The sequence below is a fragment of the Natrix helvetica genome (genome assembly GCF_964273705.1).
Source record: "Natrix helvetica genome assembly, chromosome: 1".
Taxonomy (NCBI): Eukaryota; Metazoa; Chordata; class Lepidosauria; order Squamata; family Natricidae; genus Natrix; species Natrix helvetica.
The window spans coordinates 208,426,504-208,498,592 of NC_138548.1; the positions used below are offsets into that span (position 1 = coordinate 208,426,504).

A 72,089-nucleotide genomic window follows, 5' to 3' on the forward strand; every position below is an offset into this window, starting at 1 on the left:
CCAGAAACCAGGTCGCACAGTCAAGCAAAGCCCCATCCACAGGATGCAGGTCACATGTGAAACTATGCCCCCTCCGGTCCGTGGAAAAACCTCCCGCCATGGTCTCTGGTGCCCAAAAGGCTGGGGGCCACTCCCCTAATGTACATATTAAGTTCCACAAGTTTCTTTCTAATTTCAGAGTAATACTTGGGATAGGGAGGAGTCTATAGGATAATCATTCCAGACAATAAATGTATTGCTCAAAAATAAGATATGAGAAGTGGGATGATGCTGTTTAAAATATACAACAGCTGGCAATTGAAATAATTGATAAAATCAGCCTTCACCGCTGTTACTACTTCTCACAATTGTTTGATGGGATTTTAATACTATTTTTCAAGATAGGCTGATAACTAATTTTGATTTTGCAGACCTCTGAGAAGGGTTTGGGGGTTTTATGGCCATACTTTAAGAAACACTGTCTTTAAATAATGACACATTTCTAGTATTTGTTAAGATACAGAACATTTTTTCAGGGGTTATCTGCTGTTCCAATGAGAGACTCTGAATTGTAAACAATATACTTTATATGCAGGCTCATTCTTTCAAAGTACAATTTTCTTCTAGTTTTAAAGAGTCTTTTCCCCAAGCTGAAATTAAATCAGTTTTTGTTAACAATACAAATAAAAATTTTAAATGGAAATACAAACCCACTTAGCTCATCATAACTCAGTAACTAGATATGTCTTTTTATCTTTCAAGCAGATGATTGGAGCCTAGCTTTTTAATCCAGATATATTTGTCTGTTTACTTATTTATTTTAGTCAGTTGATATGGCCCATTTTGTAACAGTGACTCTTACAATATCCACGTATTACAGCAAAGGCTCTCTGAAGCAACTTAAGGCTAGGCCAGGGTATTGTAAAATATTATTAAATAAAGGAAACTATTATGTAAAAATATTAAATAATGAAAACTAATTTATATGGACCCTTGGTGTAATACCAACACATATCAGTTACCATCTTCACAAAATTGATTCTGTCCACTAGATACATTCAGGAAGCATTAAGTCTGCCATCTCATAAGGCTTAGGGGGCATAGGTGAGATCATACACCTTTATGGTTGTTGGAGAGAGGGTTTGCTCCTTGTTGAAAATCATTTAGAATATTTTTACTGAACTATGATTAACAAACAGCATCAGGTAAGTACATTAATATAACCATTTAGAATCTTAATGAGGTGGTGCAGTCAGCAAATACAGATAATTTTCAATTTACAACTATGGGAAGCCCCCCCCCCCCCAAAGAATGAAATATTTTGAGGAATATTTTAAAAAGGCAGAATATTATATTTCCCTAAATGAGAAATGGAGAAACATGTTTTTTGGAGGCAGGAAGCAGACTCACTCTTTCTTAATAGTCCCCCCCTCCCAGCAGATATGTTGTGCTTATTAAGAAAGACCAGGCCAGCCTATCTACAAAACAAATGACCTTCAGCTTCAGGGTGATGGGATTAAGAACAGGACATGACCCTTCAGGACATAATAGGACTAAACCCACTACCATTTAGCAGAAGGACACAGAGCTCACTACATTGCACAATCTCCTAAGGGTATTTCAGACATTGCACCACCCCAGAGCAGTCGAAACTTCAATCAAACATAGAGCAGACAAACAGCTAGGATTTGCATTTCCTCTTTTGCCTATAGAGCCATCTGTGACCCCTACATACCCCCTACGTGACCCCAGAGGAATCTTAAAAGAGCCAATGTTCTTGCACAGGTACAGGAAGCTCAAGTGCAAAGCCCAAAAAGAGTACCCACCAGAGGTACCCCAGGAGGGCGGAGGCTGACAATAGGATTGCCAGCCTCACGTCAGCCAGCCGAGGCCACCTGGATCACACCAAAAAGCCGAACATCACCGTTCCGGTGAGGCACATCCGAACAAGAAGCTAAAGGTCACCGTATTCATCGAGGATGCCCCCTGCGAGATGGAGATCGACACCGGGTCGTCCTTAATGATAATCTCATGGGCGGTACTGAAACGAATAGTTCCGTCTATCCAAAAGAAGGACCTCCGAAGCCCAGACGTCCGCCTTCACGACTATCAGGGCAACCTGGTCCCCCTCGTGGGCCAAGGCACATTCAGGATGCGCTACAAGATGATCAGCAAGAACTTACACGTGATCGTGGTCAGGGGCGACCTGCAAAGCCTATTTGGACTGGACTGGTTTCAGGCTTTGTGGATGGTCGTGGACGAAGTCAACACCGTGAACAAGCAGCAGACCGGAGAAGGGCCAGCCGCCGCCACCGGGAGCACCACCGAAACCATATTTAAGGAGTTTGAGGACGTCTTTGCCTCCGGTCTGGGTGAGTATAAGGGGGACCCAATTTCCTTTAGCTTAGACCGAAGCATAGCTCCAATTCGACTTAAGCCCAGGAGAGTACCTTTCGCTCTCCAGCCAAAAATTGACAAAGAAATCGATAAACTGGTAAGCCAGGGCATCCTCGAACCAGTCGATCACGCCCGCTAGGAGACGCCAATCATGACCCCCGTTAAGTCTGACTGGTCTATCAGAATATTCGCTGACTATAAATGCACAATTAACAAAGGATTGCAACAAAGCGCATACCTGATACCAGTAGTCCAGTATCTGTTACACTCCCTTGGTCCGGGAATTTTTTTTGCAAAATTAGATTTGGCACAGGCGTACCAGCAGCTGCCAGAAGATGGCGCTATGGCAGAGGCCCAAACCATCATGATGCACAGGGGGGCATTCAAATGTAACCGACTACAAGTCGGAGTTAGTATCGCCCCTGGACTGTTCCAAAGCATTATGGAACGACTTTTGCAGGCGATACCAGGAGTCGTCCCCTATTTCGATGACATACTGGTATCAGCCGCAAACGAAGCGCAACTTTTAAAACAAATATGCACCGTTCTAAGCAGAATCAGAGACAAAGGCCTCCGTCTCAAAAGAGAAAAATGTAAAATAAATATACCTAAAGTGGAGTTCCTGGGTTATATGATCGATGGTTCGGGAATTCACCCGACTAACCAAAAAATAAAAACTATTAAGGAAGCCCCCACACTGAGGAATCAGACCGAGCTGCAGGCGTTCCTCGGGCTCCTTAACTTCTGTAGCGTGTTTCTCAAGCAGAAAGTGACAGCTGCTGAACCGCTACACCAGCTGCTGGCAAAGAATGCAAAGTGGACATGGGGCAAAGCCGAGGCCAAAGCATTCACCGCCGTGAAAAGATTATTATCCGCGGACTCTTTCCTTGTGTAATACAGCCAGACCCTGCCCTTGGTACTGACCTGCGATGCCTCCCCTTTCGACGTCGGTGCCATCCTGAGCCATCAGATGCCGAACGGTATGGAAGCCCCCATCGCATTCTACTCAAGGACACTGTCCGCAGCAGAATGGAACTACAGCCAGCTGGACCGCGAGGCCCTGGCTGCAGTGGCAGGAGTCAAGCGGTTCCATGAATATCTGTACGGCAGGGAGTTTGACCTAATTACGGATCACAAGCCTCTGCTGGGACTGTTGGCGGGGAACCACCCCACCCCGGTGTCACTCTCTCCCCAAATGACCTGATGGACCATTTTCCTGGCTGCCTATTCCTATTGGCTCATCCACCACCCAGGCACCACACACTGCTTGATGACCCCACCCCCGAGGCCGTGGTGCTCCTGCTGGACTGCCTGGACTCCGGATCAGTCTCCTCCAGCGACGTCGCAAGTCACTCCACAAAGGACCCCATCACCAAACAGATTCTGAACTGGGTGTGGAGGGGGTGGCCCAAGGGGCCGGTTGGGCCAGAATATAAAATGTATTTTTCAAAGAGGGATGAATTGTCGGCAATCAAGGGTTGTCTGTTATGGGGGGACCGGGTGGTCATTCCAAAACAACTACAAATTGCCGTTTTAGAGGCGCTTCACATGGGTCACGCGGGGATAGTCAAGATGAAGGCACTGGCGAGGAGTTATGTGTGGTGGCCCAACATGGACAGAGACATACAAGAGTGGGTAGCCACATGCACACCCTGCCAGGAATCCAGGCCGGCTCCTCCAGAGGTGCCCGCAAAGGAGTGGGAGCGGCCCCAAGCACCGTGGTCTAGAATACATATAGACTTTGCCGGGCCAGTGCACAGCCAAACCTTCTTCATAATCGTGGACGCATTCTCAAAGTGGCTAGAGGTAGTCCTGATGACACCCACTACCACCAACTCGGTCATCAAGGCACTACAGAAGCTGTTCGTGACTCACGGTTTCCCTGATGTGCTAGTGTCAGACAATGGCCCACAATTCATGGCAAGGGGCTTTGAGGAATTCTTAGCGGCACAGGGAATTCAACATGCCCTGGTCGCACCATTCCATCCGGCTTCCAATGGCCAGGTGGAATGTATGGTAAGGTCCACAAAGGAAGCCCTCAAAGAGATGGGCCCGGGCGATTGGCAAACACAAACAGACCACTACCTATTAATACAACACATCTCACCCAGTGCCACCACTGGAAGAAGCCCGGCTGAACTCCTCATGGGCCGCCGTCTCAGGTCCCACCTGGACTGGCTACACCCCAACTATTCCACTGAAACACTCCCAGATTCCACGAGCAGGGTCAGATCATTCAGCATAGGCGACCCAGTATATGCGCACAATTACACAGGGGGGTGGCCTGTAGATACCTGTGACCATAGTCGGCATCATCGGCCCGAGATCCTACTCTGTAAGACTCGGGGACGGACAACATTGGAGAAGACACATTGACCAACTCCGGGGTCGACTGACCAACTCCCCACTCCGACAACCAATGGTGACTCCTCCACGACTTGAGCAGCACACCCCCGAACAGTCCCGGACACATCAAGGGACTTAGCTGACGTTGATGTGGGCCGGGGAGATCCACCACCAGAAGTCCCAGCCGGGGCCTGCGAAAGGTTCCAGGAGGTTCCACTAGGCGGATCCGAAGAAACAACAGGTCCGTCCAACCTGCGCGAGGGCAACCAGCAAACAGAACTGTGCAGGTCCAGCAGAGTAACGCAAGGGCCCGCCTACTTACGGGACTATGTGACCAGTTAGAATGTTCCATCCTAGAGGGGAGGGATGTTAGATACTTCCCCCTCTATTGCTGCTAAACAATGGAAGTCTCCATTCAGGTCCTCTGTTGCCGGTGGGAACAGAGGAGCACCTGATTGGCTGAGAGACTGGACAGCTCCCATTTAAAAAGGGGAGCTGTCCGACCATCTCCTCAGTGGTTGTCTGCACGTACTTCAATAAAGAGCTGTTATCGCTAGCCTCTTGTGCCTTTCTTTACCCGATCTAACAACAGTCATTTGATTGTTAAGTGAACTCAGCTCCCCACAGAGACTTTGCTTGTTGGAAGCTATCTGGGAAGGTTACATGACCCAGGGACAGTGCAACTGTCACAGATATATGCCAGTTGCCAAGCGCCTGAATTTTGATCACATGACCCTGGGGACACTGCAGTGGTTGTGTGAAAAATAGCTGTAAGCTATTTTTGATGCCATTGTAACTGTAAGTCGAGGGCTACCTTTAATATAAACCACTGTATTTTGATGCATATTGTCTTAGTTGTTGTCCCAGGGTAGTCAGTATGCTGGACAAAAATGAGAAAGGAATGCAAATAAATATTCCTTGTGGGTAAAACTCTGTTCAGTCCAATATTGCTGGGAGAAAGGTATGGGTTTAGGAGCAAAATACCTGGAATGGAAACCGAAAGACAATTTATTTTAATTGCAGGTGCGTGTAAAAGCATCTATCTATCTATATCTATATCTATATCATCTCTATTTATCTATCTATCATCTATCTATCTATCATCTATCTATCTATCTATATCTATCATCTATCTGCTTTTACACGAATTATATTTATATATAGTTCCAAAGTCTCCAATGCCTGTGCACATTTTCATTTCCTAATTCTAAAGTTTCCAAAGTCTCTGATTTTCAGATTATGGAAGCTGCAATATTAATTTATCCGATGCCCCAGTCAGGTTGCAGTAAATTCAGTAACAACGTCACCGCTAGAGAGCAGAGATTTTTATTTATTTATTTTTGGAAAGGAAATTTTCCTATTCAGGCTCACCGACGTTTGTTCCCGCGCGCTAGGTTTCCATCACCGTTCTTGGGTTGTGAACCGCAAAGCCAATTCGCCCCTTTGGTTTCTCGCCTATTCCCTCCCCAATATTTTTTTTGCCTCCGCCCTTCTGAGAAAAGAGGAGGTGGTGCCGCCTTCGCTATAATCACGTGACGGGCGCATCCGGGCCTTTTGCCTTCTCTCGCTCATCCCAACATGGCGGCCTCAGGTGAGCGGTGCTCCGCGGGACGCGGGCCTTCGCTTTAAGACAGGCCGGTAGCGTCCGGCTCGATCTCATTCCAACGCCGAGTTGCAGGGGAGACGCCTGCCGTGAAGCGTCCGCGGGCCCTCGGCGTCCCTTTTAGGCCTCGCTGGCCGCCGACGGGGGTGGGGGTGGGGGGCAGTGGAAGGCTTAAACCCGAATCGGCACGCGCCTTGCTTTCCGAACGCGACGAGCGGCCTTGGGTCGTTCCGGCTGCGGGCGGCGGAAGCGGCACCGCGCGCCCGAATTAAGTGACCAGCAATCTACACGTGGGGTGGGGGTGGGGGAAGGGAGGGAGGGGGGGTTGAAAGAGCAGATGGAACCTTCGGCCGCCTTCCAGTGCGCAGTCGCGGCGGGGCCGGGTTGAAGTGGGGAGGGGAAGGAGGACCTGGGCGGCACCCACGTGGGTGCAGCTCCTGATGGTTCCCCACAGAGAGGAAGGCTTGGGGGGGGGGTCCTTCCTCGCGCTCCCCCGCGTGCAGAGAGCCACGAGCCACCCGTCCCCCCTTTTTTAAAATTTTTTTTGAAGCTCGCTTTCTTAATACCACAGCGCTCCTCTCCTCCCCCCCTCAATCTTTTATCTTCCTTCTGGAGAAAGGACTGAATAGTTAAAAACTCCGAAGGTGTCGGTCAGAAAACCCTCTCGTGGGGAATGTGTTCCTCTCTAGAGGTCACGAGCACATGAGGAGGCGGCAATGGGGGCCCCTTCGGCCATTTGCTTATTATACCCCTGAATCTCGTGCATGTCTGGCAATGACGTAAGGAGATCCGGCCTACTTTGGAGGCTGCTCTGAAAGAGGGGGGGGGGTGTTGCTGAACGAAGGTGGAAGAAAAACAACAACACTGCAAAGGCTCCGAAAGGGGTTAAATGTAGATCAGTGGTTCCTAACGTGGGGCCCATGCCCCACAAGGGGGGGGGAGTTTGCTTTTGAACGGGGGCAATTTGAACCTTGTTTAAACCAAGTTAATGGCCTTTTAGGCTTCCTCCGCATCAGTAGAGTTCACTTTTTGAGTAAAGTAAGAATAATATGTCCGGTGGGGGGGATCGGGATTTTAGAGATGCTTAAGTGGGGCATGGCCAAAAAAAAGGGTGGGAACCACTGGTGTAGATTTTGTGATCGTTGTTGTCGTCCTCTGTTAAGAAATGCGAGGAGGCAAGGCCTTCCCTTTTTTTTCTTGGAAATGGGGGGGGGGGGGAAACTGCCTAGTCCGTGAATGGATTCTGTAGCAGGCAGTAAAGTCTGCATGAGGTTACTTTTCTCTTACCTGCCATTCCAAACCTTGTCAATTAAACACACTGTATAACGGGTAAGTTCTCAACGACCCGCAATGGAGCTCCAGGATTGATGTTGCTTAAATGAGAAGTTGATGAGAGGAAAAGTCATAAAATGGGGCAAAATATCCCGAATGCAGGGAGTTTTGCCCCATTTTATGACTTTTCTCGCCTCGTGTGTTAAAGTGAATCATTGCAAGTTGTTAAAATTAGTAACACGATTGTTAAGTGAATCTGGTTTCCCCGTTGTCTTTGCTTGCCAGAAGGTCACAAAAAGGTGATCACGTGACCTTGGGATACAGCAACTGTCATCAGTATGAACCAGTTGCCCAAGCATCTGAATTTTGATCACATGATCCTGGGACACTGCAACTGTCTTAAATATGAAACAGTTGCCAAGCATCCAAATGTAAATCACATGACCATGAGGATGCTGCAGTGGTCATAAGTGTGAAAAATGGTCATGTCACTTTTTTCAGTGCTGTTGTAACTTCAAACCGTTACTAAACAAACTGTTGTAAGTTGAGGACTGCCTGTTTTTCTAAAAATGATGTATATATTCATGCTCTCCTTAGAATAGTTCTATGTGCTGACTGTTACCTTTGTAACATTTGCCATAATACATTTGTGTCCATTATAGAGAGACATACGGACATACCACCACTACAATTTGGGGGGGAAATGTGGCATAGTCTCCCTGCTACTGTCCTAATTTAAAACAGTAGTTTTCCTTTTATTAGAAAGCCAGTAAATCATGAAGCACATTGGGGTAAGACTTCTGCATTTATGTTCTGCCTTCATAAGTCTTTGTGGGTGGGTGTTTACTATTGGAAAACATTCATGAATGACGTCCCTCATTAAAATATCAAATGGTTTGGATGACTTTACCATTTTGTTATCTTATATGAATAGATGAAGCCTAACCTGCAATCATTTTTTTCCATTTGATTTGACTATGCTGTTATATGCATACTTCAGATAATGCTACTTATGTTGCTTTGTCCTTGGAAGGAATACCTAGGCTTTAATGTACTAATCCTGATCTTTGAATAGAATTTTGTGATTTAATTTTGAGGCTTTTAATATGTGCAGGGTTTCCTTATGTGGTACAATGTTATCATCTGCACAGAAACTGCTATAGATCATAGAGTGGCCTCTCTTTACTATTAAAGCCTTAGTTAATTTCTAACTGCATATATACTTCCTATTTCTAATTATTTTCCGTATCTGCCATTACTGCCTCAAATATACTATTTGCCCAAAAGGTATTTTTGGAAACAGAATGATAGATCTGGGATAGATTTAATAGGTTTATCAGATAGCAGAATTGTTCCTACGGTGGCTTGATTGATGAAACATATTAGAATATTTAGACATCAAGAATTTTATCACATTATTCCTCAGAAGATTAGTACCTGCAGAAAGTTTCTTTAAAAAGCAGCTTTTTGAGTTCCAAAAATTTTACCTTCATCTGCATTTTATCAAGGAGGTTCTGTATGTTTTAGGGTGCATTCTCAGTTCATAAGGAATGTGGCAAAAAAGATTTAGATGTGATTCCCCAGAAGAAGGATGACAAATTGAAGCATGATAATTAAAAACATTTACTTAGGGATCATAATCCCCTTTCCCAACTGCATGCATAGAGTGCACATTTTTAAAAAATGTACATATAATTACAAACAAATATAATTGCAATAGAAATTGATTGCCAGTATACTGTAGACATTTTTATAGAAGTATTCTAAAATATACTGTACCTTGACTGCACCACTCACTATGCTAGAAATACAGCAGATAAAAATTACTGCTTAAGTATTGGGTGGGGTGGGGTTCTTTCCATTCAGTGATGTCCAGTTCTTAGAGGCTGCCTGGATAAATTTATTTACTGTCATGATTTACTGGCAGTTTTCTTGGCAAGTGGCTTGCCACTTTTTCCTTCCTAGGACTGAAGAGAAAATGACTAGTCCAAGTTGGGTCACCCAGCTGTTTTTGTGCTTAAGGCGAGACCAGTCTTAGTTTCTAGCTGATGCCTTTACCACTGAAACCAAACTATCTCTATAATAATCTAAACCTTTTAGGAATAGCACCATGCAAAAGGCTTAAGATTCATTTAAACTCTGTTATGCAATTCCCTGAATGTGACTGATCTTTTCCTTTGTCTTAAACAGAAGTCCTGTTGCAAGGTTACCCACACTGTGACCAACACCCAGTTGTTAACACATGAAACTGATCAACACAGTTGAAACTTTGGGCTTTCCCAGAACTCAGGCATATATGCCCCAGGCCCAATGCCTGTATGTGCCTACAAGTCAGTGTTGATTCAAAATATGTGTCTTTGAATTGTTGCTATGTTCTTAGCAAAATTTCAAAAGTGGTTTGCCCTTGCCTGCTTCCTAATGCTGAGAATCACCTGTTCTCTTTACTTTATAGTATATTTAGTTTGGGACAATAATCTCTATCAATGTGTATAAAAGTGGATGGCATATCCAGTTTATTTCTCCACACTGCATCATTTCCAGTCTAGATTCTTTTCTGGGTAGAATGGGAATATAGGTGAAAAGGACAAGAAAACCCAGATGTTTCCCCCTCATTTTCCAGTATTGTTTTGAGCTACATTTTTGCTTTTTCAGACAGATAAAAAATAATAATAGCATAATGCAAATTATGTTAATGTAAATTTATATTAATAATATAAATGTAAACTTGATCTGGTAACAAACTGTTGATCTGAATATGTGTAACAAAGTTAGGTTTGATTTATATCAGTATGCATCTTGGGAATTTACTCAATTTAAAATATTTAGAATTTTGTTCTTGATTCTGTTTTTGTTAAAGATTACTTATGTAGCCAAAGAATTACTAAGCAAAGATAAATCTACGCAATTAATTGCAATGTTTTTGACTTCTGCTGTTTGTTAGCAGTTGCACCAGACTTTTCTTTCTGAAAAGCAGCAAGAGGATTTTGAAACAATTTGCTGAAATTTTCTTATTTCATTGACTCTGGCACATTTTCACTGCTGAGAGCTTGGGGAATTGATTGCCTGAGGTGAGATAGGTTTTGTTATTTTATATTTTTCATTTGATATTTTCCAGGGAAGCCTAGAGAATATATTTGTAGGAAGATGTAATAATCTTTAGATATAAGGAGGGACAAATATGTAATAATCTTTAGATATAAGGAGGGACATTATATATCTGAAATATTCATATTTCAAACAAAATGTGAAAGATTCCCAAGCAAAGAGACAGTCTTTGTGGCATGACTTTTTCTCATTGTGCTAGAACCATAAGAGTTCCTTCTTAACATGTCCCCATCATTTCAGTTAACAAAATATGGTTCTATTTTATTCCATTACTGAAACATTTCTGCCCAAATGCTTATCTTTGCCAGGAAAAATGAAATGGCACTCGGTTATTTTCCAAATTTTGTTGATATACCAAACAAGATTTGAAGAGTTTGACTGACATAGTTTTTAAAATACATCAGAAAAAAGGTTGAATAAAGGTTAGATTTATCCAAGGCCTTTAGGGTTTCTTTTTCTTTTGTTTTCAAGGTTTTGAAACACTGGTTTGTACAACAGTGAATCTCTCCTTTATGATGCAGAAACAGTGACCCCTCTCTACCTTAGTTGAAAGGAAGGAGGAAAACAGCTTAAAAGTTGTAAATGTGTGTATATTGTTGCAAAATCAGAGTATATCACGTAAAATATATATTTCAATCTAATGATTTCAGCAAGCATTTTATTTGCATTTTAAAATGGAAAAATAGCCTTTTGCTCCTTTCCAAGTTTTGATGCACTTTTTTATATTGCATAAAGATCTCTGAGTAAGTGCATTATAACTTTAGATTTGTCTTAGCCAAAGTTACTAATCAAGAAATTCTTCAAAGCATTCTGATGAGTTTTATAGCTCTTTAAAACCTGGATTTCTATGATGAATGTTTTTTTTTCTGACTGAAATTATGGTTTGGATCCAAAAATAAGCATGTATTTTTGGCTTCAGGTAATAGTTGCACACAGCTGTTCCTTTATAAAACAAGTGTGTGGTATTTCACCAGCAGTTATATGTGTTGAAATAGCTAACTTACAGTAAGTTGCAAGTATAGTATACCGTGAGGTCACTGAACCTTTTAGGATTACTTTTTAAGAATAGGAAAAGTAAGGAAAAAATTAGGATGAGGGTAATTTGTGAAAGGTCAATTTGTAATGGGATGGGAGAATATCTTAATTATGTTTTCCATGTACAGGTTTAATATAAGTACTTCTATTGTTTATGGACTAAAATTGGCTTATGGCAAATACTTTATATTGTTTATGTAGAAAACCTGAATGGAGTAGAAGCTTTTCAAGAACCATGGATTTTGTTCATTGTGGGATATAAAAGTGAAAGTCAAGAAAAAAATTGGCAAGTGTACTATGATGCTAAAAAGGCACAGCAACCTTTTCCTACCTTAGTCTGAAGTATCAGATAAGGAAATGGTATGGAGATGACCTTAGTACTCTTAGCCATGCATTATTACAGAATTTTATCTTACGTTTAAGCTGCTGTATTCACAACAGGGAGTGCTTATAGGATTTGACAATAGTTTAGATGGCAAAACAAAATGTATGGCTGAAATTAACTTATGGTTTTGAAAGAATGGAGATTTGTGCAATTAGGTGTATCATGTTGACATGGTAGGTGGCAATTACCTTTATATCTTTGTTTTGGTTTCCATTTTTAAAAGCATTAAAAGCAAACTGCTGAATGCACGCAATCCAAGGATAGTGTGATTAAATCTTGTTTTTATTTTTATTTTATCCCACAGTGATATGAAATGAACAGCAGTGGCATTTCAGAACTGTGTTTTCATTTGATACTACGAACATACATTTTGGCCACACATTCGTGATGGTTATATATAACTGTAGCTAAGATGGGCCTGTAAAACAGGGCCAGGTTTTTTTAACGGAGTAATTTAAGGTTAAACTATAGTGTCCAGCCTTCTACTCCCTGAGTAATGCAGAATAAAGGCAGCCTGCTTTCCAATAGCTTGAAAATGATTTTCACAATATTTTACCTCTGTGCTTCTTCCTACAGCTCACTATAGTTCCCAAACTTGCCAAAGCAGATTTTGAGGTTATGTGAGAGGCTGAAAATGGAAGATACAATTGGCTTCCCTTCCAGTTCAATTAGAGGAAGAATTTTATAATTCCATTTAATGAGGTTGAAAGAATATATTGAGATTAAAAAAAAACCCAACTCACATAGTATTGAGCTATTGTTTCTTTAAAAAATACATTTTTAGTTTGGCTCATGTAACATTCTAAGCCCAAACCAAAGAAACATTATTGTTTAGTAACAAAGGTTAAGCAGCCTTTCATATATTTTATTAAAGTTAAAATCCTGGTTTATAAACTACAGCATTTTTATATACACTAGGGTGAAGTGAGAAAAAAATCCAGTACTATTCAGTGTTATTCAAAAAAATGTTTTGATCTCACGAACACATCTATATGAACATTTTACATTTTGAATTGGAATCTGAAAGACTGTATTTACTATGACTTGTTTTGGTATTTCCAGAGTCTTAGCTATATCTTCCCTAATCTGGCTGTTGATGCCAGTGATTAAACCTGGGAGCCTTGCATTTACAGCATGTATTATGCACCAGTGTCTCTCCTCTATGATAGTAAAATCTTTTAAGGCAATTTTTTGTTTATCGTGACTTCATAGATACATCCATGTAATTTTCCTGGTAACAGGAAAATTATGGAAGCAGTTTATCATTGCTTTCTTCTCGGAAATGGTTTCTTGTTGAGTCTAGCCTGTAGTCCTGTGATTTGGTTCATTTTTTTCTATAAAATATAGAATCTAATTTTCCTCAAGGATTCCAGCCTCCTCTGCCTATGCAGTGCTTGTTTGTAGAGCTTCTTATTTCTAGAAAGTATAGATAATGATACAAATAAGGAAACTTTTCATGTGCTTAAAGGCACATCTTTTGCCAGACTTGCCATGAAGTCATAATGTGATGACGTAATTGAAATTATCACAATGTGGAGGCATGATGGAGGCAAATAAAAATGTCTCTGTAAGTTGCCTGTAGGGTTTACACTCTTAATAAGAGAGGGGAGGGAGCAAATAGTTTAAAACCATGCCGTTTATCTTTGGTCAGGGACTGGCCAATTACTATGCAGGTTGCAGAAGAAAGTAAGTAATGTGAACCAAGAGCAGCAGCTGAATCATTAAATATTGTAAAGCATTGCCAATCCATTTTATATATTGGCTTAATGCCTTACCCTTCGTGCAGAAATTATAAGGGTGCAACTGTTGTAGAGAAGATAAAACCCTAGCCGAATCTGCAGGCATCCTGAAATATTAGTAAAGGTGTTGTATAATGAACTCTTACTAGCATTGGATTGTTATTCTTTTAATGTTGCTTCCTTATTAGTTTTTCTTGGTAATTGCAGAGACAATATCTGCATTGTTTTATCTGCAACAGCAGTAGCCTGTGTACATTGCCCTTTAAGAATAATGCAAATGTAAAGGAAATCTTCGCACACTGTAGAATATCTTTGTGATATGAGCTTTTAGAGAAGGGCATTCATCCATGTCTTGAGCTCATATTATTTGTTTGCTCTGGAACAAGTTTGAAACAACAACTAGTTACTCTTAGGAACTGAAAAGCATGAGTGCTTTTATAATATAGCATTATTTAGCGTGTATTGAAATGGGAATAGAGATTTCCCCCAATCCTTTATACCAGGGATGTCAACTTGGTCACATTGCGGGCCGTATCGGGATTGTTTTTGCCCTTGCAGAGCTGGGGTGGGTGTGGCCTGTGCAGGCTGCTATCTGGACTGCGGGCTGCATGTTAACAGCCCTGCTTTATACCACTCTCTTTTTATATTTGCTTTTCTCATCATTACATCACCTTAATTTTTCTCAAAATATATCTCTTTTCATTGGGGAATTTATTTTTTAGGCCACCCTGATCTGTATAACTTTTATTTAATTCTGTTTTGGTGTATGCTGTTATAATCACTGCTTCAGGATTTTTAAATCAGCAGCATATACATATTTTCAATGAATTAAATATTTTGGAGTATGATTAGTTGCCATTTGAACAAATAGTGACATTTTAACCTTTAAATTAAATTAGTTCTTAAGAGGACTTTATGATTGACAGCTGAATTCTATTAGTTAACCTGCAGGCAGTTGTTATAGACCCAGATCCTTCCCTTATCTGAATTTTGAGACATCTGTCATTTTTTAAAAAGTATATTAATATGTGAATTTTACAAATAGAGAATGTTCAATCTTGGGGACAAATTTGTTTAGAATTTCCTTTTTTTCTGCACATATTATGGTAAGCTATACTATGGTTGGGGTTTGCCTTACTGTAACTTGCAGACTTGACGAATTAACTAAGGTTATTTGGGGTTAATATGATCAGTGATACAGCTATGTTTATTTGGCATTTCAATAATAGTTGCGTCTCTTTTGTGTTGTGAGGATACATGAATACTGATCAACTTTGCAAAAATAGAAAATTAGTGCTGTACATTTGTTCGATTTTACTGTCTTTTAAGTAGTACAGGCCAGATTCAGATTTAATTTTTTTGTCTTATTCCTTGGAAATCAACAGTCAGATTAAACGTCTTGCATTTATGAACGATGAGCTGAACAAAGACTGCAGTACGGAAATTGCACACCCCTAAGAATACATGGTGAATTGTGTGATAACTGTAGAAAGTTCTGTTGTTTAAAGACTAGTTTGTAAATTATAAGTAGGGTCTCTTGCAAATACATTTATCAATAAGCAAGTTTCTTTTTTTAAATAAAACTTTTATTAAGAATTTTAATTACAGTAGTAAAAAGAAATACAAAGTAAAAGAGAAAGAAGACAATAGAAAAAAAGAAAAAATGTGAGCAAAAAATGATTATTTTACCTTGATTAGATAAATTATCTTTGTATTCTTTCCTTTTACTTCTAACAGTCTTAATCTTTAATGCAATCAAGTATGGTCATTGGATTTGATTCCTCTTTCATTCTTTTTTTATCCAATTGTACAGATTGCTTCAAATCTTGAATAAACCTCTTTTATAGATCCAATAAGAAGGCATTTTTCATGGGTTCCCTGTGGTTGCAAGCAAGATGGCTGATTCTGTCATCTTCCGGCATTCAAACGTGGGCAAAACCTCTGCCCTGAATTCTCCTTGCAAGGAGCAGCTGCCTTGAGCACATGTGGGTGATCTCTCACCCTCTCTTTTTCTGGAGAGATTCCAAGGAACTGCTCCACCTGGAACTGACCAGTTCTTTGGTCTTTGCCATGATTGTTGGCTCTGCATCTTCATTTCACCATATCTCCCCTGGAAGTGCATACATTTCTTTAACATGCAAAAAAGGGGAAAAAAACTTCCATTGTTGGGCAGATATGAACATAATTTTGGATAGGCTCCTCACAACTACCACTTACATAGAGTTGAAAAGGCAGATAAGGGAAATGGAATGTATGTTCCTTCAGCTGTAATTCTTTTTAGTTGTGCTTGGAGGCTGATATTATAGGCAAAGCTTATTGGAACCATAGATAAAACATAGTAGCTATAAACTATTAAAAACTTTTTTTTAAACCCATTTTCCAAAACTGCATTTAGTTGTTTCAAAAATGAAACTATCTTTACCTAACTCTATAGTGCAGGGGTGTCAAACTCAAGGCCCAGGCGCCGGATCCGGCCCATGGGGTACTTAGATCTGGCCTGCAGTGCCACCCAGGAAACAGTGAAGGACCAGCCCTCCCAAGCTCTCTTTTCACTTGCAGAGGGTTGCAGGAGACCGTGGCAGCCGAAAACGGAGCTTGGGAGCCTGTTTTCCCTGGCAGAGCGCTCGGACTGCCACTGGCGCCCCTGACAGGAGTGACATCAAGCTAGCCACGCCCACTCCTGCCCCCTGAGGTCAAACACAACCCTGATACGGCCCTCAATGAAATTGAGTTTGACACCCCTGCTATAGTGATATATTAACTATCCTTTTACTTTTGCTGTTTCAAAACAGCATCTTAAAATACTTAACTGAATATTTTTTTATTGCGATAGAAGTGATCAGCTTTGGGGTGTCGTCCTGAATATGTCTTACGGAAAAGCAGTTCAGTTTCAGATGTTTTGAGGAAAGCATATTTAGACTGAACTTGCCTCTTTTTTTTTTTACAGCTAAGAAGAAGAACAAGAAGGGGAAGACCCTGCCTCTCACGGATTTTCTGGCAGAGGGTGGTGGTGGTGGTGGTGGCGGCGGCGGCGGCGGTGCTCCCACCTATATTCCAAAACCAGTCAGCTGGGCAGATGAAACAGACGACCTGGAAGGAGATGGTAAGGAGGAAATTAACTCTCTCAACTTGTATAGTAATGTTTTACTTTGATAGGCAAGGTTCACTAAGAAATATCCAGGTAATATTTTTGGCAAAGTGGTTGGTTTATTCCTCTTAACTTTCTTGCGTGATTTTTACTAGCTGTGTGAATAAACAGCTATTAATAGAATGGAAAACATTTCAAATTGGTGGTGGTGGGGAATTGTGTTGAGTTCAAAACAGCTGTTTTAAATTGTTTTGACTCTTCTGGTAATATTTTGAGCTTGAAATACTCCGGACACATTTTGTTTTTGACTCAAAATAGCATGTTTCAAAGTGAAACAACTGCTTTGAACTTGAAATTTGGAGTTTCAGATTGGAAACAACTTGTACTCCTCTAGTAAGTAAATAAAGTGGAATAGATACCAGGAGTTTGTTTGAGAAATTGTTAATCTTAGTAGCCCAAACCTATATTCAAGAACAGCTGTCAGATACTACAGTAGGCTGAGCTTCAAAGATGGCTGAAACATTTCTGAAGCCAACACTACTGTGGAGGCAAGTTTGCACCTTCCTAATATTTCAAACTAGCCTGGTAAATTTGGCATTCGTCTGTCCCATTTTTGCTAGCTTTGATTTACTTAAACATGTATGAAATAGGAACAGTATCTGAGAAGTAAGGATACTCCCTGAGAAATAACTCACACTGTAATTTGCTGAGTAGAAAGAGAAGGAATTTGCCAGTGTGTAAGGGGCATTTCAATAAATTTTTGCTGGCTAGTAAAAATTGATGTTTTTTTTAAAAAAAATAACCATACATTTGAATTTCAAAAATAGTGGAGTTCTTGATGCTCTCTGAGCTTGGTTGTTTGCTTGCATTGATACCTTTAGTACTAGTAAGTGTGTGGTTTATTCCCTGTTTATATACAGTAGCTTGCCTGCCATTCTCTGTAAGGATATGGCTTTCCCCCCTTGATAGTTCCTTGATTAGGGTATTATTTTCTTCTTGATTATTTGTCTGTTGTTAACCCCTTTTTATCTGGGTGTTGGTTGCTGGAGTGGATGTATTTTGGCCTGTTTGTTGCCTTGTTAGTTTTTCATTGTCACTTGAATGGTGTGTAAACACGGTTTATCTCTATAGACACATAGAAAACCAGGAAGAAAACCACACCCTCACCAAACCTGGCAGGGCAATTTACTGTATCTGCAAGGAAACAGCCAAGCTCAGAGAGCACCAAGGACTCCAAAGTTCAATCCTGAGCAACATAGTTCTCTTCTCTTGGTTTCAAGAATAGTTTTTTCCCTACTTTATAAACATCCCTGTAATAGCAATTGTCTTAGATTCCTGATGGTTTCACATATTGTTTTATAGTGTTTTTAATAAGAGAAATTTGGAGGAAATGTATTTGTAAATGTTCTGTGTTTTGCGCATAACACTGTTGAAAGTAAACAGAAATAATCGCTCTTTACCAGGTATTCTCTCCATCCCTAGAAACAGAATGGCTGTGCTACTGCAAACTACTGTAGTATTTACTTGTAATATCATTGGGTTTGTTAATGTGCAAATATGTTCTCCTAGTTTCCACCACCTGGCATAGCAATGATGATGATGTGTACCGAGCCCCTCCGATTGACCGTTCCATCCTGCCTACTGCACCTCGGGCAGCTCGGGAGCCCAATATTGACAGAAGCCGTCTCCCAAAATCACCCCCCTACACTGCCTTTCTAGGAAATTTGCCCTATGATGTAACAGAAGAATCCATTAAGGATTTCTTCAGAGGACTTAATGTGAGTATATGAGGTAACTTGAGTTTCCTTGCAGGCAACATGTTTACTTCTTAGTGCTACGTGGAATAAGGTGGGGAAATGTTCAATGAAATTGAGATACTAGACAATCTTTGAGTGGAGATTACACCTTGCATAACAGCCCTGTGTACTCAAGTGTTGTCTAAGTATCTCTACTCTGGGGAGTTTGCTTTTAGTAGAAACATTAAAAAGGTTACCATGATTGTTTGTGCTATCACAAAACTAGTGAATCTCTTCAATTTTTCTCAATCATGTCTCAGTGTATAGGTGAAACTTCCAAGAACCTGGGGGGAAAAAAGACCTGAACTTTTTTTTATGAGTTTTCTTTTTAAGACTAAGATATCCTAAACAATCTCAGATGTTTTGAGATTGTACTCATCACTATTCTGACTGTGCTGGAGTCTGAGATTAGGAAATTTATTGGAGTTTATTAAGAATGAGATGAGTGATCTAATCAAACTCTGGGTAGCATTATCCACCCATCTAAATTTGGTTTGAAGAGCATTGAGCTGAAAAGAGGCATCCGACAGCTTTTTCTGTTAGCAGCTGCACTGGGCTTAGAGTAGCAGTTATTTTCATAGAACTGGCAGTTCTCTTGTGGCATATCATTTGGGAATTGCTGCTCTAATCACTCTGCACTGATCACAGATCACAACAGTAATACCACTTGTTTGGAATGCTGGCCATGACAGGCTGATGAAGCTGTCTTTAAAGTGTTAAATTTCTTTTCAACACTCTTCTGTAACTATCTTAAAGTAATTTTATAGGAAGAATTATGTGATTCAAAAAGCTGATGAAATCTCTTCCTTGCTATAACATTGCAAATACTAAGCAATCTTCCAAATCACTATAAACTTAAATATTTGTCTTGTCCAGAATTTGGACAAATTCTGATAATTGCAAAAAGTGGGGCAATATATTGATTCTGGGATAATATTCAGTTCTGTCTTAATAAATGACTCGATTTACAGAACAAAATCTAGCATTTGCATCCATTACTATCTTTCTGTCAAGTGATTCAGTCTGCCTGTGACTAATGATTTTTATTTTTTAGTTGGTTGCAATTTTGTAATAATATTAATTTATCAAACTAGCAAACTTGTATGCCGCTCACTCTCAACAACTATAGGCAGCTCGCAATAATCAAAGAAATTACAGTAAAATCCATAAAAAATAAAGATAAAAGATGGCAAGAGAGAGCATTGAAGTGAGGAGGTCTCATTCTCCCTCATCTTAATGGTTCTTCTAAACAACAACATAGTGGGGACAATATATTATTTTAACTGCATTTTCAATTGTCTTGAACTGTAATTCTATTATTATGTTAGTTTTATATAAAGCCTTTCCCTTTCACATTTTACATTTAGCTGCAGATAAGTGCTGTTCGTTTGCCCCGAGAGCCTAGTAACCCAGAGAGGTTGAAAGGATTTGGATATGCTGAGTTTGAAGACTTAGACTCCTTGCTCCGTGCCTTGAGCTTCAATGAAGAGGTGAGTTGAAACTTGTTAAATGCAAGCAAAGTCCATTACTGCTAAGAACAGTCAAGAGTTAAACCTCTTCATTTAAGTAATGGGTAGAGTTTTAAAGAAAATACTTCATTTTGAAGACATAATTCAGTCTAGATTCACAGGGGAAGAACTCAATCAAAAAGATACCCAATAATACAAGAACTAGGTATCCCTCACAAGTATTTGAAACTATGAAGACGTCTGTCTGTTGACTAGGAATTGAAAACATTTTGATGACCCCAAATCAATTAGGTAATCATAAGAAGGCACTTAAATCCTCTTTGCTCTTCATTTCTAGGCTCCATGTATAATAGTATAATTAGCCATGCATGGTATGTTTGTGTGTTTATTTTTATTCTGGGCTCGTTATAACTAATGTTTAGATTAGCTTTATAGTTTGGGGTTGCTCTTTATTTTTTAGTTGTTTGAGGCATGATATATTTCTGCTTATATTATTTAGCAGTACGAAGCATCTTTTATTGAACCCAAGAACAGTCAGCTACCTCAATATTCTGTCTACTTTGTTATATGCAGTTTCTTCCATTGTCCTTCTCTTTTTCCAGCAACATAGAAAATACTAGTCAGTGAGTGGGGTGGTATAATGAAACCCTGATGGCAAATATTCTTACTGGGCAGACAGTTCCTTAAACACAATACTTGTAAGCCTTGTTGTTTGATAGTGAGCCTGTTTAGCCACCAAATACATATAAGTTGTGTTTGTATGGAACCGAAGAAAGAATAAATAAAGTTAGATAGATTTTGTGGGAATATCTCAAGGCCATAAGATAAGTAGGTTTCCACTGTCCAGGATATCACATAGAGCTTTGACGTAACATGTCAGTTCTATTTGTCTGTTTAAATTCTATATAATCTACCTTTTTCAAAAGGAGACCATCAAATCCACTTTTAGTTTAAAGTAACTTGATAATTTAACGTTTTGGGAACCCCAGATTCCAAGAGAGAACATGTGCTAGTTTTAATTTGATGTACACTATTTCCTATTTCTGTGGTGATTCTGAATATAGCTGCATAAGTGAAAGTTTATAATTATAGTAGAGAATATGGGACAAATTTCAGTATTCAGGAGAATAGACATGCTATTTACTGCAGAAAAATAATAAAATGTCATGGGACACCTTGAATATTGTGGATTAAAAATAATTAAGTATTTGCTTTTAAGGTGCTACATAATTTGAATCAAGTGAGCATTAACAGCATTCACGGATATGGTATTTACAGGGGTCTCTGCTAGCATAATTTCATCAGCATTTAGAGCTATTGGTAGTCATGAAGCATACAATTACAGCATAGCGTGATACGTGATCCAAGGCATTATAATTTGCAATCCATGTCAGATAAGTTAGCATGATGTCTTGAACCAAATGGTTGACTAAACCATAGCTAAAACCAAATGTGGCTTAGCTTAGTGTATGAGCCCAGCCACTAAGTAATTCCATCTGTGCAAGCTAAATCTGATTTCATCTTTGAATGTAACAATTACTATTTTGTTTCATGTCTAGTGTCTAGGGAACAGGAGAATACGAGTGGATGTTGCTGATCAAGCTCAGGATAAAGGTAAGCATTGGCATTCAGTAAGTTGAGGCATTCCTATACTACATGAAAGACTTACATATATTCAGATATATTCAGCTGGTATGGAAATGTATTATAGAAATTGGACAGATTTTGCTTATCTCTTCCTACAGTAAGCCAGTTTTTCTGTTCACCCCCTTGATTCCAAAGCTCAGCCCCTCCTTTGTCTCTGTCTGTCCATCTGTCTTAATTTATATGGCTTCCCATCTCACACAAACTGATTCTCAGCACTGTAGAATAAAACCAACAAGTTACAGGTTTTGCTTCGAAATACTCATGTACAAGAATGCAGTGAATATCTATTAGAAATGCCCATCATGTCAGTGATGAGAGAAGCCCTGTTTTTTAGAGCTACCAATAAACAACTCAGCAGGTTTTTTGCCTATTATTGTTCACATTAAGTTGTTTTGTCATGCCTTGCCATGCCATGCCGGACTGTTTATTGTTTTAGCACTGGGATTATTAGTTTCTCCTTCCATTGTTCCTCCTTTCACAATGGCTGAAAGAAGACCTACAAACATTTGTCCAAAATAAATTTTTGTTGCAACAGTATTTGTACAGCATGCTTCAGTTTGAATGGCATTTATGCATCTGCTCTGGTTAAGAGGACTTACAATTTCCTCTATGAAATATGAAACTAGATGAATTAGATATGCCTCTTTAAACATTGTGGGTCATTTCGCCTTCTTCCTGCAGATAGGGATGATCGTTCTTTTGGCAGAGACCGTGATCGCAATCGGGATTCAGAAAGATTCGAGACTGACTGGAGGGCACGTCCTACTACAGATAATTTTGATGATTATCCTCCTCGCAGAAGCGAGGATAGCTTTGGAGACAGTGAGTTCTTGATTTCCTCCTAATTTCCTGCAAGAATCTGAAATATTGTTACCCTGAGCTGTTGGCAGATACATTACTAGGCTACAGACTATTACATGTTTTTTGTAAGAATGCCCTGCTAGATTGGTTCCCCGGGCCCATCTAATTCAGTCTGTTTTTACAGTGGCCAAACAACTGCACAAGGAAGCCAACCCCTATCAGATGGCTTTCAGTGGCAATCACACCTTTAGTAATATTTAATGCATATTCTACCACTTACTGCAACTTTTGACAGTTCACTACAATTATACAGCAAAAGGTTCAAGTTAAAATTAAAATTGAATTGGGAAGTGAGACTGCATCCAAATTAATAGCCTTTTAGAAGTTAGTTAAAACCAAGTTATTCTGGCTCTGAATTGTGACATTTTAGCAATAGCACTTAGACTTATATACTGCTTTACAGCCCTCCCTAAGTGGTTTACAGAGTCAGCATATTGCCCCAACAATCTTGAGCCCTCATTTTACCAACCTCAGAAAGATGGAAGGCTGAGTGAATCTTGAGCTGGTCAGGATCGAAGGTATCGAACTCCCGGCAGTGTGAGCAGAGTTAGCATGCAATACTGCATTCTAACCACTGCACCACCATGACTCTTATATTGGATATGATGGGCAGCAGTTTACTTTCTGGAGACTGTTTTATCATGCCCTTCAAGGTAGCCACTTTGCAAGAGTACCCATAACATATACTTAGATTTCCAAATATGTCCAGTTGCACAACAACTTGAGGAAATCTGATATACAACATAATATAGGTTGCCCTTGAGTTACGACAGCAATTAGGACTGAAATGTCCAGCATAAAGCAATGTGGTCATAAAACGTGTGATTGTATCACTTAACAGTGTCAATCCTGACACCCCTTGTTGCCATCATTAATCATGTCCCACCAGTTGCTAGACAATGACCCACCTGGATCCAGGCCACTCCTAGCTTGGTCCCTCCTAGCCCCAAGTTTCTCTTCCACAGTAAAGGATTGCCTGTCTTTCATCTCTCCCCGCCCTCCTTCACCCTGCCTTGTGGGGCAGTAAACAACCTCACAACCATGGCTTGGGGGCTTCTTGGCATGTCATAACTTGAGCTGTAAGAAGCCCCTGAGCTATAGCATTCAGCCAGATCAGTCCCCAGTGCAAACCAGCAGCTGCCCAGCCAAGCAGTGCAAAAAGCCCCAGCCCTCCCAGGAAGACCTAGCTGCCCCAGCCCAGCAGTTTAGCAAGGCAGCTGCTGGCCACGTGATTCTTTCTTCCCAAGGTCTCTTGAGGAAACCACTGCATGCGATCTCAGGAGGGAAGCCTTGTGCAACCAGCAGCTGTCTCCTGAATGGCCAGACTAAGTGTACTTGATTAGAGCATGCCCAGCAAGAAGACAGGGAAGGGCAGCTGGCGTGGGGGTGGGGGGCAGCAGGAAAAGGGCTGCTGAATTCAGAGGGCCAACAAGGCAGAGATGTAGGGCGGGGGGGGGGGGGGTTGAAGCACTCCTGCGGTTGAAAATGTAGGGAGACTGCCAAGTATCTGGATTTTGATCAGTCTAATTTAGTCTAGTGGTTACGGTACCAGGTTAAAAAATTGGAAACTGTGAGTTCAAGTCCTACCTTAGCCACAAAAGCCAGCCAGTCAGCCCAACCCACCTCATAGGATTGTTATGGGAAAATAGGAAGGTTTGTTAAATAAGTGTTATTTGCAAAGATAGTATATGTGGATAAAATAAATACCCATGTGAAAGCAATGTAGAAAAGCTAAATAAAGCAATTTAATGGGCCTGATCACGACTGCAATTAAAAGCATGGTGAGAGACTACTCCTAATTTGAATTCTTTTTTTCAGAGTATATAATAAAATTTAATCATTTTATGGAAACAATCCAAATCCTGTTTTCACCACATACCTTTGGTATATGCAGTGCTTTCAATTGCAAGTGCTTTTCTCACCAGACAAAATGAAAACAGTATTGCTTCTCATGAAAGTGCTGTACACTCAGATTATAAAAATCAGCTGTTCAGCTTCCAATCTCCGAAATGGCAAAATCCCCCTTTTTTTGCATTAATTTTAATCATGCTGATTTTAATTATGCATTTTAACTGTACTTTTCTTATGCTCTATATTTTACATTTTGCTCAGCTCCATCCAGTCACCTGAACTGTACCCCAAATTAAGGGACTACAGGGTCGTAAAAAGGGAGTTTTATTTTAATTGCTACAAGTTGCCTTGAGTGTATTATATAAACACAAAGCTGGGGTATAAAATTTAAGGCATAAAGAAGACTCCTTGATGGAGTCTGAAACCTGCTGCTTTACTGCTCATTATGTTGGATGCTTTTGTGACAGTAATTGCTCAGCATTTCTTTTGGGTAAAATTAAATACGTTTTCTTTTCTGTCTTAGGGTTTCGGGACCGTGATCGCTATGATTCAGACCGGTACCGTGATGGTCCCCGAAGAGATACGGATCGCTATGGAGGCCGAGACCGTTATGATGACCGTAGAGACTATGACAGGGGAGGTAACTGTAACTGGCTGATTTCATTCTAGGGGATGACGCTTAAATGTAGACAACTTGATTTTCATACAACTGTATCTGTGTTGCTTTTGCATTCCTGTATCCTCCTTCATTGCTCTGGAACAAAATCATTCATATTTATCCTAATTTATCAAATGGGACTTCAAAGGCATTTCTCCATTGAAAGTGAGCATAATTGGAGTTTGGATGTGAGATGCAGAGAAGTGTTAAGGAAGGAGAAAATATGATCTCAGAAGCAATCCTTCATTGCTCTGGAGTTGAATAGAGCCATACCTAGTTTGAAAATACTACCTACTCTACATGATGAGTCTTGCTTGTTCCTGCACAATAGCATCTTGGCACACTCTCTCATTTGTTGTTCTGTTGGTTAGGGATATATAAGATTTAAAAGTAAATAAGAGATGATTACTTCTGGGTCCTGATTCTTTTCTAGCTTCTGGTGATGGTAGGACCGTTGATTTGTCTCACGGTTGAGCGATTAAGTATTTGGCATTAAATGCAGCTCTATGGGTCTGTTTAATTGTTGATTGAAGAAGCACAGCTGACTGGATTTACATCAAATCAAATAACCTCCATTATGGCTTAGCATGATTGTAAGAATCTGGTAAATGTGGGGAAACCGATATGCAAGTTCTAGCTAGCTAACCCTTCAGATGTTGATAGCTAATATCTAGCCTTTTCCCATTGTTTTTCTCTTAGCTTTGCACTGCTTTCCTGACATGGATCTTGGAGTGTGTTGCAAATTGTGTGTAAAATCCTCTTCAAACCTTAATCTAGCATTACTATCCAGGTGTGACTATATGCAGCTTCATCAGAACTTTAGAAGGATGTGCTTTTAACAGGAATTATTTTCTTGATCTAGGTTTCCTGAGATAACCATGTTATGCTTTTCCTCAAGGGATTTTACAAAGGAATCACTATGCTAATATTGGTGCAGCAAATTCCATGAAGTATCTCGTGAAAACTTTAAATGAATGTTATTTCTTAAGCTTTTTGTTGTCCGCTATAACACATTTTGTATTGTTCAAGAAAGAACTGCTGGGATAACTTTGCTCCTGTGCAGGTTTCGACTCGAGGTCAGGCAGTGGCAGAAGAGCCTTTGGCAGTGGGTACCGCCGGGACGATGATTTCAGGGGTGGCGGTGACCGCTATGAGGACCGTTACGAGAGGCGGGATGATCGAATGGATAGGTGGAGCAGCAGCTCGCGGGATGACTATGGCAGGGATGACAGCCGGCGGGAAGAGAGAGGTAGGCCTGACACTTCCTTATAGTATCAAGAAAGGAGATCTGAGCCTTTGTTGTTGCTGTAATCCAGGGATGTCAAACTCATGTCATCACGGTGTCCTCTCGTAACATATCGCAACCTCTTCGCTAAACCGGGCAAGGGCGTGGCCAGCGCGTGACACAGTTGGCCTGTGGGCCACGATTTTGACAGCACTGCTGTAATCGGTTTTGTTGTCCCATACCTTTGATCTCACTTAGCCAACGGAGGAACCCATCTGGAATTAATGTGTATGGAGATTCTCAGTCATCCGGGTTATGGCTGTCCCAAGGGTGCCTTTTCAAGAGGCAACTTTCTGGTTTTTCTCAGGACTTTTCGCTTCTTATCCAAGAGCTCAAGAAGCTTCTTGGATAAGAAGTGAAATGTCTTTAAAGAAAAACAAGAAAGTCCAGTTGCCTCTTGAAAAAGCACCTTTGGGGTATCTGGAATTAAGTTTCCACCCAAGCAGTCCTTTTTTTTCTCTCCTACCTATATCCCCCCAATGTTCTAGTACGCTGACCTCAAAACACAAAGGTTTTGTGGGAGAAATGTCAAGTAGATTGCTGCTATGTGAGGGAAAATACTCCTTTGCTGAAAGTTTGTCTTTCGATTCTTGGTAGTTCTCAGTTTCAACTAAAGTTTAGGTAAGCAAGCCGTATGAAGTTTCATGGATCTTGTGCTGTTGGATTTTCCTCAACTTGAAGCTAGCTCTCAGGATTTATTGTGTCTTTTTTTTGTGGGTGGGTGGGTGGGTGGGTGTGCATGCACATGTGTGTGTACCATTAATTTCTCCAACTTTTATTTTACTCCTCCCCCCCCCCCCCTTTAGGTTCTACTCAGAGGCCAAAACTGAATTTGAAGCCCCGGAGTGCTCCCAAGGAAGAAGATACATCTGTAGCCCCTGCGAGCCAGTCTAGCCGTGCAGCATCTATCTTTGGAGGAGCCAAGCCTGTGGACACGGCTGCAAGAGAGCGTGAAGTAGAAGAAAGGCTCCAGAAGGAGCAAGAGAAGTTGCAGCGCCAACTGGAAGACGATAAGCCCAGGCTAGACAGGCGGCCCCGGGAACGGTGAGCAGCGGAAGGCTATCTTCTCTGCAGACAAAATGGTAGTTTTCAGAAAGGAAGCCTCCGCAACTCAAACTTAGGATGACAATCTTGCAAACAGTACTACGTATATAGATAGTCCTCGACTTATGACCATAATTGAGCCCAAACCTTCTGTTCCTAAGCGAGGCAATTGTTAAGTGAGTTTTGCCCCATTTTATGACCTTCCTTGCCACATTCGTTCAGTAAGTCACTGCAGTCGTTAAAACACAGTTGTTAAGTGAATCTGGCTTCCCCATTGACTTTGCTTTTCAGAAGTTCACAAAATGGGATCATGTGCTCTCCAGACACTGCAACTGTCATAAATATGAACCCGTTGCCAAGAGCCTGAATTTTGATCATTTGACCATGGGCATTCTGTAACAGTCATACATGGGGAAAACGGTCATAAGTAACTTTTTTTTAATGATGTCGTAATTTCGAACGGTCACTAAACAAACTCTTGTAAGTCAAGGACTATCTGTATTCATCTGCACTTGGTCAAACACTGCCAAAGATATCTGTATCCTGAACAGCCCCATGTCTTTAACTTGCCATGAAAAATTATTTGCCATCTGATAGGCATCATTATCTTAGCCGCTTAAGGGCCCCCCAGTTTTGTAACCTTGTCCTACAAGTGCACCTTCACTTAGTTGATGATTGTATTTCTCTGTGTGGACTCTTAGGCACCCCAGCTGGCGTAGTGAAGAAAATCAAGAGCGGTCAAGGACAGGAAGCGAATCTTCACAGACTGGCAGCACAACCCCTTCTGTGGGGACTGGCCCAACAGGAAGAAGTAAGTCATCAAGATATTAGCTGGTCCTGAAGTAAACCTGTTTCTTGCTGGAAAACCCTATTAAATTGTTCCAACTTTATAGCCAGTCCTGCCGTGGGTAATATCTGAGGTTGAGATTCAGTTGAATGATATTATAAATATGTGCATCCAGATTTGGAAACTGATGGATTATTTGAATGGGGTAAGTCCACTGAAAGGGTTTGCGTAATGTAAATCTTTTAGCTCTCTCGTGACTATTTTTTTGTTCAGGATACCGCTGTGTGTATTGGGTGCTTCTGCCATAGAAGCATCTCCTGAAGGACTTCTTGTAAGCTTCTTGTTTTTTCTTACACTCTTTTCCTAAAGCTCAGAATTGAAAACTGAGCTATATCTACTATATTATACATTTCTTCAAAGTTCTGGGGATAAATGTCTCAAAGGTGCTTTTTCAAGAGGCAACTGTACTTGTTTTTCTTTGAAGACATTTCACTTCTCATCCAAGAAGCTTCTTCAGCTCTGACTGGATGGTAGAGAATGGATTTATACTCCTTGCAGACAGCTGGTCATTTGCATGCATTCTTTTAGAGAGTCATTAACACAATCTGTTGTCATCAGGTTCGTCTGAGTGGTACAAATGCATGTGGAGCCTTCTTGGAACTGTATTGTAAAATGGAGACAGCTGATGTCGTATCTCTCCTCCCCTGTTGAGAGGGGGCTGTTCAATTTTGACATAGATGGCCTCTGACTCCTCTTTCAAATCAGACAGAGCAGTCCTCTCTGTCCAAAATATAGACTATACTGTCTTCAAAAGAGTGGCATTTGTCTTTTAAATGCAAGTGTACTGCTGAATCTAGCCTTGATGGGTCTGTTCTCCTATGTTGTGCCGTGCGTTTATAAAGTGGTTGTTCTGTGCCCCCAATGTGCAGATCGGCATAAGGCTTATGCATTGTACTGCGTATACCACATTGCTCAGTTTGTGTCTGGGTGTTTTATCCTTGGGGTGGACAAGCTTCTGCCTTAGTGTATTCTTGGATTTGAAGTGTGCACCTATGTTGTGTTGGCTGAAGATCCTCCTGAGCTTTTGCAATATTCCTGCAATGTATGGCATGACAACGTTGCTTCATTATTGTACTCTTCATTGTCTGTTATGGAGGAGCTCCTGTAAGGGTCTTTTTTGAGATTTTATAAAGATTGACTTGGGATAGCCACACGTTCTGAGAGTTTCTTTGATGTGCTTTAGTTCTTTTTCTTTCCCATATGTGCTGGTAGCTCAGTGGTGTAGGATTCTGATGACTCCCATTTTGTGCTCCAGTGGGTGGTGGGAATCAAAATGTAAACATTGACCTGTGATCTGTTTTAACGACTCACTAAAAATGCAAATGTCCAGCTGTCTGCAAGGACTATAAATCTTTTTATTCCCTACTATCCACTCAGAGCTGAAGAAGCTTCTTGGATGAGAAGTGAAACATCTTCAAAGAAAAACCAGAAGGTCCAGTTGTCTCTTGAAAAAGCACCTTTGAGATATTTATCCCCAGAACGTTGAAGAAATGTATACTAGATATAGTTTAGTTTCCAATTCTTCCTAAAGTAAAAAAATCACCTAGATCCTCAGAGTCAACTATCAGCAATTTTAGCAACTCTGTTCCTTCCTTGAGGAAGTCTGCACAAGTCTAGAATGTCTGAGAATCCATCACACCATTGGGCTTAAAGGGAAGCAAACTAAGGAAATGCTATGTTGAATTGCTTTCAAGTTCAAGAGGCAAATTCACGATGTCCTCAGTTTCCAGGACCCAATAAAACAGACAAAATCATTCCTTGATATAAGGCCCTAGAACTCAGATCTTCTGCAAAGCGCTTTTATTTCCAGACACTTGCAGCAATTATAAATTCTTCCTGGGGTTGAGATAAGTTAATTTATTTGTGACGCATCTCTGATTTTAAATAGAAATTCTAAACATAATCAGGAAAAACCCTTCATCCAGAAATCTTTCCTTCTTTTGCATGGCAACTGAATTTCTTAATCCAAAAATTTCTTAATCCCCCTCATACACACTTCATATCCAAAAACATATCTTTTGGAGCAGGGTGGGTGGGTAAAGAGTACGTTGCCAGGACAAGAAATCTCGGTCAAGCTCTCTACATGGGGCTCCCCTTGAGATGCACCCGGGGCTGCAGCTGGTCCAGAATGCGGCCGCGCGGGTAATTATGGGGAGTACCAGGTACTCCCATGTAACACCTCTCCTGCGTGAGCTGCACTGGCTACCTGTGGCTTTTCGGGTGCGTTTCAAGGTGTTGATTCTCACCTTTAAAGCGCTCCATGACTCAGGACCTAGTTATTTGCGGGATCGCATCCTACCCCATACATCCCTGCGACCAATTCGCTCTCACAGAGAGGGACTCCTCTGGGTGCCGTCCGCCAAACAATGCCGGCGGGCGACGCCCAGGAGTAGGGCCTTCTCTGTGATGGGCCCGACCCTCTGGAACGACCTCCCCCCTGACATTAGAATTATTACTGATCTCCGCTCCTTCCGTAAGGAACTCAAGACCCACCTGTTCCAATTAGCTGGCCTGGCCCAATCACAATCATGATCTAATCCCTGACTTTCCTGGCTGGTTATTTTAAATTTTAGGGTATTTTAATTTGGTTTTAATCATTAATTAATTTTTGCACTATTGTACAGACCTGTGTTTAATTTGTTTTTATGGGGTTTTGTAATTGTTGTATATAATGTTTTTTATTCTGTCTGTACACCGCCCCGAGTCCCCTAGGGGAGAGGGAGCGGTTGACAAATCCAATAAATAAATAAAATAATAAATAAACACAGCTATGACCCTTAGCAGAAGCTAATGAGAGCATTGACTAGTCAGTGTGACCTACGGTCTTTTCTTCCCTAATTCATAATTCCCTTTATTAAGAGTCCCAAACGATGTTATGAGGTTATTTGAGCATGATCACTATCATTTTGATCAATGGAGAAACAGCTTTGATCTAGGGAGTGGAGACTGGATCAAGACATACTCAAAATTTTAAAAAGTAGTTTGGATTTATATTCCTAAACATGATACCACAGAGGTGTAGGAATTACATTAACTTTAATTAGCTGATTCCTGAAAGCTGTGGTATCTTTTTTTTCTCGAGCTGCCACACACATCTAAAAAAAGGAATGGTACCTCACTGTAGAGTGCAGAGGTGTTGGTCCTGTACTCAACAGGATCCAAAACATTTCGTCCAAATCATTTTCCAAAGGCTTATATCCTTAATACATCTTAATGCATAATAACACTGTGCTAGAAATCACTAGGGCCATCACAATAATAAATGAAGGCAATTTTTTAAAGGTTCGTAGACCAGATATTCTGCAGCCTGAAAATGTTTGGGAAATTTGGAGAGCCCGAAGTTCTGGGAAGAGAACAGCACATTTCCACCTTTCTCATAATGTTTTTATTGAATTTTCTTTCCCCCCCTCACAATGAGATTTGTTATGGCACCTCTTACTGTGAGGTATCATTATCACATCAGACTATTTTAATGTGATAAGGGTAATTAACAGCAGGTGATTCTTCCCTAACCTGATTACTATATTCTATTTATGTCAGGACTGTCCAACCTTTTGGCTTGCCTAGGCCACATTGAGTCAAGAGGAATGGTCTTGGGCTGCATATAAAACACACAATTTAGTTAATGTATATAAATAATAATCTTCCCTTTTTTAATATGTGTATTACAATCTTGTGGGGGCCACATTGCTTGCTGTCCAGGGCCACATGTGGGTTGTGGGCTACAGGTTGGATATGCCCGATTTAGATTGTGACAGATACTCTTACATGCAGCTTTGTTAGATTTAAAGTTTCTGTTTTGTTTGTTTATAATAACATTTATAAAGCTGCCCCATTTCTCGATGACACTGGGTGGCATATAGATTGAAAACTAAGGAAATAGTAATAATCAGAAAAGAAAGATGTTGATCCCAGTGGAACAGATGTATGAATTACTCAATGCTTCTCCAGCTTGTAGAAAGAGCCTTTCTTTCCAGTTCTTTAAGGCTTATTTAAAGTTCAGCAGGGTGAAAGCTGTTCACGTTTGGGAGGGATAATGTTCCAGAAGGCAGATACTGCAATAGAGAGGTCATACTTCCTATGCATCATCAAATGGAATTGTTTAATTCAGAGCATGTTGATTCATTCTCATCTTACAGCATGGGCAGAAGCAAATGGGAGAGAGATGGTCCCTCAAATAATCTGATCCTGAGCCATTTGGGGTTCTGCATCCAATTGAGTGCTAACTTTTTGCAGGGGAAGCCTTGGTGGAACTTTTTAAACTAGATTAAGTCTTGCACTACGTTCATACATGTATCTATACAGCAGTGGTGGGTTCCGAATCCTGTTGCCGCCAGTACAGTGCAACGGCGCCCAGCGTCCACCACACGCACACATGCGCATAGCGCGCATGCATCTTTACCTTCTGCGACGCTCCAGCTACTTGACAGCATAGCGCAGGCACCATACGCTCAGGGTGCGGATGCGCCGAAGAGCTCAAATATAGGCAACGGGGGGTGGGCCCTCCGGAGCACCGTACCAGAACGGTACCCGGTGCTCTCAGCAGGCACCGGTACACCCGTACTGGGGCGTACCACCTGCAACCCACCACCGCTATACAGGTGGTTCTTCATTTAATAGCCACAATTGGGACTGGAATTTCCATTGATAAGCAAGGCAATTGTTAAGTGAATCATATGGTCTTTAAGTGAATCTGGCTCTCCCCCCCCCCCCCTCTTGACTTTGCTTGTTGATGGCCAACTGAGAAAGTTGCAGATAGAGATAACTTGACCCTGGGATACTACACCCGTCTTTAAATACATACTGATTGCCAAGTGCCTGAAATTTGATCATATGACTGTAAGGATGCTACAATGGTCATAAATATGAGGATCCGTTGTAAGTCACACTAGATCTTGGAAGATTTGAATATGTTCAGGAACTTACAGTCCAGTTCCTAAACCTTCCTGATTCACAGTACTGTTAATATTCCAGCATTTTTTTCTTCACAGCACACTGACTGACAGATATCAAGTATTTCTATGTTTACCTTGAAATTTTTACATAAGCTATAACGGCCCATGCCATGCCAAGGTGTTACAACACACAATTTGGGACCCATGGGTTTTTTGGTTTTATAAATAAATCCATTGTTACGCCTTGTGGATTGAATATAAAATGCAAATGGAACTTTTTTCTGCAAATACGCACTGCACTCACAAACATTTTTTGGCAACTTAATGGTACTTTTTAGTGAGACATGCTGACTAATCTTGAAACATTCAACTACACCAGTCATATGTTGCTGTGGAAAGAAACTCAGTTTCTGCCTCCTATTCTACCGTTGTAGCTTCACGAAGGAGGGAGAGTGAGAAGTCATTGGAAAATGAAAACATCGGCAAAGAGGATGAAAGTCTTTCTCCAACCTCCAAGACCCCTAGAGAAGAGAAGCTTCCTTTGAAAGTAATGCCAGCTCCTCCTCCTAAAGAAAATGCCTGGGTGAAACGAAGCAACTCGCACCCAGCACGCTCGCAGAGCTCTGACTCCGATCAGCATTCCCCAACAAGGTAAGTTTAGAGCAGGGGTCTCCAGCCGTGACAACTATAAGACTTGTGGACTTCAACTCCTAGATTTCCTCAGCTTTCTGGCTGAGGAATTCTGGGAGTTGAAGTCCACAAGTCTCAAAGTTGCCAAGGTTGGAAACCTGGTTTAGAGAACGGAGTATGCTATGTTGCTGGGTTTTTTTTTGTCAATATTCCTTTTCCTCTTTTAAAGCAAGAACTGACATTACAGCAACATGGATTTGAAAATGTGGCAAAAGGCTTTGTGATTTGCCAATGTTGTGGCTCAGGGGTGGGTTCTGGCAGAGACTACTGCCGGTTTGCTCAGGGATGCTCCCCGCATGTGTGCGCTTGATACGCATTGTGTGTGCATGCGCAGTACAACTACATTCTGCACATGCGCAGAAGCAAAAAACAAGATGCCGGCACCTACGGCGTTGCCAGGAGAACTGGTTCAGGGGCATGGCAAGCCTGGGTCGCTGCCAGTTCCAGTGACCCAGGCCCCCAATTACTACCGGTTCACTGGAACAGTCCGAACCAGTACCCTGTTTCCCTGAAAATAAGACTTCCCTGGATAATAAGCCCAATCGAGCTTTTGAGCGTATGCGCTAAAAGAAGCCCTCCCCTGAAAATAAGCTCTCCCTGAAAAAATATTGCAACACAGCAGCAGCCATGAGGTGACCACGCTCGCTGCCTCCTGCACCTCAAAAATAATAAGACCTCCCTGAAAATAAGGCCAAGCGCTTATTTCGGGGGTCAAAAGAAAATAAGACCCTGCCTTATTCTCAGGGAAACACAGTAGGAACCCACCACTGTTGTGGCTTCATTGAGACTCTTCTGAAATACAAATTTCTAACACAATTAAAGAAGTGGAGGTGGGGGGAAATGGCAGAGCAGGTGGGGCTGGGTTTCCATTCCCTGCTGTGAAGCAGGTACACTCATGTTCTGTGTGAATAAATAAAACTGGATTTGCTGCCGTATTGTTCTTCATTCAGGAAATAGTTCTCAAATTTTGACAAGTTGCCTGCCTGTCCTCTTGAGCAGAACAGCCTGACCTTCTTTTTAACTTAAAAGAAAAAAAGAGCTGCTAGCATGATGAATGCGTACTATGTATGAAAGCAATATTTTGCCACTTTAAACAGTTCTAATTATTCAGATGCACTTGTCACCTTCTCACAAATAGGAAAAACATCATTAAGTTGAAGAAGTGCTAAATATTTGGGGACTGCTCTGGTGGGATGGTTGACATATGAAGCAGGAAAACTCATAGCCATAAAAGCTCACAAGGTGATTGGTCAGTCATCAGTCACTCACTCTCTGCCTAACCCATCTCAAAAGGAGGGGGTATTGTTTGGGAAAAGATAGGAGGAGAACAAATTTATGTTTTAGAATTGTGACTCAATATAATTATAAATACATTGCTTGAACTGAATAAAAGATTAGATATAAAGCCAGCAATGAGTGGGTGGATGAATTAACCTGTATCAGAAAATAACTGCTTAGTGACTGAAATGATAGATCTCTGTAAGATGGTGTATGGTAATCATTAGTGTTGGTTTTTAATAAATGAAACTATAACTTAAATAAACAAAGTGTAAAAAGGTCTGAGCAAGGGCAATCAGAAGTTCACATTTATTTATACTTGGACTTTTAAAAAAATACAAACTTTTATGCAAATCCTTAATAAAAAGCCTTTTCGACATACATTTTCTGCATAATAGTGTTAGTGAATTTTCAGAGAAATAAGAGTAGCACAAAAACTTCCCCATCTATGAAAAATGCTTTTCTTTCAATGAATATGTTCATAGAAAGAAGTAATTGCGCATGCTATTGCAAGAAATGCAGCTGATAATATTTGAAGAATTTTAATGTTAACTGTATCAAAATTCCGTTCTGTCTCCGTTCTGACAGGAGTTTCATTACCATAAGTATTTTGTCTGATTTAAGATGTATACCGTTCCCCTGCCAAATGCTCACTTGCTTTGAAAATTAAGCTGTCATCAGTTTTTCAGTTTGTTTTGATAAAACACTCCCATTTCCTGTAATTCATTTAGTCTGTCTGTAAGCTCTTGACTTAATTTACATACCTGCCTTGTGTTAGTCATGAGGAATAGGAAGAAACTTTGGGAGGAATGTTCTGTACTTGGATTACTAGAAATCCTTGGGGAAAAAAAGAAATTAGAAACTGGATAACTCACTAAGTTCAATGAAGATCAATCTCGTCGCCTACAGTCTTTTATCTTCAATATTAACTTAAATTTTTTCTTGGGTAGTCACTTCCTCTAATAATAAAATTTCCTCACGAATTCGACACACTTTCTCTTTCTGCTTTCTTCCCGTTCCGGAGCTGTCCCAGCTTCAGCAGCGTCATTAGCTGTGTTTCTGTTGCCAGAAAAAACGGCTATTACTGGATCTTTCAGGGACTTTGCGGTGTCCCTGAGATCAGCAGGAGGTGCTCTTCTCAATCACCATCTCTGCGGGACGGTTTAGGTCCAAATGGACTGTCCAGCAGCAGAAATTAGACTGCGATCTCGGAGTACCGAGATCGTGCCGTCACAACGTCAGCTCTCTCTTAGAAATCCTATTAAGTTCTGTCTGCTGAACTCAACCAAGTATTGATTGCATCCTATCTCGCCAGAATCTGGAGACCAGGTGATCACCAGCAGCTTACATGGCATCTGAAAGCAAACTGGCACCAATGTAACTCCTGCTGGATTGTTTTACATAGAAATATCATGTCACAATTAATATGGGAACTGCTGCATTTTGTACAAGTTGCAGTTTCTGGGTGAGCTTCACTGACAACCTACATGGATCATATTACAGTAATCATGAAGTAATGAGAGAATGAGTGACTATTGCCAGAAATGGCCACAATTAGGGTATCGGGCACAAATGGGCAAAGACATTACTTGGCATAGCTTTCGCCAGCTGCTCCAGCAATAGGTTAACTAGCAGTTCTTTCTGGCAGAGAATAAGCCCATCAGTATCTGAGATTAGTTTAGTCTTAGAATTAGTTGGTTTCTAAAACAATAGGCACTCACGGCTGATTTGAGACTGTCTGATGCTCACCAAGATCCTCAGTGCTCCCCAAGTCAAAGTTTCTACCACTTCTCATTAAATCTGGGATAGATATATACATTCACATACTGTAGACTGAAACCATCTGCCGAGTTGCTTCTAATTTAAACTATCTTCAAAAATATTTGAAGATACTCTACAAGTAATCCTCAACTTAAACTACAATTGGGGTTGGAATTTTGGTTATAAATTGCTGTGGTTGTAAGTCTGGGCACCACATGACCAGATTTGATTTTTATGACCGTTTTTATGATGATGATTCAATGATTCAACTCGGTCATTAAAGTGCAATACATTTTATCCTGTGGTATTTTGGTGGGTTTTTAAGGGAAAATGGCAAAAATTGCAAGACATAATCATGTGACCACAGGATGCTGGCAATAGCTATAAATATAAACTGGTTGTTAAGCCCCGAAATGCAATCATACAACTGTGTGGATGGCAAAACAATCGTAGCTTCAAAGATGGGTCGGAAGTAATATTGAGTGTTTGTTAAGCGACTGGTTGTAGGTCAGAGACTCCCTATAGTTGCCTTTCTGGTTAAAAATTGGGTTAACATAGCTTTATGTTAAAAGTATTTACAAGGCCAAGCTATTATGTAACAAGTACAAGATCTGTTATTATTTTTAGCAGTATGTGAGGCATGAATGAAGTATAATGAGCCATTATTTAGATAAAGCATTTCTAGATACCGGTATCTATTATTGACAAGTATCAATTTACTTGTCTTAAGTTTTCATTATTTAGTCAGAAAATTGTGTGGTATACTTTTCAGTAGTTTGCCTCTAGATGTAAGTTGAAAGGATTATATTAATTGTACTGAAGAGAGAAAACTGACCTGATACCATATGTGTGCACAAATTAGTTCAAGTTTTAACCTATGTGTTGCAGTGGCAGTCAAGCTGTGCCATCTGAAGATGGAGTGTCCTCCAAAAATGCCGCACGAAAAGGTAAGGCTGGAATATGTGCAACCTCATGGGAGGCCTGGAGGGAGGTGAAGTATTTTGAGCAAAAGTCCTATCTCCCCAGTATTTCCTTAGAAACCAATGGGAAGCCAAACAGGTCTTGCCATTTGACGTATCTGGAATAGGATGATGGAAGTATTTTCTGCTTTGTTTCAGGAGATGAAAACAGACCTGATGGGGGAAAGGAGAGTGTTCCAAAGGGCCGAAGAGGGAGCTCTGGCCGTGGTCCTGGGGACGGAGGCAGCAGAGACCATTGGCAAGATCTGGAACGGTAATATATATATATATATATGTATGTATGTGTGTATATAAATTTTGTCATGCGCCACTGTTTTAACTGAACGGAGTACACCAGTGTTTTCTCAACCTTGAAAGCTTTAAGATGCGTGGACTTCAACTCCCAGAATTCCCCAGCTAACCTTAATGGCTGGGGAATTCTGGGAGTTGAAATCCACACATCTTCAAGCGGCCACGGTTGAGAAATTGTGGAACACACCATTCCAGTTCATATTTCTTACGGAAGAGAGGCAGTGATCATAACAAATGGCGCTATTTATCTTGCACACATTTATGAATACACTGTTGTTTTATACCTGGAAAATGGGCCTGCTGGAGAACCATTAGCAGGGCAATTATTATGGAGCAGCTCAAACTCTGCCTATCTGCCATATTTTTTGGACTATAAGATGCACCTAGCTTTTGGGGAGGAAAACAAGAAAAAAATATCTGCCACTGCATCCCAGCATCCATCCGATATTCATTCGCCGCCGCCGCCGCCCATTCTAGAACAGTTGATTGTCGCTGCACCAACTCGCCCCCTCGCCCCCCCCCCCCTGCTGCAATATTCGGTGCACAGACTTTTCCACCCACTTGGGGGGGGGGGGGAGTGTATCTTATACTCCAAAAAATATTGTAATTTGTACTACTACCACACTGGGAATTTTGTTTGTGAATTATACAATGCTCTATATCCTTTATATTCTCCTGAATTGGGGCTTGGAGGTAGAGTTAATGTTCAAAGGATAACATTTTTCTCTGAATTTGCTTGCTAAATTAACATGGTAGTATTGTTCGTTTTTAGGAAAGACAGCAACGAGGAGCATGACTCGAGATCTGCATCTGAGCCAAAGACATTTGAAGAGAACCCTGTCCCCGTAAATACTGAACCTACTTTTTTTTTTTTTTTAGGGAATTACTGTCAAATACAAAGAGGATTAGGCAATTTTACTGACTAAATGGGTTGGTACATACTGGGATTCACTTGTCTTTCAGCCGTTACCAGTATCTAAATGGAAATGACATTAATGAGAAGTTGTACTGTATGCATTGTGGTTTCACTGGTAGGGTTGTCCTATCCACTGAGACATTGGTGTCCTAATAAAGTTGAGAATAGCTGCCTTTTTTTATCCCAGAACCTTTGAAGTAGAAGGCAAGCTTCCTGAGACGAAAGAAGGAATTAGTTTGATACAATAAAGTGATAGAGGTTTAAAAAAATTAAAGGCTGCTTTTAAAAGGGATGTATGTATGTATGTATGTATGTATGTATGTATGTATGTATGTATGTATGTTACAACCCCTGGTATGCACAAATACAACACATATATATAGTGTTGATAGATAGATTAGATAGATTAGATGGATGGATGGATGGATGGATGGATGGATGGATGGATGGATGGATGGATGATAGATATTCCACTGTCTTTGGGGAGCCAGTTTTTTTAGTGCTATGGAAGTTGACTTAAAATGAAAAACGAAGAATGAATTCACTTTAAATGAATTCGTATGATCACCATTTTGCTTGTTACATATAGCATTTTATCTGCCTAGAATACAGAATACCATTTATACCATTGTATTCTTTATAGAAGGTCTGAAATACAATGTACAAATCACCAAAAACCTAATACCGAGAGTCATCAGTTTTCTGATAACCTGCTAATCTTCTCTCTCTCCCCCTCCCTCCCCATTTTCTTGCAGAAATTTAGCTGTGCTAGCAAGTATGCTGCTTTGTCAGTGGATGGTGATGACGAAGCTGAAGGAGAAGAATATGCTGACTAAATTCTCCATCCCCCTCCATATTGTCTCCTAACCAGTTGCCATCCAGGAACTTTTGGAGAGCAAAACCAAACCTTTATTCAGACAAGACAGAAAAATAAAAGCCTACAAGTCAACATCTCCTGGGAGAGACCTTTCTTGAACCTTTCTTTGAAAAATAAGAAAAAAAAATGATATAGAATTTCTCTTGCATGCTGCTGCAGCCTTTAAAGTATTGAACTTAACTGGAGAAATCCCTGCAAAAAAAAAAAAAAAAGTATAGCAAGAGGGGAAAAAATGGCAGGTGTCTTTTTAAAAAGGAAAGAAAGAAATAGGCTCAGTGTGTGTTTGAATGTTACTTCACGCTGCTTCTAATCACATTCAGAGCCTCAGGTCCTTTCCATTAAGAGCTAAGGTTAGTGCTTTAGTAGGCTAGTGTGTGACTGAGCGCATCAGGAATATGGACAGCCAAACCCTGTCTCTTTCCCTCTTTTGGTAGCTTGGGTGGCTTCTATAATATAATCTCAAAGCACTTAATGCACTGGGGAGGGAAAGCTGTATTACCTTAAATTAGTTGAAAGAAGGGACAAGTTAGCTTTCAAGTTAGAAGATTACAATCTCTGCCCAACAGGTATCTCCGGAGTTTAGGTGCATGCCTTGCCCTTTTGGTATGATGGCTGGCTTCCTCCCCACCCCACCCCCACCCACCCACCCCTTTCCACAAATCATCTGCCTTTAGAAAGTGTTAGCGAGGCTGAACACAAGGCCTTTTCTCTCAGGACTCTCTTCCTGGAAGTTTTCAGGGCTGTATCCCACCCACTCCAGAAATTGACAAATTCCTTCAGTACAGAAACCACTTTTCATTCAGTTCCTGTGACATCCGCCCCCATGTCAGTAGTCACTGTGCAATGTCGGCACCGAGAGTATACCGCTAGACCAGTGTTTCTCAAACTTGGCGACTTTAAGTCCTGTGGACTTCAACTCCCAGAATTCCCCAGCCAGCTATGCTGGCTGGGGGATTCTGGGAGTTGAAGTCCACAGGACTTAAAGTCGCCAAGTTTGAGAAACACTGCGCTAGACCATGCAGAAAATAACTTTATATGTTTGAAGCTCCATCATTCTGAACTTCGAGTGACCTTCCTAAAGGTACCGTGTATATGAAGGAATGCTAGGGAGCAACTTAATTTTAGAAGATTATAAACTCTCATTGAAGTGTTTTGTGTCCGCTTTTAATCATTGAAAGGCAATCACTATAGTGTCACAAAAGTAAGAGCACCTTTTTCAAATTTGGAGCACTGTTTAAAAGAGAGCAGGGGCCGTCAAAAGACCGGTGGAGCCATCTTCATTGCATCACGTGACGGTTTCTTTCCCTCCTCTAGTTTAGGTGTGGTTCGGCAACTTGGATAGCAAAGTTTCGACTTTCCTTTTAATTTTCTTCAAAAGAATAATAGGCTATCAGAAGGTAAACTTGGGAACAGGAATTTCTGCCACTAGTTGTTTTAGCATTCTTTCATTTTTCCGAGCAAATGCATAGGGGAAGAACAAATTGCAGCACAGGGAACTGAAGCAGCACAATGGTTTATAGCCAGTTTACAGATGCATAAACACATAGGAAGGAAGTATTTGCCTAGGACTTGGCTGGATTTTATGAGATGCGTATGCATTCAGCGGGGGCTATTTTACATAATTTGGGGAGAAGAACGATGTGATTTTTACTCTTGAAACAATCTCAAGTTATATTAAATTGAGGATCCAGGCTATTGTAAAATTGGTACAGTTGGGGTCTTATTTTCATAACTTTTAAGCTACCGTTAAGTCATCTTTTAGAAATGGAAAAAGAGTATTGTCATTTCTCAACAATGGGAGATGAAAAGTGGGATGAGACCTGGTGAAGGCAGTAGATGAGCTTGAAATGCATGATTGCTTTGAGTCTTTTAACAGTGAGGAGCTGTATAGGAGAGAAACTGCTAATTTGCAAATCCCAGAAGCATTCTCTTTCTTCCTGCAATCTTGAATATTCTCTGTCTCTACTATCAGGACAGGTTCATGAGTGGATTGAGGTGCGTTTTACACATTCTGAAAAACATGTAAAATTTGTACAAAATATCTTCTATGAAAATGATTTGTAATCTGCATGGACTTCCTGGGAGATGTCTTTTATTATGTAAAATTCCCCTCCCCACCCCTCCTTGGTTTTTTGTTTTGTTTTGTTTTTCTCCAAATAAAACTAATCTTTAAAATAAGACTTCAGAGCTAAAAAGGTCCTTTTGAGAAGATGCTGCTTCTATCACAGTAGATCAGAGAAGGCTGCTCTCAGATACATGAACAAGCAGGATTCCTCCACAGATCCACAAAGAGGAATCTCTAAATTAGAGTCTTTTTAAACTACGTTAGGATTTCTCTGAGCAGTGGAGAAGCTTTACTTGAATAATAGTTTGCCTGTGATCTCCAGCTGCCTGTTGCAGGATTGTACCAAGTGTATTCCAGATTGCACCTTTTGATTCAGAACATGACAGACCTGACCAGGAACTTTTTCCTTGAAACTTTCTGCAAACTTTCTTCCCTCAGTTTGCAAAGGTTTCTTTTCCCCCCAGTAACAAACCTTAGGCTGGCTTCCTGGTCTCGGCCCTACACCCACCATCTTTTCCTTCCTCCCTAAGGATTATTTGCAGAAGGGAGTCTTACTGGATTGATACTGATGTGTGAGCAGCGCTAATATAGGTATGCTGGTGCCCTTTAACTTGAAACTAATATAGGTGACATTCATAGCTTTGGGTTTTAAAAATGCTTTCTGAAGTGTCCACATTGGTCCCTGAACATTCTGTTTAAACTATAAAAGCATATCAGTATTTCCTCAGATTTGGGAAGGAAAGGTAAAACAGATTTTGTTCATTTAACAAGCTTTATTGTCAAAGACTTGGATTCATTCGGCTTTTGTAAAGTTTTATAGTGCTTATATCCTTACCTCAAAATCAAGACATCCCCAAAATTTATTTTCTCTCTCATCTCCCTTTAGTTTTGGATTTAAGTCCAAAACAGATAATAAAGGGCAAGGCAGAAAAGCTGTGAAAAGTTACCATTTTAATATTCCTTGGCCATTTACAGTTAATTCATAAATCATCTTGGGATATGGAGACAGGAGATACCACAGACTTGGCACATGCATCTCTACTATGGCATGCAGCCTTTTTGTGAACTGGGTTGCAGTAAGTCTTAGGTGTGAAGTTCTGTTGGTCATACCAAAAGGTGGAGCCAAGGGAAAAAGACATAATTTTTACCAACATTAAAAACTCTTAGGATTATTTTGTGACTTGCTGGAAGCTTTACTTTAATTGAGTGATTCTTTATAGGAAAGAGAGTTTGGGTATACTTTGGTACAGGTAATCCTTGATTTAACAACCACACATTGAGCCCAAAATTTCTGTTGCTAAGCAAAACAGTTGCTAAGTGAGTTCCGCCTTATTTTGCAATCTTTTCTTGAATCACTGCAGTTGTTAAGCTAGTAAAACCGCTGTTAAGTGAATCAGGCTTCCACATTGACTTTGCTTGCCAGAAGCTTACAAAAGGAGATCACATGACCGTGGAAAACAGTAATGGTCATAAATATGAATCATTTGCCAAGTGTCTGTCTGGATTTTGATCACATGAACACGAAAATATTGCAGTGGTCCTAAGTGTGAAAATTACTTTTTTTCAGTGCCGTAACTTTGAACTGTCATTAAATGGAACTGTTGTAAGTCAAGGACTATATATGTGTGACTCATAAAGAATTATACATTATATAAATTATAAAGAATCATATCTTCTGAGCTAAATTTACTGCTTTGGAAGCCCAGAATACTGTGACTTATTTAAAATTTGCAATGGGCAACTCCATACTAAAAAAAATATATGCCCTAAATCTAATATAGCAAAGATTCAGAATAACTAAGGTATATATTCCTTGAAAAATTGCCCAGCTGTGGAATTTTGCTTTCCTATCTAATTTATACTACCAAGTTATTTTTATTCCACAAGAGAGAGCTGAAGAGCTGGCATCTGGCATGTTATTCTTTCCTGAGAAGTCATTTTCTGTAGCTCCAAAGAACATGGGATTAGCATTTTAGGTGGGGTTGAATTATTCAAGAGTTCCAAGCCCTTTGCACAATGAATAGATGTGAAAACGTTTCTTAAATCAAGCTCAAATTCTGGTAACTGAAGTCCAGCTACAGCCTGGGCTTCAAGGCTCTCCCTTCTTATCAGGTGAAATCTATTTAGCCTTTTCAAATAGTTTAGCAAAATATGGATAGATACAGGTTGTCCGCTTCTGCTCTAGACTGAATTGTTTGCTTTAACGGTAGCAGTGACCTCAAACTAGCAAGTGAGGTACAACTGATAGCTCTTTATATTCTGCACCCTTGGTTGCATTCCATCAAGAATAAACTCTGCAAATTAAACTCATTTATATAAAAATTCTCCTTCCAAAATTAATTGATAATCCTTTTACTATAGATATTGTGTTTCCCTGAAAATAGGGGTCTTATTTTCTTTTGACCCCCCCCCCCCCAAAAAAAACAAGCACTTGTCATTTTTGGGGAGATCTTATTATTTTTGAGGTGCAGGAGGCAGCGAGCATGGTCACCGCATGGCTGCTGCTGTGTTGCAATATTTTGGGGGGAGGGTTTGCAAGTGCTCAAAAGCCCAATTGGGCTTATTATCCAGGGAGGCCTTATTTTGGGGGAAACAGGGTACTTCGATAAAAACTTCAAACTCTTTTTAAAATTGAACTTCCCAGTTGCATCTGATAGGTCACTGGATTAAGCCATGAATATTGGCCTGACCTATCCTATTTCTCAAATGGTTTACGTGCATTCTTGGCAAAGCCAGCCTCTGACATCAGGCCAGGAAGGAGACAATGATAAGGAAGAAGGAACAGTTCTGTTCTTGACTGGCACTATAAAGGAAAATAATACAGATCTATGCAGAACTGAAGTTCAACGTTGGAATGACAATGTTATTCAGTGACCATTGTTTAAAACCATACACGCACATGCACTCATAACATCTTCCATTTCAGAATACAAATGAGCTAGGAATATGTGACACTCTACAGAATTGGGCATTTTCTTAGACACGAGAGTTACTTGCTTTTCAGTGACACCTGAGGGTTTGCTTCAGTTGAGTGCGTAGGAGTATGCAAGAATCAGGTTGAGCTAGTTCCCTGTCAGTGCTGATTTCTTAGATTTTAAAGTCCTACAGCTAAATCTCTTGCATTTGTGCCTGTATTTATTTGCATACAGGGTAAGAAAGGAGCTTCCACCTCACAAATTGGTCTGACTTGCAGAAAGAGGCTCTGCCCTGAGTGAATTATCTTCAGCACCTACCAAACCTTGGAGATTTTGGTGGCAATTCTGCCCCTTTGTTGCATACATTCTCTTGAGACACGGGATCTGCTGATCTTTTCTTCACTATCACAGAGTAATATTGGTTGGCTGTTGACTGAGTCGGGTTTTCCCTTTTTTTCAGAACCGTGTCAGCTAAAAAAAATTCCTGGAACCTAATCAAGAGGCAAAAAAAATGGCTCTGTTTAAATGAATTGTTTTCCCCTTAATTTCTTAACAGCAGCGGTCCCCAACTTTTCTGGCTTGCTGGGCTGGGGGGGGGCAGAGGAGGAAGAGGGGATAGTTCCGTGTGAGTGGTAGATGCATGCAAGTACCTGTCGTTCTTGCAAGTGGGGGTGCGCATATACACACCCACCGCTCATGGGGCCTGGTTCTGAACAAGCTGCGGTCCACTAGTGGGCTGTAGCCCGAGGGTTGGAGACTTGTGTCTTAACAGCATCCCATCAAATTTTTATGGAACTCAACAGTTCTGAGAATCACAGTTTGCGAGACCCTGCTCTAGAACATCTGCTTTTCTTGAGATACTTCCTTCTTTTGTTTGGTTTTCATTTCTATTTGCATTTCTCATGCTCATACTTTTCTTAAATTGTCAATATTGCAGTAGAAATACCAGCGGATTTGAAACGGCACAATCTGCTTCTGTGAGTCCTGTAAACATGTCAGGCTTTCATGAAATGGACTAAAGTCTTTTCTTGCTACAGATCAACCGCTGAAGGTTGCTGGCTCCACACCCACTTGTAAGGCATCCCCATTTATCTGTCAATCTTCATGGCTTTGTCTCCGGCAGTTTCAGATACTGATAAATTGACTAGCCAGGATGCTTAAACAGCCATTGACATTCTCAGTCTCAGAGCATACTATTAATTAGTTCTACCACATTTCGTGCCAAAAGAAATGCACCGACAAAGGGTTGTGGCTATTAGAATTGACAGGCTTGGAACATGACAAGAAGAAATTGGAGCAGGCATCCAATCTGGACCATGCATGTGTATGGGCTCCAACTTCTCTCTTGCTGGAGGCCTGAATCCTACTCCAACGGACTTCCATACGAAGTGTTGTTTCTTTTGCTCTTATACAGTTCCTCCTGCGCTGGAGTTCTTTAGTTGCTACTGCAGGAGTGTGCAACTGAGTTTCCACTGACTTAAGGGCTTTATGAGATTTTTGTTCAGCTTATTGAAGCCTTACTCCAAAAGCTAGTAACTAATAATGATGGGACACATTCTAGGGCTGGTATTGGGTTTCAAGAGGCAGAACTGATTCATTAAACCTCTGCTCCTTATTCTCCAAAACTTTAAAAAATGGCGTAAAATATTTCACCACGCCCACTTTGGGGGGATTGCAAGAAGGCTGCTGGTTGACTGCCCCAGAACTATAGGCACAAGTAAAGAAGAATGATTGGTTGCTATCTTCCTATTCTACTGACTTGGAATCCTCTCGAGAGCATATGAAATTCCTTTGGAACTGAGGTTCCCCAACAGTTCTCATTTCCTTGCTTATCCTCCATGTTGCTACATGTAGCTTCAAGCACCTCAGTTTTGGGTCACTGATTCAGTACCGTTCACCAATCCCCAACTGGTTGCAGAGAGTAAGCTGCATGGGGGACACACAGCATTGTGGCATGCTCCATGCAACTTAACTTGGATAGCTCCACTTAGGTTTTAAGAGTAGCCACAGATCCAAGTCAAGTGATGGAATTACCATAGTTTGCAAGACCCTGACTACTTTCAAAGGACATACCCCACAAATAGCTAGTTGTGAGAGTGCTGGTGAAAATGGGCTCTAGAGATGAGTTGGGATTGCTGCTACTAAATCATTTCCCTGCTTACATGAGCAACCTGAAGTTATGAGTTGTTTAGCACTGGGAATCCCAAAACTAACCCTACTAGGAGACATTAATTTGCCTTATTTGGGTATACACTGAAAATGGTAGCTCTGTGGACAACTATGGACCTGATCCAAATTGTTATGGGTCATACTTCAAATTTGTTTTTATTTCTTAGGGCATTGATGATACAACCTGGAATTGAGGGATGTTACCACCAGCCAGGTCAGATCATGTTCTGCTAGCCTAAAGTTCTGTGCAGCCACTCCTCCTCACAGGGAGATGGATCTATTCAATGGGCCTGCCTGAGTTGGATTGGGAAGAGAATCTGGAGTTATTCCTGAATTTCTGGTGCAGGGTTCAGTTGATGCCCTGATCACCACTTGGAAGGAGAGGTGGCCATGGTTTTTGTATTGGATCACAATTGTATAGATTCTGGAGAGGTTTTACAAGGAATTCCAGGAGGTGGAGCAACTGTGTGCTGTTGGAGGGAAACATAAGGGTGAGCCCAATCAAGATGAATATATGTTCCTTTTGCAGGAATTACCTTGCGACAGAAAGGAGGACAATTCACATTTCCCCATTTTTATTACATCCTCAGATAGTTGTCAAGGTACCCTGTAATCTACTCTCATTAGAGAAGAAGGGGCTGCATCTCTGTGAAGATTACACTAGGCATCTGTTGAAAAAATCACTCGGATTTGGTCTGAATTACACACGGGTTATGCAGTTCCCTTGGAAATGGCTCTAACATTGTGAGGCATAATTACCTGGGAAGAGTTTTGAATCAATTGATCATAAGGAAGCAGACACGTCTCACCTGTGTGAGTGCAGATATCTACATATTACATCCTTATCAGTGGTGGGTTCCTAACCGGTTTACTACTGGTTCGCTGAGAGGGCATTTTGCACATGCGCAAAAACACTTCCATTTGGACGATTGCAATACACTCCAAATAGACCTGGGTATAAATTAGTACCTTCGATGATGCCATTAAGTTGAATGCAGATTTTGCTTGAGTGGTCTTACCGGTGCCTTTAGAAACTTAAGTATCCCAAACTGTCCAGATGTAAGCGGGTCAAGAACGCAATTCAGCTCTTGCACAAGACTGGATTGAATCTAGTTGCCAATCTTGACTTTCCCTTGATGGAAAAATCGATGTTCAGATGCTGCTTTCGTCAATGAAAGCAACGGATTTGTTTGTTTTCTCTAAAAGGAACGTAGGGAGAGCGTCAGAGAGAGGAACTGAAGTTTGATTATTTTTCATATATTTCTGAAGAAATCAAAATGATGTCTCTTCCCACTGGCACAATGGTGCCTCTGCCTGCTTCCCTCGAGTTGGGCTGGTTGTGTAACGCTTTAGCCAATTCCGGTTTTCTCCTCTGCCAAAAAAAGAGATGGTGATCAATGCTTGGTTTATAAAGGGCAGAAGAAAACAGTGCTTCTTTCATTATGATTTGGACTCCCTGTGTAAAATTTCTCAAGGAAGGTCCTGGTGCAATGTCTACTTCGCCACTTTCTCTTGCTTGGTTGATCTTCAAGTTCCTAATGCAGTCTAGATTTCACTCCAGGTGTGGGTCAACAGACTAAGCATAAAGGATTGGTTTATGCATATTTTGTAAACCAGGGATTCCCAAGCAAGAGGCAGCAACAGCACCATTTCAATACTACAAAGCAGGTGTGTCAAACTCAATTTAATGGAGGGCTGCATCAGCATTGTGTTTGACCTCGGGGGGCCAGGGTGGGCATGGCCAGCTCAACACCACAACATGTCGGGGGCGCCTGTGGTGGCCCGAGCGCTCTGCCAGCAAAAACGGGTGCCCGAGCTCTGTTTTTGGCTGTAACAGCCTCCTGCAACCCTCTGCCAGCGAAAACAGAGCTCGGGAGGGCCTCACATGGCCCCATCAAGCTCTTGTTTTCGCTGGCAGAGGCACTGCAGGTCAGTCCTTCACTGTTTCCAGGGTAGCCCCGCGGGCCAGATCTAAGCCCCCCAGTGGGTCTTATCTGGCCCCTTGCCCTTGAGTTTGAAACCTCTGCTATAGAGCAATATTCCTCTCCTTGATTTGTGGTCTATTGTCTCCTAGGCTTTATAAAATGAAACTATATCAACGTTGCAATTAACCCAGGGGAAAAAATGGGTAACCAAGATTTATTGTCATAATATCACATCACCCTAAACACAGGTAGTCCTCAACACGACCACAATTGAACCCTAAATTTCTGTTGCTAAGTGAGATTTGTTATGTGAATTTTGCCCCATTTTATGGTACCTTCCTTGCTACAGTGGTTAAGTCAACCACTGCCGTTCTTAAATCAATAGCATGGTTGTTCTCTTGAATCTGGCTTCCCCATTGACTTTGCTTGTCAGAAGTTTGCAAAAGGTAGATCACATGACACAGCAATGGTCATTAATATGAACCAGTTGCCAAGCTTTACAAATTTTGATCACATGATCATGGAGATGCTGGAAAAATCATAATTGTGAAAAACTGTCATAAGTCACTTTTTTCAGTGCTGTTGCAGCTTTGGGCGGTCACTAAATGTACTGTTGCAAGTCGAGGACTATCTATACTCAAAATTATTTATTAATACAATACAATACAATAGTAGAGTTGGAAGGGACCTTGGAGGTCTTCTAGTCCAACCACCTGCCTAGGCAGGAAACCCTATACAACAACAACAACAACAACAATAATAATAATAGAAAAAAATACTTGAAAAGCTAGGCTATAAATGGAATCCATCCCCTCTAGAATGATTAAAATGCTCGAAAATAATCTCTTTTTTTCAGCAATTGTCCCTTTATCAAAAAATTGAAAAGCAATTTTTTTTGACAAGTAACAGGTATCATTGGTATAAATCAAGTGTAAATCAATGAATAAATATATTTATATTTAAAATATTTATATTTATGTAAATATATAAATATAAATCAATTATTGGTATAAATCAAGTGTAAATCAATGAATAAATATATTTCTATTTAAAATATTTATATTTATGTAAATATTTAAATATAAATCAATTATTGGTATAAATCAAGTGTAAATCAATGAATAAATATATTTATATTTAAAATATTTATATCTATGTAAATATATAAATATAAATCAATTATTGGTATAAATCAAGTCTAGATCAAATCAAGTGCAGATGTTTCCTTCCAGTGTTGCACTATTGAGTTATCCCTCGGGACTGGGGGGGAAATGTCCCTGCCTTGAAAGATTCCAAATGCTAGGACTATAAGCATGAAGACATAAGCAATTTTAATGCATAGCAAATAATTAAAAAAATAGTATTTATTGAATTTTCTAACATTTAAAAAACAAAACACAAATTTACACTTATAACAGCTTTTCCATATTGGTATTTATTTATTTCTATTTATTTTATTTCTTAGATTTTTAGACCGCCCCTCTCCCAAAAAGGGACTCGGGGCGGTGTACAGTCAATATAATAAAATCATTCATAATAATTAAATACATTTAAACTACATTTAAGATACATTTGGAGGGGGAAATAGGCTGTACTAAGAAATAAATAATTCTAATCTTAAAACATCACAATTAAAACCCCAAACCCTAAAATAAAATAAATCCCTGGGAGGTAAAACTAAGAAAGTGCCAGGCCAGCTGATTGAAACAGGTGAGTCTTTAACTTTTGCCGGAAGGAACGGAGGTCGGTGGTAGTTCGAATGTCTGGGGGGAGGTCATTCCAGAGGGTTGGGCCCATCACAGAGAAGGATCTACTCCTAGGTGTCGCCCGCTGGCATTGACTAGCAGACGGCACCAGGAGGAGCCCCTCTCTGTGTGAGCGGATAGGTCGCAGGGACGTGTGTGGTAGGATGCGATCCTGCAGGTAACTAGGTCCTCTGCCATGGAGCGCTTTAAAGATGGTGATCAATACCTTGAAACGCACCCGAAAGGCCACAGGTAGCCAGTGCAGCTCGCGCAGGAGAGGTGTTACGTGGGAGTAACGTGTACTTCCCATAATAACCCACGCGGCTGCGTTCTGAACTAGCTGCAGTCTCCGGATGCGTCCCAAGGGAAGCCCCATGTAGAGGGCATTGCAGTAGTCCAGGCGAGACGTCACCAGCGCATGAGTGACCGTGCGCAGGGCACTCCGGTCCAGTAGGGGGCGCAATTGGCGCACCAGGCGAACCTGGTGGAACGCCCCCCTTGCCACGGCTGCCACATGGTCCTCCATTGACAGCCGGGCATCAAGGAGGACCCCCAAATTGCGCGCCCGCTCCACAGGGGACAATTGTTCGCCCCCTATGGCCAGTGATGGAATCAGCTGGCTGAACCGAGGTGCCGGTAACCACAGCCACTCGGTCTTGGAGGGGTTGAGTTTGAGTCTGTTGTCCCCCATCCAGACCCCGACGGCTTCCAAACACCGGGACATCACTTCGACAGCCTCGTTGGGGTGGTTTGGGGTTGAAATATACAGCTGAGTATCATCAGCGTAAAGATGGTACTCAACCCCAAAACCACGGATGATCTCACCCAGCGGCTTCACATATGCGTTGAACAGGAGATGCGAGAGGACCGACCCCTGTGGCACCCCACAAGTGAGTAGCCTCAGGGACGATCTCTGCCCCCCTGTCAACACACATTGCTTCCGGTCGGAGAGGTAGGAGCCGAACCACCGCAAAACGGTGCCTCCGACTCCCATCCCCTCCAACCGGCGCAATAGGATACCATGGTCGATGGTATCAAAAGCCGCCGAGAGGTCTAATAGGACCAGGATAGAGGAGCAACCCCTATCTCTGGCCCTCCAGAGATCATCAACCAACGCGACCAAGGCTGTCTCGGTGCTGTGCCCGGGTCGGAAGCCGGACTGGCGTGGGTCTAGATAGTCGGATTCGTCTAGGTGTCGTGGGAGCTGCTGCGCCACCACATTCTCGACAACCTTCGCCAAGAAGGGGAGGTTGGAGACTGGACGATAGTTAGCTAGCTCCATTGGGTCGAGCGCAGGCCTCTTGAGCAAGGGTCTCACCACCGCCTCTTTCAAGGCGGTTGGTAAGTATCCCTCACTCAGTGAGGCGCTCACCAGGCCCAGGAGCCAGCCTCGTGTCACCTCCCAGGCTGCCAGTACCAGCCAGGAGGGGCACGGGTCCGTTAAACAAGTGGTGGGTCGCAGCCGTCCACGCAGCCTGTCCAAATCCTCGGAGGCAACAGAGTCAAACTCCTCCCAGAATGGTCTCTCAAGACTCGCTGTTGGCGGCTCGTCTGGTCCACTGACGGAGGTCCACCCGCTCCGGATCTGATCGATTTTGTCCTGAAGATATTCCCCAAACTCCTCTGCTCTACCCTGTAAGGGTGTCTCCCGCGCCCCCTGCGATAAAAGGGAGCGAGTCACCCTAAACAGGGCGGCAGGGCGGTTATCCGCGGACGCAATAAGAGCAGCACAATGTCTACGTTTGGCCGCTCTTATTGCCACAAGGTAAGTCCGCAAATAGGCTCTTACCTGTGTTCGGTCAGATTCGGAGCGCGAGGATCTCCACCTGCTCTCTAGACGTCTCCTGTGGCGCTTCATCACCCTGAGCTCCTCAGTAAACCAAGGAGCCCGGGTGGGTCGATGCCGCAGGAGAGGTCGCAAAGGCGCAACCCGGTCCAAGGCCCCAGTCGTCGCCCTATTCCAGGCAGTCACTAGGTCCTCGGAACGGGAGCGGGACAAGGCTACAGGTATTGGCCCAAGCTCCGTCAGGAATCTATCAGATTCCATCAGGTGCCTGGGGCGGTACCAGTTTATAGAGTCTGGTTCCGCCTCCTCGCGGTGGGGGATAGCGCCAGGGAAGTCCAGCCGGAGGGATGAGTGGTCTGACCATGACAGGGGCGTGATAACTAAATCCCCTATTCCCAGATCACTCGTCCACTGTTCAGATACAAAAATGAGGTCCAGTGTGTGGCCCCCTTCGTGAGTGGGGCCCTGCACTAATTGGGTCAGGTCCATGGCCGTCATGGAAGCCATGAACTCCCGAGCCACCTCAGAAGCCGCTCCCGTTGACGGCAAGTTGAAGTCCCCCATGACCAAAAGTCTGGGAGTCTCAACTGCCGTCGCTGAGATTAGCTCGAGGAGCTCGGGCAGGGCTGCTGATGCATAGCGAGGAGCCAAGTATACAATCAGCAAGCCCCACTGCCTCCCTGGGCCCCAGCTCACACCAAGGGACTCACACCCGGGTATCTGAGGAACAGTGAACTCCCTCGGCTCTAAACATTCCCGCATAACCACCGCCACCCCACCACCCTTACCCAGGGCCCGAGGCTGATGGAATGCTCGAAAACCCGGTGGGCACATTTCCACGAGGGGTAAACCACCCTCGTGGCCCAACCAGGTCTCCGTTATCCCTGCAAGGTCTAGCTCCCCCTCTGAGATCAACTCATTAATGAGGGGGGCCTTGTTGGTGACAGACCTTGCATTGCAAAGCATCAGCCGCAGGCCCTGGCTCTGTAGCACCTGTCCACCTAGACTGCAGGGGTTGGTACAAGCGACCGGGCGTAACCAGCAGCCGCGGTCTCCCAACCGACCTTGGGATCTTATCCTGTCCTCGCATCCCCTCCTCCCCGCGACCGTTGTAATAGGACAACCCTCTGCTTTCATGACCTTTATATTCCCCCCCTCCACCGCATCCCCGTCCTTCCTGGACTCACCTGTCTGTCCGGCTCTGGTCCTCCTCCCGGTCTGATTAACCCTCCCCCCCACCCTGGGACCCCCTAAAAAAGATAAAAAACATTTTACTAAAAATCCCCTTAGCTTCCGATTCCTGCACCTCTCGGGGTCCACGAACCCGTCCTCGAGGCGGGCCCTTGAAAGAGCCAAGGGCCAAGCCTGCGAGAGAGGGGCCTCCCGCAGGCGGAGCAAGTCTAACCTCGAATACGTTATTAAAAGTCCCAATAGGGTAAGGTACTGATAAAACAAAGTTGATAGGTCATAGCCGGCAGGGCTAGGGTCTCAATAAAGGACCAGAGTCTTAAAGTCTAGATGGTAAATCATAGTAAGTAAATCATAATAAGTAAAGTCTGGATGGTAACTTCAGAGGAAGATGGTAGGTAATAGGTGGTAAATAGATGGTAAATAATGTCTAGATGGTAACAAGATGGTAACTTCAAAGGGAGGGGGGGAAATGGGAGGTAGTCAAGTGTCGCAAATGGTGGGGAGAGGCAAAGATGGAAAATGGGAGAAAGATGGTTCACATGGCCCCAGGTGAATAAAAATTCCTTAATGGGTGGAGGGGCCTTCTTGTCCTAATTGTTTATGCTGGGCAGCTGCTCAGACCTGTCCATGGCTCCAAGTGCCAGCTCAAGCTGCTCAAGCCTGTCCATATCCCCAAGCCATGATCTCCAATGGCCTCCAATGGCCTCCAGGCTCCAAATCCTCCCCAGCCATAATTCCAGGGCCTCACCGATGTCTTTGGTGCCTCTCCGGTGCTCTCCGACACTCCGTTGCTCCTTCCTTGTTCCTCCCTGTGCCCCTGATGCTGGTAATGACCCTCCGGTGCCTCCGGTGACTCTCTGGGGGCTCTCCGAGGTTCCTTCCCTTAGTTCCTTTCTCTTTTTTACTTTCCGGCTTTTCGGCTTTTTAAATTTGCCGGCGTCAGCGCTGCCCGCGCAGCCGCACTGCGCCGTCGCCATATTCCCAGGCTTCTTCCCAGCCGATTGCCGCTTACGACCTCCAACTCCTTCCTACTCTCTGGTCTTCACCGACCACCCTGGAGGGCTGAAACTGGCCCAAAACAAGCCAGGGTGGTCGGGCTATCAACTCTCAGCCCCCTCTGATGGCATAGGGCCGGTTACAGTCCTTATCCGGTCGGGCGCTCCATATCCATATCCATATCCATATCTTTCGCAACAATCATATTGACAAAAAATTCTATCTCTATATCATTATCCTAAGTTATTTAAATACACTCTATATAATAGCAAATATATAGCAAATAATTTAATTATTGTCTTGATTCCATGCACCAATGTGAAAGTGTTAAGATAAAGCTCAACTATATGAATTAATGTTCCACTTCCTTAACTGACCTTCAACAGCAGTGCCATTGCAGTCAAACCCTTTTTCTGAGATATCAATATACATGAAGCACTTTTCGCTGTCATGTTAATTTCATGTGAATATCTTAAGAAACTAATGTTATTTAAGGCAACCTTCCAGAAATTTTCCAGAATAGGACATTCAAATCCCACGTTTTCAGAACGTGCATGAATAACTAATATACATTTAATCACCTTGTAAAATTGGATTACTGACAAGTCCTCCATAAATTCCAATCTGGAAGTTACTAATCAGCAAGTAGGCCCCAGAGAATATACTTGGAGATTACTTAGGAATTGCTTTCTTTGAATCCCTTGTACAGTAGATGAGGTACCTTTTTCTATATTTGGCTGATAGAGGTTCATCTAGCACAGTGGTTTTCAACCTGTGGGTCGTGACCCCTTTGGGGGAGTCGAACGACCCTTTCACAGGGGTCGCCTAAGACCATCGGAAAACACATATTTTCGATGGTCTTAGGAACCGAAACACCAATTTTATGGTTGGGGGTCATCACAACATGTGGAACTGTATTAAAGGGTCGCGGCATTGGGAAGGTTGAGAACCACTGATCTAGTGGCAGAAACAAGAATCCAAATCTCTATGGAGATTCTCGGCCCTCCAGGACATGGTTGTCCCAAAGGTGTTTTTTCAAGAGGCAACTGGACTTTCTGGTTTTTCCTTGAAGACATTTCGCTTCTCATCCAAGAAGCTTCTTCAGCTCTCTGAGAGAGAAGCGAAACATCTTCAAAGAAAAAAACAGAAAGTCCAGTTGCTTCTTGAAAAAGCACCTTTGGAGCAAGTATCCAAACCCAACATTTAAAACTTTCTAACATAGATTTGATTTGGAGTGTTTGAAATAATTTAAATGGTAATTCCCAAATGCTATTTTAGTTTCCCTCAGGGCCTCCCTTGACCTCTGTGTCTTGAATCGAATTTCAGATTAAATCTGAATCCCCAGGCACAAGTCTTTACTTAGATACACAGCTCGGGCACTAACTTGTGAAGTTGGTGACAACCATTGATGACAAAGTTGAAGAAAACCCGAAGCAACATCACTGTTCTTCTGAATGGCAAAGAGGAAGCTATAACGCCTTGAGGGGAAAATATCTTCATGCCTACACATTGCTCTGAGGACTGAAACAGAAAATACAAATTCCATCATTTTTATTCTAAACTAGGATACTTCTTCAAAATTTAGAGAAATAGTATTTGAAACGTAAGTACTAGGCCTAACTGGCTTATTCTGGTGGCTCCAGAGATTTGTTCATTTGAAGCTAACCATAAAACTGGTGTACTGGACAGGCTTTCAAACAATGTGCATGGTCAGTTTCCATCAGAAATGTGAATAATAATAATAATAATAATAATAATAATAATAATAATAATAATGACAACTACTATGAAGAATCCTCTCTATTGTTTATCACATGGCCTAAAATGGATTTGGCAGCTTTTCAGACCTCATAAGATATTAGCAGTTTCATCCAGAGGTGTCATGTGATTATATGCAGGAATGCCGATTTGGTGATTTCTGATGTTTCAGCCATTGCGAGGGGAAAAAATTAGAATAATTTTAGAATGATAATTAAATTTAATTTAGGAGGCAACTTATAGTTTTAAGACCGACTGGCATCTTTGGTCCCTTCTTTTTGATCTCGTGGCCTATTTTAAGTCTATTTGATCATTTGGAAAACCAAAAAGGACACTTCTTTCTTTTTTTAGCCAGTGGGCGGGGGATGTTACAACAATGATGATATTTTGGCTTCCCTTACTCCTAACTTGCACTCTGAGGTAGTGGTTGTCAACCACCCTCTTTGTATAGTATACCCTTTATTGTCATTGTACATCATGTATGCAACGAAATTGGTTTTAGCCTCACTGGTGAAATCCATGTCAACAAATACAAACAACATAAATAGTATAAAGAATAATCCCTATGCAAGTAATTAGGAAAGAAAAAGAAAAATTAGTCATGCATTTCCGCTTGTGGTTGACAGCCCAAAGATAGAAACTATTTTTAAACCTATGCTTTGATGCAGGGATGGTATTCCCTTCCCTTCCCTACCGGTTCGCAAATGTAAGCATTCATGCTCTCATGCTTCATTCGCATATGCGTACAATCTTGTGGGTATGCTCTTTTGGCAAAATAATTGCCTGAATGGAAAGCCATAGAGCCGGGGCGGGAAGGCGGGACCACTCACAATTTCCTCAACCGGTTCTGGCGAACCAGTAGAATACCCCCTCTGCTTCGATGTCTTCTGCCCAGTGGTAGGAATGCGAAGAGACACTGACCAAGGTGTGAATCATCTCTGAGTATCTTCCCTCCTCTGCTGAAACAGCGAGACCTGGCGATGTCCTCCAGTGGTGTCAGAGGGCAACCAATGGTTTCTTGTGCCGAATTGATCACTCTCTGTAGTGCCTTCCTGTCTGCAGCAGTTAAACCAAAGGTGGGTTCCTACCGATTCAGACCGGTTTGGCCGAACCTGTAGTGTTTTGGCAGCCTGGGTCACTGGAACCAGCAGCAACCAAGGCCTGCCATGCCCCTGAACCGGTTCTCCTGGCGGCCCCATAGGCAGCGCCATCTTGTTTTTTGCTTCTGCGCATGCACAGAACAATTTATATTGCACTGCGCATGCATGGCCACGAGTAAACTGGCAGTAGTGACTGCTGGAATCCACTCCTGAGTTAAACATACTGTAATGCAGTATGTGAGGACACTTTCTATGGTGGACCAATAGAAAGCCATTGTTCCACCTGATTTTTTCACAGGACTCTTAAGAAAATGAAGTCTCTGTTGGGCCTTGCCAATCACTAGAGACGTGTTGTTTTTCCAGGTGAGATCTTGACTAATAAGCACTCTCAAGAATTTAAAAGAGGAAACCCTCTCCACACAGCCCCCCTCGATATACAGTGGGGCAGGTTCCTCTCTGTGCTTCCGGAAATCGAGCATCCTCTCCTTTGTAGCAATAAGATGAAGACCAGAACCTTTGCAATGTTCCCCTTGCTCTACAAACTTCTAAAACATAACATTTTGCATTTTTAAAAAAGTTAACATCTCTTCTGCTTGTTCCTGCTGCCAGCAGGCAGAAAACTATCGGTATCTGGAATTTGTTAACCATACCTACACCTGGTCCTTGGCAGAAGCAGATTTTCTGAAAGGTGACATGACCAAGCTGTAGCCTCAATTCTTCCCTCTTCCTCCTCCATATGAAGAAGTTTCTAGTAGAGGTGAAGGAGGAGGAAGAGGAGAAAGAACCTACTGAAGCTAAATAGGACTCCTTTATCTTGACTGAAAAATCCAGATGGCAGTGAGATGGAAACAAAGAGTTGATGCATTCTACATCTCTCCACTGCAGGCCAGTTTCATTGTATAACTTTCAAAAGGAAAAAAAATACTTCTCCATTTTCAGTTTTCTAAGCTATCAATTAAAATGCTTCAGATGAGCCATGTACCCATTTACTGGTAGACCTGATTTCCTAGAGGGGAAGGAAAATCATGCTACAGACATGTTTAAAATTCTATTATCATTCAAAGTAACATCTTGAGTATGAAATATGTTTCATGCAATACTTGCTACATAGGATGTTAGCACCCACCCCTCTCCTAGAAAAATGAAATGTTCTAGCACCGTGATGGCGAACCTATGACACGCGTGCCACACATGGCATGGGAGCCATTTCTGAGGGCACGCAAGGCATTGCCCTGTCAGCTCCAGCATGCATGCGTGCACTGGCCAGCTGATTTTCGGCCTTGATTTTCAGTCATTTTTTGCCCTCCGGAGGCCGCCCTGAAGCCTCTGGAGGGCGAAAAATGGCTCAACGTGCAAACCAGAAGTTTGGGAACAGACTTCCGGTTTGCACGTTGGGCTGTTTTTTGCCCCCCGGAGGCTTCAGGGAAGCCTCCTGAAGCCTCCGGAGTGAGGAAAACATCCCAACGGGCAACCCAGAAGTCCATTCCCAAACTTCCGGTTTGCATGTTGGGCCGTTTTTCACCCTCCCCCGGCTCCTAGAAGGCCTCTGGAGCCTGGTGAGGGCGAAAAACAGACCTACCGGGCCCAAAGGAAGTTGGAAAATGGGCCGTTTCTGGCCTCTGGAGGGCCTCCAGGGGGGGAGGCCGGGGGAGGCCATTTTTGCCTTCCACAGGCTCCAAGAAAGTTGTAATACCCTGCATATGCAGGGAGCATGATGCGGGGGACATTAAATTATGTGGATGGCACCTGTGGTGAAAATGTTTGCCACCACTGTTCTAGGAAATATTAAAAAGGCAGAATATTATATTTCCCTGGATGAGAAAAAGAGAAACATGTTTTTAAAGGCAAAGCAACTTCCTGCAGCTCCCTGTCCCCCTTCAGCACAAGGGTGATGTGATTAAAAGATGGCCCTCAGGACATGATAGGATTAGCCCTCTACCCATCTCATCACATGGCACCTGGGAAGATTACATCATCCAGCAAGGCTCAACCAAGCCTGGGATTCAGGAGAGCTACAGAATTGCCCCTGCATGGCGACTCTGACAACCAATCAGAATACAAGCTCAAATTCAAAAGCCCAGAGAGGGTATAAAACCAGGGCATTCTAGCATCTCTGTCCTCAAACCATGTGGTCCTTGTCCACCATTAAAAACCATCTTTCCAAGCAGTCTCCATGTTTCCAGTGTCTTTCTTCCCACTTGGAACTGAACCCAGATGGACCTTTCTTCCAACATCCCCAACATTCAAGTCCTGCAAAGTGGATAGAAAGGACTCCCTGCCAACCACTATTTGCAACCGTCACAGCAAGGTTGTCCTTCGTGAACAGGACTTTGGAACAGACATCCTGGACTTTAGTCAAACAAACAAAGAGTTGGGTGGGTGGAAGAGGTGCTAATAGTAATTGGATTGGCTTACTGGTTTTAAAATCATCATCTCCCTCTGCTGCAAAGCAACTGAACAGAGGCTAAAATGAAATTACCTAACTGAATTGCCATCAGTCTGGATGAAGAAAGAGAAAGATTTTGACTGTAAGGTTGGTCAAACTATGAGGTGGGGTGAAGGCCTCCTTTTGAGGCAGAGGATGAAAGATGGTGATGATGGTTTTGCAGCCAGAGGGAACGTTGCACTGATAATATTACCTAGTTCTTTGGTAATGAAACATCTGCAAGAAAACAACCAAGCTCAGAGAGCACCAAGGATCCCCTCCTGTCAACCCTGAGCTACAAATATTCTTCTTTACTGGTAACTTTGCAATGACATACCAACCTTAGGGGAAGGACCAGAGAGCAGATGTCCCTTCTTAAAGCATTATCAAGGGACCCAAACCAATGGTGGGATTCAAATTTTTTACTACTGGCTTTGTGGGCATGGCTTGGTGGGTATGACATGGCTTGGTGGGCATGGCTTGGTGGGCGTGGCAGGGGAAGGTTACTGCAAAATCTCCATTCCCTCCTGATCAGCTGGGACTCGGGAGGCAGAGAATAGATGGGGGCGGGGCCAGCCAGAGGTGATATTTACCGGTTCTCCGAACTACTCAAAATTTCCATTACTGGTTCTCCAGAACTCATCAGAACCTGCTGAATACCACCTCTGGACCCAACTTAAAAGTAAGATTTTTATTTATTCTTTGGACCCAAATATTATTTGCCCATTTTTGGTGGAGTGACTTTGAGGTTTGCGAATTTGAACTATTCCAGTGAAAAAATGGGGTGAAAGTGGGGGACGATTCTTGCTCCCTAGATCAGGGTGTCAAAGTCAAGTGCTTAGATCTGGCCGGTGGGGCCGCTCTAGAAACAACGAAGTACCAGCCTGCTGTGCCGCTGCCAACAAAAACCGAGCTTGGGAAGGCTGCATGCACCCTCCCGAGCTCCGTTTTCTCTGGCAGAGAAGTTGCAAGAAGCCGTCGCAGGTGGAAACGGAGCTTGCGAAAGCCACTCATGGCCCTCCCAAACTCCGTTTTCACTGGCAGAAGGTTGGAGGAGGCCATCACAGCTGGAAACAGAGCTCAGGAGCCTGTTTTCACTGGTAGAGTGCTCGGGCCACCACATGCACTCACGACACAAGTGACTTTGGGTTGGCCATGCCTCCCTGGCCATGCCCCCCTGCCCACTCCTGAGGTCAAAACAACCCTGATGCAGCCCTCAATGAAATCGAGTTTGACACCTCTGCCCTAGATGAAACAGCCATCTTGGGCAACCCATTCCAGGAAAAGTTAAAGGACAGAAGTGCCCCTGGTGTTTAGCTTCTTGTCCTCCAGCAAAGCCCTTTCAATATTGCAAGAGTTAAGTGTCATTCTAATCAGTGTCTATCTCTGGAATAGGGCCATTTTTTTCCTTTAGGTTCCTTCATTCAGCATCAACCAAGTGCTCTGCTTTCTCAACAGGAAGGATGCTTATGAGTTTCCACTCTCCCAGGCCAGATATAACACTAAAAACCCCAGTATATGTTTGCTCGGGGGAGGAAGTCACCAGTGATATCTTGAAAGATGAAGAGTGGAGAATGCATTCTGTCTGTTTTGGCTCTCTGAAAAGAAAAGAGCTAGGAACTAAGAGGGAAGAGGAATAACACATGAAAAGTCTTTTGCAAAAGGAGTGAAATGTACACACTCCCAGGGATGCCCAAGAGCATAACTCTATCAAAGACACCTGCTGGATCGCAGTATCATCTCATCTTCCAGCATCCACTTCTTATACTTCTTCCTGAGAAGAAGCCTCCAAGTGGGGCATACAGCCAAGTTGTATTTAGAGGCATTTGATTCTGAAGCTGGGGGCAGTGGGGGTGGGGGTTTCCAGGGTGTCCATTCCTCCCATGGGGAAACATTTGGATTGACGAACTTCGCCCACTCCTTTCCCCAGGAACCCCGTCAGCCACTGCTGCCGGGTGTCGTATTTTACTTTTCTCACAGCTTAGTCATCTCTACTTTCCTCCCTCTTGCTCAGCAGTAATCAGTTCCAGATCTTGGAGACCTTTTGAAGGTGGAAAGCCTCTTTCCGCCCCCCCCCCCTTCCCCAAACACACAGCCAAGCTAAAATTGCTTCCAAAAAGGGAGGTTGTGACATATATTTTCTCTATTTATTACAGTGGGTGGTTTTGAACGTTTTTGTAAACAGAGCTGGATACGTCACCCTATGTCTGATGGTCTGCAGATGATGCCCAGCCTGGATGGGAAGAAAGGAGAGATTCTTACTAAAGCACACAAAAAAAATATCTCTTCTGGTCCAGGCCAAGGACCACCAATCCCAGCATCCCATTTCTAATACGGTATTAGTGTGCAGCGGTGAAATCTAATTTTTTTTTACTACAGGTTCTGTGGGGTGTGGCTTGGTGGGGTCATGTGACTGGGTGGGCGTAGCTATGTAGTCATGTAACTTGTGGGATCAAAAAACAGAAACTCACTTTAACAATGTCCTGATGGAGCAGGGTTGGACTAGATGACCTCCAGGTCCCTTCCAGCCCTGGATTATCCTCTGAAGCTGCCTCTAGTGCCAGGTTTGTAGTCCTTGCTCTCCTTATTCCCTCCTTCCCTTCCTTTCTTTTTCTTTCTCTTTCTTCCTTCCTTCCTTCCTTTCTTTCTCAGCACCCCACACCCCTGTTTTTGGCCTAGCAGGCTTCAGGGAAGCTTCAAGGAAGCCTGCTGGGAGCAAAATTGGACCCCCCACTCCTGCATTTCCAGGGAACCTGTAGTTAAAAAAAAATGCTTAATTTTTTAAAAAAGGTTTTGAAGATCAGCAGTGCGACATGCGATCATTGGAACTTTTTAAAATATTTTTTTACTACCAGTTCAGGCAAACCGGCCTGAACTGATGGCATTTCATTCCTGTTAGTGTGCCTACCATATTTGAAACCCAGAGTGGATCACTCCTTAAAACCTCCTTCCTTCATTGCCACTGTGCTGTGCCACCCACTTGTTCAACATGTAGCAGCAGTGACCCAATTCCACACTTCTAATGGCCTCCTTGTTTCCCCCCAAGTCACCAGCCAATGCATCGCCTTATTGCCTGTACCTGGAGTGGGCTGGTGGTCCCACTGCCCTGCCCTTCATACGCTGCTGTCAGTCAATGAAAGGCAATATTTGTAACTCAGGGTTGAAATGAGGGGTCCTTGGTGCCTTCTGGGCTTGATGGCTTTCTTGCAGATCTTTCATTACCCAAACTGGATACCATCATCACTGCTGTCTACAAGAAAACAACCAAGGACCCCCTGATGGTCTAGCCAAGGCTCTCCACCCTTGGCAACTTTAAGACTTGAAGACTTCAGCTCCCAGCCAGCCATGCTGGGGAAATCCGGGAATTGAACTTCACAAATCTTACAGTTTCCAAATTTGGAGACCCCTGGTCTATCCTGATGCTACTTCTAAGCCCTTATTCAAAGTAACTCACCCTAAAGCTGGTAGCGTCATTTCAAGGGACAAGCATTAACTATATACTACAAAAATTCACTTTGTGTTTACCTGTATAATTGTTTGTACCCTCAGTGAGCCCAAATGGTGCATTATACTGCAACACTTTTGAATCCAGTTCCTGAACCCCGCTAATTTAGGAAATGCATAAAAAAATCAGGTTCCGTTACCTCTGAGATTGAAATTTCCACAATGTTCAAAGCACCTTTACTGTATTTGCAAACCTGTAGCCATTGTAGCATCCCCACAATTGTGTGATTGTTTCCAATGCTCCCTGCCAGCTTCCCACAAGCAAAGTCAATGGGAAGCCAGCAGGAAGTCAGAAGCCACTCCCACTCCCACTCCCAGTGCTTTTTTGGCCATCATAGTCATTCCGTTTATTTGTTTAGGTATATAAATATTGATTTCTTATTGAATTTAGTTTGCTGTTACTTTTTGCATTTAGGATATATACTCTTCTTATATGATCATAGGACTCTCACCATTGGGGTAAACCTGTTCTGTTCCACTCCACTCCACTCCACTCCTCTCCTCTTCTCTCCTCTCTTCTCTTCTCTTCTCTTCTCCTCTCCTCGTCTCCCCTCCCCTCCCCTCCTCTCTCCTTCTTTTTAATTCCATTCCCTTCGCTTCGCTTCCATTCTTTGTCCGAAGCTGGCTGGGAAGGTTACAAGTGGTGATCACATGACCCTGGGACCCTTGATTGTCAAGCCCCTCTGCTCTGATCACTTTTGTAGGACACATTTTTTCAGTGCTGCTCTGTTAGAATGGTCATTAAGCCAAACGTTGTAAGTCAAAGACTATCTGTATATTGCTAACTGTAGTGTCCCTTAATGGACACTTCCTGACATGAGGACTGAAACAAGGAGAACTTTATGAATTGGTTTAGAGGTAAGAAATGGCATATGGGAAGATTTTGTTGCTGTGTTTTAAGAGGGTGATGAGTGACTAAAATTGTTCATACTTATTGTGATACAGGGGGAAACCACATCTTTATATATTTCTTTTCTTTCACTTTACTCTAATCTAATTGGTTTTTTTTTTCTCTATTCTTCTATTTTTTTTAATTCCATTTTAGCGCCGATGCTCCAGTAATCAAAGCAACAAAGGAACAGGCTGTTTTTTGGGTTCCTACATCCTCTGTACTGTTAGATCTCTGGAAACTTTGTACCAAGAAAGAATTGATCCTTCAGTTCCATAGAAACAAAGTAGCAATGTTCCTACAACTTAAAGTTATTTTTTTTAAAACCCTAAGGGAAGGGAAGCTTTCAGTGCTTTCAGTGGGCACAGGGAAAGAGAAAAAAGGGGGGATTGTATTTTCCCCAGCCTGGGCAGAAATGGAAAAGGTGTCCAATGGGGGATGTAAAGGCAGAATGGAATACAAGTTTCTAGGGTTGAAGTTAGTTCATTGACAACCGCACAATTATTAAAACTAGCTGACCAATTATTAAAACTAGCTGACCAATTATTAAAACTAGCTGACCAATTATTAAAACTAGCTGACCAATTATTAAAACTAGCTGAGGTTGTTGCAAAATAAGATGGAGGCATGAGGTGACAAGAAAGTGACCCAAACTATATTACATATTTGTGTAAAAGTGAGTATAGAAACCAATGATGAATAGACAAATGTTAAATAGCAATTATAAGAATGTATATCTATGAATGAATTTGAAAGGGAAAAATAAAAAAAACTTTAAAAAAAGAAAAGAAAAGAAAATAGCATGCCCCATTACACCCTTCAGGCAGCGGTGGGCTTCAAAACTTTTACCAGCGGGTTCTCTGCCCAGTTGCTGGGGGCGTGGACATGGTGGGTGTGGCCTAGTTGGCCTCCTGCACCACGGTGGGAATGTGCGCGCGTTCAGAGGCTTTCCTTGAGCCTCTGGGAGGGAGAAAACAGCCTTCCCCGGGCTCCAGAGGCCCTCTGGAGAACAGAAACGGGCCCATTTCTGTCCTTCCGGAACTTCCGGGGCCCGTTTTTCACCCTCCCCGAGCCTCCGTGCAGGTCCTGTACTTACCTGGCATCCCAAACGGGCCTGGTGGGGACTCCTGGAGGGGAGGGGCAGGATGGGCAGGGCCAGCCAGTGGTGGGATTTGTGGGTTCTCCGAACTGGTCAGATTCTTAGCTAGAGGTTCTCCCCAAACCCATGTGAGCCTGCAGCTGCCCACCCCTGCCTTGAGGCATCTCTTCTTCTCCAGCTGTACTGGTTGGCTTCCGAATGCAATTCAAGATGTTGGTTATCTCCTACATTTATTTTATTTCATTTCATGTATCAATTTTACTTGCCGTCCATCTCACAGTTCTGGCAACCCCCTAAATCCCTTTCCAGAAAGGTAACCAGGCATTCTGAGCCGGCTCTGTGTCAATAAAATCGTGTCCTCTATCCAGAACGTTTTTCAAACTTGGCAACTTTAAGATGGCGTGGACTTCAACTCCCAGAATTCTCGAAGCTTAAAGACTTAAAATTTGCTAAGTTTGAAAAACACCACAGATCTAGCGAGACCCAAGGAGCACACATTCTGTGTGGTGGCACCTGCCTTCTGGAACAATATCCTTGCATAGATCCAGATGGCTCCTACTCTGATGATATTCAGGAAACAATTAAAGACCTGGCTATCCTCCCAGGCTTTGGGGCAGGGGGGGAAATGGTTGAACTCCCGCTGGTTGGAATTCTGGTTTATGTTTGTCTTGAGGATCTTTATTTGAAAAAGCTTTTCCCCCCTTTCTTTTGCACTGTTCCTATTTTTAAATTGTAAGCTGCCCAGCCTCTAAATTGTAGTTATGTATGTATGTATGTATGTATGTATGTATGTATGTATGTATGTATAAAGACATAGCTGTATATAAGCTGGCCACAGCCCAGTACAGTAATTATTGGGGCAGGGCCTGCCAGGCACTGTGGCCAATCAGAGCTGGAGAGTGGATCATACATGGAGGGGCTGTTACTGAAGTTGCCCCACAGCTGCAACACACGGACACACACACACACATCTTCCTCTAAAATCTATCTTTTCTTCTTCTTCTTCTTCTTCTTCTTCTTCTTCTTCTTCTTCTTCTTCTTCTTCTTCTTCTTCTTCTTCTTCTTCCTCCTCCTCGTCTTCTTCCTCCTCCTCCTCCTCCTCCTCCTCCTCCTCTTCTTCTTCCTCTTCTTCTTCTTCTTCTTCTTCTTTTTCTTCTTCTTCTTCCTCCCCCTCCTCCTCCTCTTCTTCTTCTTCTTCTTCCTCTTCTTCCTCCTCCTCCTCCTCCTCCTTCTTCTGGCACTTAGAAGGTAGGCCTGAGCCATATGAGTCATGTTGTCATATTACACAATTAGAGGAATAATATGTCCTCTCTTCTTAGCAGAACTAGCTCGTTAATGGGAGATTACAGACTTAAAAATAACATTTGAATGACCATTCCAAATGCCTAGGGCACAAGTCACGGAACATGCAACATGCAAAAGAGACACAGAGTGAGAGCATTTCGATTGGCAGAAGCTGTGCCAAGGGAGTCTGGGGCTCTGAGCTTTTAGGAGGCCGGACTGCTATTCCTTTATGACTAATGCCCTACTTGAAGGGGTTATTTTCATAACCCAATCCTTTTTGCCTATTTTTGGTAACGGCACCCAACTAAACAAACTTCCTATCAGCCTTTGTGTAATTTGGAGTGGCGTAATCTATAGAGGAGATAAACATCTGAAACTGAGGGAGGAATCTAACTAAACCTCTTCTGTTTTGCGTTTCCAGGGCCTTTCTTAACGTTATTGTTTATTTTTATTGGCTGCATTTACTTTAAAGGAGATTTATAGCCTCCGCCTCTTGGAACTCAAGGCAACCACCACTACAGGAGATGGTTGGGTTAAGAAGTAGCGACAATCCAAAACTTGCCAATGAACGTACCTCGTAGAATGTGGATTGGAACAGGGGTGGGTGGCTGCCGGAGTTACTTCCGGTTCGCAACATGCGCATATGCACTGTTCAATGTAAATTGTTCTGCGTGCATGCAAGTTAGGGCGTAGCCAAACGGCCATATTAGAGTGCAATCCACTAGCCAGCAAATTGCTAGTGGTACTGTCCCTAGTGCTTAAATGCAAGACAAGTTAAGAAAAGTGGATCCTCCTTGCCTTAATTTCTTCTTTCCTTGTAGGAAAATTGATATCCATCTCTCCCCACAGGACTGAGCAAGGGAATTATAGGCAAGTGCTTGGAAAGCTGCGTTCAGCTACACATCAAATTTCCCTAGCTTAATTAACAAAGAGGCCGTCTTCTGAAAGATTGCTAATGCTGTGTTTCTAAGAAATAGCATGACCTCAAAAGCCCTTCAGAAAGCACCATTCAGACAACATGTGAATATTGTTGAGACTTCTGCAGAAACTAGATGTCCAAGGGCTTCTGCAGGCTAAGCCAAACTAACCACGGAAGGCAATTCTCAGTAATGAAAGAAGTGGGAGGATGCCAACAGCAGCCAGAAGTGGCCAAGACTATCTACGCATCTCCTACAATTGACCACATCAACAGCAACATGGTTGACGGAGAACGTTAGATCATACCCACCGCAAAATAGGAATTTGGAGAAGGGCAAAACATGGCTTTCAAACAGGAACTTTAAGCTAATCCAGTTATGAGGTAGGATGAGATGAAAGCAATGACATGAGAGCCGTGGTGGTGTAGTGGTTAGAGTGCAGTAATGCAGGCTACTTCTGTTGATTGCCGGCTGCCACAGCAGGTCAGTTTTCACCAGGCTCAAGATTCACTCAGCCTTCCAGCCTTCCGAGGTTGGTAAAATGAAGAGCCAGATTGTTGGGGATAATATGCTGACTCTGTAAACTGCTTAGAGAGGGCTGTAAAGCACTATGGAGTGAATATAAGTCTAAGTGCTATTGCTATTGCTATGATGATTTTTTTTTTTAAAGTGGTTACTGGGGCAAGTTGCTGCTGAAGGTTGGAAGACATGTGATGAGTCTTTAATTTCTGTAGTAATGATCCCAATTTGCACAGATTAGTATCGGCAAAGTTGAAATAAAACCGAGCTTTGGTTGCACTTCTGGCATCTTGGTCAAATTACTACATAAACTTACTGGCAAGCGTGGGTAGAACGAAGTATTCCCTTTCTGCATATGTTTTCACAATATATCTTCCCTCTTTCCATAACTCCTCAGGCTCTTATGCTAAACATATTAAATATTTATCTCTCTTTTTAAACAGTATATTCAGACTATGTTCTCAAAATTTGCCAGCATACTTACTCTCTTTCCTTCTCTCAAACTTAATCGTTATGCTTAACAATGATTAGTGGTTTTTTTCACAATTCATCCATGCAAGTGTCTTGCCTGATTGGATTGCACTTCTCTTTTTTATTTCCCGTCATTGAAACTACTTGTTTCTAACGTTGTCCCCTCAACAATCCCTGCAAATAGTCTGTTTTTATGTTGCTTTGAAGCAGGTGTTGGCAATAAACAAAGAATTCTCCTTTGCAAATTGCAAAACACAATTAACTGAGTTCCTACTTCATTGTGTTTACATAATCCACATCTTCCTATGATTCTAAATTCTGGCATTTCTCCAGTTTTTGCATTCCACCACTGTTATGACCATGTTCCTTAATGATGCATTTAATCCCTACACTGTGTTCTTCCTTGCCATCTGATAACAAGAGCTCACACTTCTGCTGGCACTTTTCTAAAGATCAATGGACATCTTCGGTCATATCAACATAATAACTGCTATTTATCTATGGTGTGAGGTTAATGTTGTTTATGGAGATTTGAATTATTGATATTCAGTACAGGTCGCCCTCAACTTACAACAGTTCCTTTGTGATTGTTCAAAGTTACAACAGCATTGAACAATATGACATGACTGTTTTTCACAGTTAACAACCTTTGCAGCCTCCCCATGATCATGTGATCAAAATTCAGATGCTCGGCAACTGGTTCCTATTTATGACTGTTCCCAAGATCAGGTGATCCCCTTTTGCAACCTTCTGACAAGCAAAGTCAATGGGGAAGCCAGGTCCACTTAATAACTGTGTTACTAATTTACGAACTGCAGTGATTCCCTTAACAACTGGGGCAAGCAAGGTTGTAAAATTGGGGCAAAACTCAGTTAACAAATGTCTCACTTAGCAACATAAATTTTGAGCTCAGCTGTGGTCATAAGTCAAGGACTACCTGTACTCTGAAATACAAGGAACATTTGAGAAATGTGTCGATAAATGCTATAGGTTATTATATTGATTATTCCCATAATAAGTTCAATACATGCTCAGCTCTTGTTCCCTAAATATGCCCGGGTTCAATTTCTTTAAAAAAAATTTTTTTTTTAAACAAACAAGTACAGACAAACATAAAACATAAAAACATCTTCCAATTCCATGCAGTGTGTCGATTGGTTACAAAACTTTTTTGTACATTCTCACCATACTCTTCACTTGTACTTTATATAGAATCTCGTATTATCAATCTGATATATATTATTATCATTATTATACATTTATTTGATTATAATTGTCATTACTTCATTTTATGTAATATATTCTACATTTTAGGTAAACTTATATTATGACATTTCATTACATCATCCTGTATCCATCCAATAGTAGTGCAATCTTTTATTTCTTGCCATTTGTGGTATTTGTATTCTAATTGCTTTTTTAGTAAATCTTGTATGGACATCTCTTGGCAATTTATATTTCACTGCGTATCTTGTGAAGCCTCGAAACCCCTTATCCGTTCCTTCCATCATCTTCCCTTTGGTTATCACCAATGCTTCTGCCAGAATTTCTATCATTATTTCTGCCAAATTTTCTCCCTTTTCTTCTTCTATCTTCTGGAATCTGAGGTAAAATTCTAGTCTATCGATCTCCCATTCCAATATTCCACTCTTATCTTTTTCAACAGCACTCATTCTGCTGTCAATATCTCCAATTTTCTTATCTCTTTGTTCATCTTTTTCCAGTTTTTTGAGATCTGCCCTCATATTTCATCATCGTTTGGTGAGTATTCTCAATTTTTTCATCTATTTTTTCTGTTCTTTGTCCAATAATCTACAATCTCTTTTTAATGCTCTCTGTTCTTACTTGTATTTTTTGAATTCCTTGCATTATCATCTGCAATGTCACTTCCTTTTCTTTTCCCTGTTGCAACATCGTCTGTATTGATCTTTTCCTTCCAATAATAATAATAATAATAATAATAATAATAATAATAATAATAATAATAATAATAATAATAATAATAATAATAATAATATATTTATTTCTTAGCCGCACCCTCTCCCGAAGGACTCGGGGCGGCGTACAATGAAACATACGAAATAAATATGTGAACAAAACAAACATATAACAAAGACATACACTGAAACATACACAAGGAGGAGGTCGGCTGATAAAAAACAATTAAAATGCAGTATTTAAAACCCCCTAGAAATTAAATATAATTAAAATACCCAGTTAAAAACCCGTCAGGAGCGATATGGTTAGATCAAAGTTGAGCCAGACCAGCTGCTTGGAATAGGTGGGTCTTAAGCTTAATACGGAAGGAGCGGAGGTCAGAGGTATTCCTAATATCCGGAGGGAGGTCATTCCACAGGGCTGGGCCCGCCACAGAGAAGGCTCTACTCCTAGGCGCCACCCCACGACATTGTCTAGCGGACGGCACCTGGAGGAGCCCCTCTCTGTGCGAGCGAATTGGTCGCAGGGATGTATGGGGCATAATACGATCCCGCAAGTAACTAGGTCCTAAGCCATGGAGCGCTTTAAAGATAGTTATCAAAACCTTGAAACGCACCCGATAGACCACAGGAAGCCAGTGCAGCTCGTGCAGGAACAGTGTCACATGGGAGTACCTAGTACTCCCCATAATTACCCGCGCGGCTGCGTTCTGGACCAACTGTAGCCTCCGGGTGCATTTCAAGGGAAGCCCCATGTAGAGAGCGTTATAGTAGTCCAAGCGAGACGTCACCAGCGCATGAGTGACTGTGCGCAAGGCGTCCCGGTCCAGTAGGGGGCGCAATTGGCGCACCAGGCGAACCTGGTGGAACGCCCCCCTTGCCACGGCTGTCACATGGTCATCCATGGACAGCCGGGCATCCAGGAGGACTCCCAAATTGCGCACCCGCTCCACGGGGGCAAGATGAATGCCCCCAATGGCCAATGATGGAATTAATTGGCTGAACCGGGGGGCTGGTACCCACAGCCACTCCGTCTTGGAAGGGTTGAGCTTGAGTCGGTTGTCATCCATCCAGATCCGTACGGCTTCCACACACCGGGACATCACTTCGATGGCCTCGTTGGGGTGGTTCGGGGTGGAAAAGTACAGCTGAGTATCATCAGCGTACAGATGGTATCCCACCCCGAAACCACGGATGATCTCACCCAGCGGCTTCATATATGTGTTGAACAGGAGTGGCGAGAGGACCGACCCCTGTGGCACCCCACAAGTAAGGGGGCGTAGGGTCGACCTCTCTTCT

At 42.2% G+C, this 72,089-nt stretch overlaps 1 protein-coding gene and 1 long non-coding RNA gene across 2 annotated transcripts; one reads left to right on the plus strand and one right to left on the minus strand.

Moving 5' to 3' along the window:
• Nucleotides 1-6,172: 6,172 nt before the first annotated feature.
• EIF4B (eukaryotic translation initiation factor 4B) lies at nucleotides 6,173-40,167 on the plus strand. The gene is made up of 15 exons (XM_081935160.1): nucleotides 6,173-6,313; nucleotides 16,809-16,964; nucleotides 18,519-18,727; nucleotides 20,113-20,235; nucleotides 21,774-21,828; nucleotides 22,543-22,683; nucleotides 25,097-25,213; nucleotides 26,295-26,480; nucleotides 27,323-27,560; nucleotides 28,262-28,371; nucleotides 33,737-33,953; nucleotides 37,920-37,978; nucleotides 38,150-38,264; nucleotides 39,075-39,147; nucleotides 39,974-40,167. Exons 1-15 carry the CDS (start codon nucleotides 6,301-6,303, stop codon nucleotides 40,052-40,054), a joined length of 1,893 nt encoding a protein of 630 aa, XP_081791286.1. The 5' UTR covers nucleotides 6,173-6,300; the 3' UTR covers nucleotides 40,055-40,167.
• Nucleotides 40,168-40,192: 25 nt separating this feature from the next.
• Nucleotides 40,193-44,425, minus strand: LOC309383043. The gene is made up of 2 exons (XR_014173749.1): nucleotides 41,111-44,425; nucleotides 40,193-40,961 (listed from the first exon to the last, which is right to left on the minus strand). It is a non-coding gene; the product is annotated as an uncharacterized lncRNA (long non-coding RNA).
• Nucleotides 44,426-72,089: the final 27,664 nt, after the last annotated feature.

Excerpts from the sequence above, each read along its gene's own strand:
- EIF4B (XM_081935160.1), top strand. Across the intron at positions 25,214-26,294 it reads TAGAGACTATGACAGGGGAG|GTTTCGACTCGAGGTCAGGC; the intron begins GTAACTGTAACT and ends GCTCCTGTGCAG. Across the intron at positions 28,372-33,736 it reads GACTGGCCCAACAGGAAGAA|CTTCACGAAGGAGGGAGAGT; the intron begins GTAAGTCATCAA and ends CTACCGTTGTAG.